We start from the raw sequence: 72,089 nt of genomic DNA, 5'->3' as shown, positions 1-72,089 counted from the left end.
AGTCTGTACCTCCTGCTGTGCCCACTATAGCAGTTTGCGTGGCTGTGCACTTGACCAGGTTGGGGAGCTGAGTTTGGTTTTAAGACAACCATTTCCCATCATGTCCCAAGGCTGTTTTTCAGCTGGATTGGGTCCATCACCCACATGAGACACAGCGTGCCACTGCAGGGTCAGCCCTGCTCATTGAGATCGCAGCTGTGGCCAGCTCTCCTAGTAATCACAGAACCATAGAATCATCTGGGTCGGAAGGGACCTTCAAGGTCATCTAATCCGACCCCCCCGCAGTCAGCAGGGACACCCCCAACTAGACCAGGTTGCCCAGGGCCTCGTCGAGCCTCACCTTGAATATCTCCAGGGATGGGGCCTCAACGGCCTCCCTGGGCAACCTCTTCCAGTGCTCCACCACCCTCACAGTAAAGAACTTATTCCTAATGTCTAATCTAAATCTGCTTTTCTCCAGTTTAAAGCCATTACCCCTTGTTCTGTCATTGACAGCCTTTCTAAACAGGCTCTCCCCAGCCTTCCTGTAGGCTTCCTTCAGGTACTGGAAGGCTGCTATTAGGTCTCCCTGGAGCCTCCTCTTCTTCAGGCTGAACAACCCCAGCTCCCTCAGCCTGTCCTCGTAGCAGAGGTGCTCCAACCCCCCGGTCATCTTTGTGGCCCTCCTCTGGACCCTCTCCATCAGGTCCATGTCCTTCTTATATTGAGGGCTCCAGACCTGCACACAATACTCCAGGTGAGGTCTCACCAGAGCAGAGTAAAGTGGCAGAATCCCCTCTCTGGACCTGCTGGCAACGCATCTTTTGATGCAGCCCAGGATGGGATTGGCCTTCTGGGCTGCAAGTGCCCACTGCCTGCTCATGTCCAGCTTCTCACCCTCCAGCCCCCCCAAGTCCCTTTCCTCAGGGCTGCTTTCTAATCCCTCATCCCCCAGTCTGTATTGATGGCAAGGATTATTCCAGCCCATGTGCAGAACCCTGCACATGCTCGTGTTGAGGGTACCACAAATGGCAAGCTTTGATAGACGGAGCAGACAGGGGGACCCCAGCATGGCTCCCCCGCTCTCCTGAGCAACCCCCTGCTGCAGGGGGTTGCAAGGCTCAGCGTCCCCCTGAGCCGTTGAGGGTGTGTGGTGGGACCAAGGTTACAGCAGCTACCACACACCACAGATGGTGACAGCACGTGAAGAACCACCATGAAGCCACCTTCAGGAGCACTGCAGCACCAGTGCAGCTTAGAAACCAATTAGTAGGGAAAGGCTTCCTTTCTCTGATCTGGCTTTGACACCCAACTAAAGTGTTTCTCCTCACTTACGGGGTGACACATGGGTGAGAGCCTTCTCCGTCCGCTTCCAGGCAAACTGCCCCCCCATATTTACAGACAGCAAATGAGGTTAATTCCCTGGGGTCGGTCAGGTGCAAATTTGACATAGCTTGGCCTTTAAATAAAGATATTCAGAGAAAAAGAAGAGTTTGAAGGAATAAATCCTGTAGTCTATGCCGTGGTATACCTAAGGATTGGCTGAAACTGAAAAAACTCAAAGGCCAATTCATTTTTCATGCATACAGATACTTCCTAACTACAACATTAGGTTCTCTGCTTCAGTCTAAATCCTCTTATCCCAAATATTAGGAATAACAAAGTGAAGAGGCCCCAGAGATCCTGTACCTGGTGCTTTCTATTGGCAGAGAGCACTATCTGAAAAACCAGGATCAGTTTAAGGCAAATTAAAAACCAAACCAAACTAAAAGCTTAAAGAAGAAAATGCAATTTCAGAATAACTAACAGCATAAAGACAAGTAAATAAGCATTCCTGTGAGTGGTGCATTGAACTTCGAGATGATACCTCACTTAATTGTATACAAGGCCTGTTCCCAGACACAATAAATTCATTCCAATGGACAGTACAAAGAATAGGTGTATAGCTGTTTGTTGGGGTTTTTTTTTGTTTGTTTGTTTTTGTTTTTAAATGACCAAACACTGCTTCGTGGCAACCAGAAAAGTTTGTGTAGAAAACTCCAGTGGCTCCAACTTCAATATTTGTCTGGAACGAAATATCTAGTCTGGAACAGGCAAACAAACTTACTTCTAGCTAAGTATCCAAGGGATGTAAACACAAGACTGCTCTGGACTCACTTTTGAGTCCAAGTTTTTCCTCAAAACGTTTTCTCAGTTGCTGGCAGATGTCTTGGCACAGAGCGGAAAGAGATCTGAAACCTCAGAATTGCAGAGAAGAATAAACACCCTCTCACCCGGGAAAGGCACGCAATAAATTCAGCGTTTTGACCTTTGGGTGCTTGTGTTAATGCACAACAGGACACCCCTCAAATCCTCATTCATCAGTCACCTGCAGCAAGACAAATATCCTTCAGCCAACAGGGGCAGGAGCTGGGACGCAGGGGCAGGCTGCATCCTTCCTGACCCAGTTAACCAGTAACTGAGGAAATGGTGGGTATGTGCAATGGTTCCCTCAGATGAATAAATGATTGAACTCCAGGTGTGCTGACCCCCAGCCAGCACCCCGTACGCAGAAAGACCTTGGTCACCTGCAAGAAAAGCCTGGGAAGTTGTGAGGAACACGCCGAGGATTCAGCAAGCCAAAAAAGGCCGACTCCCCTTGCCAACTCACGCAGTGTCCTCAAAAGAGATTCTTCCATTTCCTCATTTTCTAGATTAAGCTAAGTAGGGAAGTATTCTTAATAGTGAAGAATACCATTTGCACATGGGAAAATGCAGACTAGCCAGCGTGATTTATATCTGTGTCTTCATCAGTCAAATTAGCTTTCATGCACAGACAAGCCTGTGAGGAAGCCAGGGATAGTATCATATCAAATAGTTTTACAAACCCATTAATTACTAAAGGTCAGAACAATATTACATAAATCTTAAAGTGTCCTTTAATGGAATACCCTCTTATTTTGCTTATTACAGTCAGACTATGAGCAGCTTTCTATGGATTTCTTGCCTTTCTTTACTCCACTCTTGCTATGTATTCCGGGATCTTTTAAGACAATAGTTCATGCACATTAAAAAAGAATTAAAGAAAAAAAAGCAACAGTAACTCTGTGCTATTTTGTTATCTAAATGAGTAGTCCCAGTTGACCATCTTGTCAACACACGCTACAAAATATATTGTCCCTGCTTGGTGGATGTAAAACAAACACAGAGATTTGTGGGTTCTGGCAGTTCCTGCTTGCTCAGTAACGTTCGTGCATCTTGTCACAAATATAAAATGTAGATTTTTTTAATATATAAATATTTCCAGCTTGGCAAAGTGATTAAAGACAGAGTATATCCATCTTCAACTATCCAAAGGTATAAAAATGAAAAAGGGAAAATATTAGCCATAATTCACAAGGGGATGGGTCAGAAGACCCAGATGTGATTAAGGTTTTTAGTCTTTGAAAAAAAATAATGTGGCTAGCTTGACAAGAACCGGTCACCTGTGACTTCAGTAACTAGTATTAAGGACCCTGTCCTCTTCTGGCAGTGAATCCCCTTGCTCTAAGTGCACTCGCAGCTGAAGGACCCCAAGATGGCCATGACCTGTGGGGCAAACTGCTGCTGACCCCGCTGTACAGCCTGGTCCCACCAACCGAGGAGTTCCATATTGTGCTCCAGAAAACCAGTACTCTTAAGATTGTTACTTACTGTCTAGATAAACAGATTTGGAGAGTTAGTGAAAAGCCCAGAGTGCCACAGAAGCACTGGGGCCCAAGATGGCTCCAGAGCGCCCACCAGGATGTCATGCTGCAATACTTAGAGAGATGGGGGTCGGTCTCTCTCCCAAGTCACAGGCAACAGGACTGGAGGAAATGGCATCAAGTTGCATCAGGGGAGGTTCAGCTGGATATTAGGAAAAATTTTTTCACTGAAAGGGTTATCAGACATTGGAATGGGCTGCCCAGGGAGGTGGTTGAGGCACCATCCCTGGGGGTGTTCAAAAGACGGGTTGACATGGTGCTGGGGGACATGGTTTAGTGATGGTTGTTTTTTTTTTTTTTGTCAAAGTTGGGTTGATGGTTGGATTAGATGATCTTGAAGGTCCCTTCCAACCTAGATGATTCTATGACTTACCAAGCCACCGGTGCCTGATGGAGGACAGTGAGTAACCCACACATGCTGGGGGAAAGCAAACCACACACCCAGGAGTCAACTGCTGCTTCAGGCTGGAGGTGAAGTGCCTGGCGTGGACCACTGTATAACCTCTTCAATTAGTGCTAGAGAGAGAACAAATACAATTACACAAAGCATTAATACATTTGAAGTCCTTTTGGTAATAACCAGCTAAATCAACGTGACCACGGCTGACACGAGCATCAGCGCTGAGCTGCTGGGCAAAACTTCAGGCCACGAGGTGTGGATGCTTGGCCACAAAGTGAGTCACTGAAAACTGACCGTACCCAGCCTGCTGCGTGCATTTATTGCAGCAGGTCGCCCCGGCGTTAACAGGGAGGGTGTGGAAATAGTACATCCACAAACAGCTCCTCGTAGACTGGCTCTTACCCTTCCCGTTCAGTGAAGGAGCGTAACTGCGCTGTTATCCCGTGCTCCCCAGGGATATTTATTAGACAAGGGCCAGCAAATCACCTTCATTACAGCAACCAAACCTCGAACGATGCAAAGAGCTTTCAAGTTTACCGGCAGCGCTTCCCCAGAAAGAGAAAGCGAGTGCGGGTTTAGTTTTGTTCTTTGCATCCTGTCATCCCTCAACATCCAAGGGCTCCAGCTTGCTGCAGCCGGACTATTGAGGACCCCCACGGATTAACACGAAGCCAGAAGATGGTACGAGATGATCAGAGGACAATCACGGAAGCAGACGCTTACAGGCTCTTTTCATTTCACCAGGTGACAGACCCGATATGCTAATTGAAACAATACCTGTGTCTGCTCCTGCCGTTTCAAACCACTAACGCTCTGGTTTGGACACCAGCACCATAAAAATAAAGCCTTCTCCAAAAGAGTAGTAGTGACCTCAAGGGCAGGCTGAGGGAGGAGGGAACCAGACTCTTTTCAGTAGTTGCCAGTGAGAGGACAAGGGGCAATGGGCACAAGTTGGAACATAAGAGGTTCCACTTAAATATGAGGAAGAACTTTTTCACAGTGAGGGTGACAGAGCCCTGGAACAGGCTGCCCAGGGAGGGTGTGGAGTCCCCTTCTTTGGAGATTTTCAAGACCCACCTGGATGCAGTCCTGAGTAACATGCTCTGACAAGCTCTGGGTGGTTCTGCTTTAGCAGGGGAGTTGGACTAGATGATCTCTATGGTCCCTTCCAACTCTAAAAATTCAGTGAAAAAAATTCAGTGACCCCATTCAGACGTGTTGGGTTTCATGAAAGGTAAGCACGGCAGACAAAGTGGTGATGTTAGCAGTTTGTTCCTGGGAAGTAAGGTTGGGGGTAGGGGGTGGAGGAGGGAAGAAAAAAAATCATCACACAGTTTGTCTTTCCACCAGGCTGATTTCCTTTACCGGCCTGAATAAGCCAATTGGCTACTAGCCAGCTGCGGTGAACTTGTCCCACGTTTGCAAGATCAGTCAGTGAGCAAAGCTGTTTTCAGTTAATAAATATTTGATTTACAAGGTACAGTCAAGTAATAAAAAGGGAAGGGAGTTTAGCTGCTGGGAGATTTGTTTAGCACTTTAGCGGGGATAACTAACAACCAGCTTTGGTTGTTTTTCCTCCTTTGGATGGCCAGTGGGCAACCAACTTCATCAGTCTTGCTGCATTACACCTTGCACGGAGCAGAACTAACACACTGAGCAAAACAGAGGTGGACTGGGACATACACCGTGCCTTGACAGAAACACAGCTGAAGGGAACACTCTTAGATTCTCCTTTCTTCTTCTCTGCAAGTAACCTGTGATAAATATTGCATTTCTCAGTATCATTGGGAAAAAATCAAAACTGTTTGATCCTTTCCATATGATATAGGTAGCTATATGTGTGAGAGGGGGGAAGGATATAAAGTAGCAAGTACAGAACAGCCAGCAGCATTTTATCAAAGGAGAAAAGACCCCAAAAGACACTAATCAACCGACTACGTAGTCCTGGGTATTTTGGATAGAGCAGGAAAACAAAGTGGGCACACACAAAAGAAAGAAAAAAAAAGAAAGCCTGTGTTTAAAAGAACCCAAACCAGCAATAATATAAAAAGTAGCATTTTTTTGCATTTTAATTTCTTCCTAGAACCTGAACCTCTAGGTGGGGATGTGGTAATGTGGGCAAGGCAGGGAGAGGAGCATCGAGAGACCTGAAGCGCGATGCTAAGCACAGGCGAGCGCGCTCTGCATGCTGAAGGAGCAGACACTTGTGTTCTCAGTCTCTGGTGCACAACAGACCTCCTGTGCGACCACGGGCACATCACCTAGTCTGTCAGATCTCCAGTTCCCCCACTTGGAAACAGACTATCCTCCCCACTGCTCAGGAGGCACATCAGGCTGTTTCATGCGGGCTCTGTAAAGGAGTTTTGAGCCGTGTAGCTGTTACTAAAAAAGTGCAGAATATTATTGTTAGAGTTGTGGCTGTTCATTGCAGATCAAGGACTCCACCAGAAGAGTAATAGCCTTTCCTTCTACAGACTCAGAACAGCAGTAAGGCTGTCCATACAGCCTCACCAAAAATACTGTGTGCACACACAGTTATTGATTTCTAGCTGTCAGTACTTGCTTCCCAGTAACTACCAGTAGGACAGAACAAAGTGGTTTCTCTGTCGAGGACAAACTAATTCTTCTCTTCAGTCGATACAGCTTTACACCATTTCACACTGCTCTGCCTTTGTCCCCAAAGTTATGCCAGGAATTTGCCCAGGGGGGGCACAAAGCAAGCCCCAAACTACCTGCAGGTGAGGAACAGACCACAGGTCTTACGGAGCAGAGTCTGGGAAACTGGCCCCTTCCCTACTCCCTGCCACGCAGAGAGGTCTCAGGCTGCAGCACCTGGAGAGGACAGCAAGAGGCAACCCCAAATAACACCATACCTTCAACTGCATGCCAGGTCTAGGCTGGCCCCACAGCTCTGCTCTGCAGGACTGTGCTGGGGCTCGGTGGCTGGTTGCCCTGCTGGAGTGAGCAGAGCAGCAGACACTTGCAAGAGTGGCTTTTGCATCTCTGGTGTCTTCTAGGTGTTCTGCAGCGAGGAGCCAGCCTTGTCCAGCACTGCTGGAGATGAAGAAGACCCAGCTGGGTGACCCAGGTTCTCTCCATGGTGGTGGAGGACAGTCCGTGCTCATTTTTCTACCAGCGCAGAAATTCTGGCCTTTAAATTCTCTTCCAGACTTCAGGAAAACTTCATGCCAGGAGTTTCATCAAAGCATATGCTTCTGCAAAAGAGCTTTAATGAATCAATGTTTCCTGACAAAAAAAAAAAAACAGGTTTTGCCAGGAATCCTGTCCAGCTCCCCTATTCAGTGATCTATCTCTAAAGACCGCAGTCCTCCATCTGCAAAACAAGGATAAGGATTTTACCTTCTTTTTATGAAGCACGTTAGGATCTAGGGGTGAGCAGGCTCAAAAAACACAGAGCTATTAAAAACTGGTGCTTTCACAAACGGATCTGACAGCTGCCACACTTATACTGGACACTAGCATTCAAATGGACCAGAGGAGTAATTTTTGGCATGAAGGATCCTGCATTATATTATTTTAAGACACCCAGTCATTCCCCTGGAACTGGAGTCCAAGGGTGATGCCAGGTGCTTCGGGGAAAGGAGGGAGCATGGGGAGGGTGTATTTCTTTCACAGGCGCTTTACTTTTTAATAGCTATTGGGATATCTGTTAAAATAAACCCCAACAGTTGGAGCACAAATGTTTATTGTAATACCAGCAACGTTATAAAACTGATCAGCTCCATCCTTCAGGCACAGGCTGTGCCTCTGTTTGTTTTGCTGCTGAGGAGGGACGTGTCCCAGAGGATCTCCCTTTGGGAACCCCTGTCTCGGCATGAAATGAGTAACACGATTTATGTAGACACTGCCAGCTTCTTTCCCTTCTCAGACAGAAAATGGCTTTATCTAGTCAGGTAATGTCACAATAAAGTAGTACAGTAGAAATTTCATCCCTGAATGGTCTAAAAGAGACAGATCACCCAATTTATATTTCCACTGGCTTTTTAAATAACGTGCTGTGCACAAACGGCAGCGAGCAGTAAAGAGGGGGGGAAAAAAACCCCAGATAACAACAAAATCAAACAACTGATGCTACACCATAGATTTTAAGCCAAGTATTTTCACGAGGGACTGCTGATGGCTGGATAAAGCTGGATAAAAAGGGAGGGGACAATGAAAGGTGTTGATCAGATTTAGTGAACCCATTTAGACTTGCTTTTGGCTTAACATCTGTTTAACCAGGCAGGATCTGAGGGCAGAGGATGGGCTCTGACAGGGCTGAAAATGTCCTGCTGACAACATTCAGTGTGATGCTCACACCTCCCAACACCTCAGCACCCACCCTACCTTTCCTTTCCTGCCCTCGCCCCTGCCCCCGGGTCAGGCTGGGACTGTGCCTGACTCTGTTCGCACGTGCAGAGATGGGGATCATTAATAGTTAATTTTTACAGAAAGGAGGAAATGCAGTTAATATTTCTTCTGCTACATTATTCCAGCTTCTTGCTGTAATCATATCTGTCCCAAATCCCTGGTGGTGGGTACAAAGCTCTCTGCCCAGGTAATCTAGTACCTGGGGGCAGGGCGAGGGACAATACTGCTTCACGGCGTGGTTTGTACAGTCAGTCTGAACACACGCAAAACCTGTATTTCCTATACTCACTTCATATTTCTGTTTTCATAAAAAAAAAAGAAAAAAGAAAAAAAAAGGAAGAAAAGGGAAGAAAAGGGAAGAAAAGGGAAGAAAAGGGAAGAAAAGGGAAGAAAGAAAAAAAGAAAAAAAAGAAAAAAAAAGAAAAAAAAAGAAAAAAAAAGAAAAAAAAAGAAAAAAAAAGAAAAAAAAGAAAAAAAGAAAAAAAGAAAAAAAGAAAAAAAGAAAAAAAGAAAAAAAGAAAAAAAGAAAAAAAAGGGAAAAAAAAGGGAAAAAAAAAAAAGGAAAGAAAAGAGGAAAAAAAGAGGGGGACCTTCAGAAATGTCACAGGAAGTTTCTTAGGAAAATTCAGGATACCAGCGAGGCACTTTTGGAACCTTAAATGTTCAGCAATTCCACTAACACTCACCACCTGCATCTAACTCAGCACACCTCTCAGCTGCGTGACTAAATAAAATGCTACTGTGTCAATTTTGATGTTTTCTTGGTTTTGAATACCTGATTACAACCACCAGCCACATTAAGTACACAACGCTACTGTCACATTAGTGTCCAGAAACTCCACTCATGGTTTCAGCATAACAAGGCTTTTCAATCTTTGAAAAGCCTCAGTGGGTGTTGTTTTAAGGAAAAAAAAAGTAGTTGGTTTCAGCCCCTTTTGCTCTGTCAAGGAAAGATCCATTAGTGTCTCAGAAAATGAGTTCCTTCCAAACAATCCAGACTTTTCTTGCAGCTCCTATCGGTAACTCTGTACCACGCTCTCAGTGCCAAAGAGGATTGGGGATGGAGGAATTGGTGATGGGATTTAGTAAATGAAGGGAAAAGAGGTGTGCCACCACCTACAGAGGTTTTTCACTTATTTTCAAAAGTGCGAGTGTTTACAAGCTCTCTTCCCTCAAAAGTAAAAAGCAGATCTAAAACAGAACTATGTAAGTCACTACTGTCTCAACTGATTTAGGCAGCTGTTGTTGCTGATGATATCTTTGCTTCTCGACATTCATGAATAAATTCCTTCATCTTAAACCTTATAAACATATAAGTTCATGAAAGAACCCACATGACTCCTTTTATTTTTAGGAGATTGAATAAAATATTTATATCCCTCTGTGTCCCAAATATCAATTACTTCCTTCACCAAAAAAAGTACATATGCAACGTGATTAAAAATTTACCCTACTACAAAACAATATACAATTAACTCATACGTTTCCAACTTTCCTTGTCAGACATACACAATGTACATCCATCCATCCCTTTTAAACCATGCACACCATCAATGCATCCTTTCAAATTTGACAGGTAAGTAAAAAATATAACTAATACCAGACCACGCATCCACAGGATCTCCTGACAGCTACAAGCACACAGAGCAGTTACCACTAGAAGAAGTCAGAATTTACTAATGTGTGTCAGATACCGCTCTGATTTTCCTAAAGTAAAGGCTTCCAAACTAATTTTTAGAGAAATTTAGACACAGATTCTGATAATTTTCAGCATAACCTACAAAGTTCTATTCTAACATTTTTTAAAAATTCTATACAATTATATTTGCATCTATCATCTTTCTCATGACAACTTCCCCCTCCCAAAATAGAATATCCAGCAAAACCCCTTAAAACTTTATCTCAGTAAAGCTTTCAATTTTTACTTTTCTTCTGGAATAGAGAACATAAAATTCAATAAAAACATTTGATCTCATCACTGTATTTTACATGGGAGATATGAGGAATTTAAAATTTTACTTAGAGTTAAGTAATAAATCTTCAAATGGCTAGAGAAATACATCCGCCACAATAGTCTTACAATAACATAGCTAAGAAACCAGTGGTACTAAAAAATTGCACAATAAATTAACTAGTTTAAAAATAAAATTAATAAAAAAATCAAATCAACAAATCCAAACAGGAAATCAATGCCCACAAAGCAGAAGCAGCACAGCAAAACTGTCTTGTTTTTGTTTAACCCTACTTCATCCTCCAAATTTTTCTTTTTAGAAAGTCTCCTGAACCTCTCTAAAAATTAACTTTAGTGATATATTAGTGTTCAGACTGCAGGAGCAAAGAAAGACTGAAAAAATAGTATGTAGCAGAATGCTGTTTATGAATACCAGATCCTATAGCAAAATACAACAGTTAACCAAACCTGGTTTCTAATACAGAACTTTCCAATACAGGGTACTTTGCAATTATTTTTTAAAATGAAATAGCTATGATACAAACAAACATAAACTGGGCACAGTTAAATTGGCATAAACTAACACAGATTTTCTTCCAGTGTCTTTACACCTAGGAGAAAAGGGATTCTACTGTTTTAATATCAGAGATGTTGAAAGAGCTACACATTTTGTGTTCAAAAAACTCTCCAACTTCGTAAAAGCTTTTTTTCAGATACTTAGTGACATCACCTCGCTAAGAAGTGCCTGTAGGAGAGCCCCCATACTGCTTCTGTTGCTTCTGCTGCCCTCTCAGATTTAATTTGTGCAGTTATTAAGTGCTCAGACCAACCTAAGAGGAATACACGGTTCTCGAGCAGAAGGAAGCAGAAAGGAGGAGGGCAAAGGAGGAAAGCACTTTTGAGAAAGAAACTCCCCCAAATCTATCTGTCTATCTGCATTCCTACAACCACACGTATGAACAGTGTGTCATTTCTCACTTGTGGATCTGAAGTGGTCACCATTTCCAAGATGGGAGGAAGGCAACTGCCTGTATACGCCCCGCTATGATGGAGAAAACAAGCATTAAATTGTGGATCAGGGACAAGGCTGGCGACAGTATGACTACACAGATCCCTGAGCTCCTACTCATGTCAGGCAGAAGTAAAACTTCTCAAATGCTCGTGTAAGGTTGATCACATGCCTCTTGTATTCAGTTTTGGAAGATTGCAGTGTTGTCTCCACTTCCCTATTTCTGGCTTCCTAAGCCTCTGCTAATATAAAATAGAAGGACTTCCCATCTGGATGGGTCTTCTGACAAGCAATAACAACATATGACTTGATGATTTCCAGTAGGAGTACAGAAGAATGCACAGTAGAAAAATGTATATTTAAATTCATAATTTTTAAACTTATTTTCATTCTCATTCTATGAAAAATTCATTTGTGTTATTAAAAACTGTTGTGGCGGAAACCCAAAAATCCAAGCCAATTTCATAATGGAAGGCAATTAAGTTGATTGCTGAATGATAAACACCACATCTTTCTTCAATGAGGATACTGTTCTTGAGTAAGCAAACTGTTTTTCTGTTCATAAATTTAAAAGAATGCATCATAAATCTCTCTCTCAAAAGTTCAATGGAAAGCAAACATTCGTTACTGAGTTCTTGAAAGTCTCAGCCATTTCAAGAGCTTATATACCAATAATAGGGGCAGAAAAAAGCAAACTGGCTCTTAAGCAAAAGTCTTAGGGTTAGAAAAAATACCTCTACTAGTCCTGACCTATATTTTTGCTTTCCAGCTGTCTATTTGTTTTCAGGAATGAATGTCTTCCTCTGGAATCTGTAGGTTGATTTAAAACTGCAATGAAGAGTCACTATGAAAGACACATTTATTGCTCTGCATGTAGTTAAACAGCAAAGTTTACTTCTTAAGTAGGACAAAAAAAAAGGTGCAACAGAAGCTTATTCATTTATTCCCTTGGTCGAGGCTATGTGAGCTATATAGGTTAAGATCCTTTATTCCAAAAAACCAAACTAGCGCAACCCAATCAAGAATTGACTGTATCAGTCTAGGAATTCACACTGAACACAGATAAAGAAATGTTTGAATTTCTAGGCAAGGCTAGGAAAACCCTGAAAAAGCTTTAAGTAGGAGAAAAATACATGGTCAAATCTGCAGTAGAGATCAATTTTGAAAGTAAAGCCAGGTAAGAGTCTGGGGCAATAATTATAATTTGCAGATTCCTTGACTTTAGTATTTTCCTGCAGCAGTAAATTCATGAATGACAAAGTATGACACCTTACTATGGTATGATCATCAAAATCTAAAGGTAATTCTTAGCTTCTGTAAACATATATATTACAAATTAAATGTAGAAACTGTAAAAAAACCCAATAACAACAATAAACAAAACCCTTATGGTACTTTTAGGGCTTTATGGTTGAAAAATCCCATGTGAACCACAGCGGGCATACTCAGACCATCCTAAAAGACTTTAAGTCGAGTCAGGCAGCAAAATGAAACCAAGTATTAGGCCCTGAACAAAAGTCCACTGCAGTCATGATTCTTATGATCCTGAACTGATGTTATTCACCAACAGCTGAGATGAAACTCAAATTACATGAAATGATGTTAACAAGAGGCATTAGCTGAAGAAAAAAAATAATTGCTTATTATCCTCTCTAGTTTCTCAGTATTCTTTTCTTCATTGTTTCAAAAGGCACCAACAAGTTCTTGGGGTTAGAGACACTCCATCTGCTGTATTTGAACAATACATGGAGCATTGAACCCCGAACGTAATCTGAATCCTTGGACACATTACGGAAATTAACAGCAACACTAAAAAAAGTGAATATTGTCAGCAAGCTGCTCCTCCCTTCAACTCTCTTCTGTACAGGTCAGGCTAAGATTTGACTAAAGATAATACAGTATTAAAAAAAAAAAAAAAAGAGGATTTTATCTTTTCAGAGGGAAAATCCAATGGTTTGATGCTTTATAGTGTCAAGAGGCAGAAGGTCTTTAAATTATGTCTTTATAAAAAGACATTAAGAAATATTTTGTAAAGCCATAAATGTGGAATGGAATGGTTACGTGGAAAGCAGTGAGCAATGCAACCTACAGTAGCCACCTTCAGAAAGGCTATGAAGTGCAGAAATACTGGATGATTAGGTACAGCAGATTCCTGGGAAGGTATTCCAATGCAGGAGCCCCAAAGCTAACATGATGATATGATCATTTTTCAGGTCAAACAATCTCAAAATGTTTTGTGGGAAATTCTAGCTTGTAGTTTGCTGACAAATGGGATGTGGGTGCTCAAGACGATCTGTCACCCAAACTCAGTTTTCACAAGGGTGGTTGTGACTCTTGTAGGTCATACCTGTTAAAGGGCAGCCAAAAATGGGCATTTTAACCGAGAAGCTGCTGGAGTTATAAAAGTAACCCTAGACTTGTCCCACTGTTCACTTCCTTAGTCAACTGGCTGCAGTGAGTTTTGAGGAAGATCGGGACCTTCAGCAGTTCTTCACACAACTCAGTCTTCAAGAGCTCCCATCCAAGAGACATGCTTAAATTGTATTTATTATAACCAACTACAATCCCCTGCAAGCTGCAGCTCCCCCACCAGGTTTCTGTTTGAGCAGAGACTAGCTTAAGCAATTTGGGAAGCTTTTAAAGGACAGGTACACTGCCAGATAATTAAAAAAAAAAAAAAAAAAAAAAAAGCATAATGTGGCTGCCCGGAATGACTCAGCAGTCAAATATTTTCATTCAGAGATATTTAGCATTAAAATGCAAACAGGCTCAGGTGTCATTAGCTATTTATGAAGGAAAGATTCTCAATTAAGTATTCCTCGTTTGTTAACAATTCAAGTTACAATAGAGTTTTTATTTCCTTTTAATTGTAAGCAAACAATATTATTAGTACTCAAGGCAAACAAAACAGAAGTATTATCATTATTCATTTACCATTATTACTAAAAAGTACAAGAAAAAGCAACAAAAGCCCCCAACCTCAATCTCTTCCTCCACCCCTCAAGATATCCTTTCTAATCCTATAAAAGCATCTGTCTTTGATTTCAAGTGGAGTACCTGCTGTGCAGGATGCAATGCCAATCCAATTTGTGCGCAACAAAACCAAATGGGTTGAAATGAACTCTGCATTTTAAAGATGTTTTTGTTTAATCATTACCGTCACTCGTCTTTAATGAATGCATTAATCAAGGAAAACTTCAAGCAAAAAACGGAAAGGCTCATCTCAAGAAATGAAAAAACAAACAAAAAAAAAAACCAACCCCCTCCTATCTTCACAATATCCGCTACTGCCAAACACGGTTACACTTTCCATTGGCAGAACTTCAAATGCATATTACTGTAGGTTGTTTGGAGACATTAAGTAGAAGCAGCAGCTCCCTCCAGAAAGAAGTGGAGGAGGAAACAGGTGAGCTGCCTTGTAGTCTCAGCTCTGCTACTGAGATGATTAATGATCTGCTACGCAGGATGTACAGCCCTGAGTTTTCCGGAGCACCCCCTCAAATGTCCTAGAGTTCCATTTTAGTTTAAGGAAGTAACAAGAATGGTCAATACTGCATTGTCAGCAACATGTAAAAACCATGTACTTAACATTTATTCAAACCCTTCAAAATTAGTTTATTTCAAAGCTCATTATCAGCAAGAACAATTCAGTATTTGGAAGATTTCCGTTAGACGGTAAACGGCATTGGGCTGGCCTAAAGAGAAAGTTATTTTTAGAAATTAGGGTATATAAGTGCTCAGTCATGACCATTATTTGCCTTATGATGTCTATACAAATTTTTGAAACGGGGATTGAAGGTGAATTTGCATGGTAAAATACCAGCAAAGAGGAACAGAAAATGGGAGAACATCACAGCTTTTTCAGTCTGGTATTCCCACCATCTCCATCACCCAAGCAAAATTAAGGATTTGTTGAAATGTAACCATTGTGATATACTGGAACAAGCCAGTTATCGTTTCACAAGTAAAGTGGAGCTAATTTGATGTAACTTGCTTAGACGACACATGCATTTTATCTAAGCTTTTTTCCTTTGTAAGAATTTTCCTTGTTGAAATTGTCATACTCTTTCATCAAGGTAGTGCTTAAAATTTGTTACTTCTTTCTCGTTTCTTTTGTGCATCATATATTTCTCCAAATGTTTAAGGCATTTCTACTACCTTTGGTGCAGTGCCACCAAAGTACCACATGCAAACTTGGGGAAAATTGCTGCTGAGAGCTGTACCAAAGTTCCAATGTCCCTTTGAAAGGGACTATTACAGCACCAGGTCCTTTCCAGGAGGAATTATCCACTAGCACTCCATTAAAGGATCATAAAAATTTTAAAGACATTTTATGATTAGGCCAGAGACCTTTACTAGAATTTCTCCCATGGCTTCCACAAATTTTTTCTCAATGTGGAAACAAAAAAAACCAGCAGAGGAACAATCAGATTGTCTAAATTAATTTGTAGTTTCACAACAAAAAAGGCACCGTTTACAGTGTCAGATGGACTAAGAGGAGTATAGTAGTATTGCATAAAAGGATATTTTATTTTTTTTTAAAGGAAAAAAGGAAATTAAAATAGATTTTTATGCACCCTCTCAAGCCCTGGAGGGTCTATATCCTTTTTTCATATTTCTGAATAAAACTAGGGAGCATGAAAGTTGGCTATATTGATGCACAGCAGACAGTCATTTTGCTGTTCTGATGCTACTAACTAGAAGATCAGCTAATGCCATTTCTGGAGCCATTCTGGAGTGGGCAAAGGATAGGTGACTCCTCTGCGTGATCATGTAACCAGCAGGCATTAGACACAGCAGGGCAGGAAACATTTTCCATTCTCTGCCATAAAGGTCTGGAATTCACTGATGTTATTATTCTATAATATGACAACCACCGAACAAACCCTTTTTTTTTGTTTTTAATTAATTTATTTTAAAAATCTATTCCCTTCAGAATTGTTTCAGAAAAGCCCACTTGGTCAGAAAAATGGGAGACTCTGCTCCCCTGCTGAGCAGTGACTGAAACTCAACATCACCAGATTCAGGAAAGGGAAGGAGTCAGTCTCATTACAGACTCCAGAAGAACCAAGGTACACGTGAATTATGCATGAGGTAATATGAAAAAGTTGTATAAAAAGTTTGTTGTGATTTTTTTTTCCATTTTTTTTTTTAAATCTCTGTCACTTCCAGCAATAACATATTTTTACCAGTTATTCTGGTGTTACGCATTCAAAATAACAGCTAATATTTTCCCTACTGTTTCTACCAAATTCTCCATTTGAGAAGCAATTAAAAGATATCCCCAGTTCCTTCTCGAAGAGACCCAATTTCCCGATTTCAGTTGTTGATAGATACGAAACAACATCACATAGGCGGGAAGAAAAAGAAAGAGACGAGGGAAAGAAGTCATCCCAACCTTCTGTCAGGCACTTTGCAGCATAATGAGCTATGATGAAAAACAAGTCAAATGCTGAGAAAAAAAAAAAAAAAAAAAAAAAAAGAAAGCTTGGAAATTTGATCTTACTGACGGGATCGGGAGTAATTAATTATAACCCATGTGACCACTGGATGTCCCCAGTGTTCCTCAAATGCAGCATAGACACCATCTACCTGGAAGTTACAAAGCCAGCAGATTGACAAAGAGCAGGGCATGAGCAAGGACAAGGGTAGGATGAGTTCCACACTCATCGAATTCCCCACGCACACAGACACGCACACACCCCATGTGTGAGGGAGCAAAATGGAGAGCAGGGGAGCAGCAGATCACACACCCTGAGGAGGAAACACTCTTCGAATACAGTTTTCACCAAGTTCGCTTGGTGTCTACGCGATGCTTAATAATGCAACACCGAGTGAAGGTGGGTGACAGATCCTCAGAGGGAACCAGAAAAGTAGAATTATTTCTGAGGAGATGTGCAGGAAGCCTGGATGAGACCACGGCGTGCAATGGGGCAAATGGAAGAGCCCCTCGTGCCATAACAGGTGAAAGGAGAGGTGAGCAGGAGGAGGGATGCCACCATAAGACCACCAAGCAGCTGCCAGTCAAAAGCATCCAAAAGAGTCAAAATAACAAGAGAACATCTGTAACTCCATGGGGCGCTCTTCATATCAAAGCTGGGGTGGGATGAAAGCTGGAGAAGGCAAAGGGAAATAAAAACAAAGCCCCAAATACACCAGGAAGACTACTTCTACACATCCTTCTTTTGAGGGCAGGCCACATGAGAGGTTTAAGTTCACTTAAAGGTGTAGGAAGCTGAGCTGTTAGCATCAACTCACTTTTATTTATTTTGTCACGTGACAAAAAGCCAGACAATTCTGCCATCAAGAAAGGACCGAGTGCCTTGCTTACGATGATAAAAAGAAAAAGGAAGAAGATTGTCCTATTTTTTTTAATGGAAGAAATTTCCTACTAATAGATTCAAAGGCAAATTTTAAATCCACCATGTGTCTATTTTGCAGACTTAGAAAGCTCAAGCTCTGATAGCGTATGACTTATTTCATGCTTGTAATGAGAGGTTACACCACAAAAAGCACCAGATCCCTCCTCTCCCTACCTCCTTTTATTAGCACAGCTCACTGATGTTAGATGTTGAACTACAAAGCTATGGGAAGGGCAGCAGTTGCTCATACAAAATAATATTTGAAGGGTTTGCACTCTGTGAAGGTAAAATGTGAGGTGGTTTTTTTCCCCTCTCTCCTCTCCCTTATTTCTCCCCTTCCTACCACTCGTAGAAGCCTGATCAGTGGAGGGTCTGGGTCATGGCTGACTTCACCTTGGACTTCAAAAAGCAAGGCATAGAAAAACCTGCAAGAGCACAAGCACTAGCAGAGAGATACAAAAAACAAATATAAACTGAAAACATGTACCTGAATCACACATTTCACTAGAACTTGCTAAACAGGCCATTAGTATTACATTTAGCTATTATTAGTATTCTGTTTAGTTACATAAGCTATTGGGATGAACAGAAACAGAACTAAGGATAACTCCTTCAGCCTGGATGCCTGGAAGTGTTTACCAGGAGGGTTTTGTAGTTTTTTCCTGTATTTTTTCCCCTTCCACACCATTAGGAAGATGACTGGTCTGACACACGGTGGATGTTCTTTTGTTTGGAATTCAGATGTTCACAAAAACAGAGCTGCACTGAAAAGGCAGGTTGATTTTTTTTTTTTAGGGGGGAGAGTCCTGGGGGAGGGAAGTGCATGAATATATTTGAATAATAAATTAATTTGAGAATTTCATGGCTTGCAATTAAATTAATTAGGTACTCTGAATTACTGGCCAGTGACTCTTCAGGCTTGTTCTCCTTGGTTTGAAGTGATGTATACACACAAATATGCCAGAAAACCTAGATAGCTTTTGTTCCCTCCCATGGATCTCATCTATACTTTCAGATCAGCAACTGACCCTAATACATATCCTTTGTACGGAAAATAAAATGGATAAAGTGATTTGCTGAGATTTCACAATAATAATAAAAAATTGTTACTTGTTAGGCTGACTTTTTGTAGTCAACATTCTTTTGCAGCATGTTGTCTGACAGAGAGAATTCATTGTGTACGTTTCAGCCTTCCAAAAATAAGAGTTACTATCATGACTCTTCATCCAGAGATCTGAGATTGCTTAAAAATGTCAGGGATGCTTTATGACAGCTGTTCAAATTCTGAGCAGTTTCTTTATAGCTTTTGGCTCTAAAGGAGGATAAGTAACATATCTAATCCCAAGACCTGATTACTTTCCCAGGTTTAAAATCAAGACTGTGCACACTCATTTTCAGACCTCTTGTTGGAAAGTTAGTTCTCTGGCACCTCCTCCACTCTCAAGATGTTACATCTCCTCTTGAATCTAGGCTGAAGTCAAGTAAGACTGCTCTGCACTCTCCAGCTCTCAGCCTTTTGCATCATAATCATGTACTACAATTAGAAGCTAGCCATAATTAAGGTCTATGCAAGTTTAGGAAAAAAAATAATAGGGAAAAAATATCCAGAAAGAGTTAAAATCCATTGAGCCAAACATTTTGGGGCCCAAAAGTTCAAGATCCCATCCAATCTCTTTGCCCTAGAGCCCAGAGAAGAAGAGTTTAGCCTATAGATTTATGGCTGTGATAGTAAGAGACAACCCCTCAGAATCAGTCCGATTCCTCTGATTTTAATACTATTCTGGTTTGAAAATCGTAAGAGCCACTGTAGAATAATTTAATTTAAATCTTTAGCCATTAGAGATACAACTAAGCCCCATTAGTGTTTACAAAGAATTACCAAACTCATCAGCATCATAGCTTAGGTAAACAAAACAAAAACTATTGAGCCATTGCTTGGGTCCTCCACAGTGCCTCCACAGAAAAGGCTTTCCCCACACAAGCTGGAAGACAACTAAATGTACAAGTCTTAAAAGGTGTCCCCAGAAGGAAGAAAAAAATAAAATAAAAAGGCTTAGGCCAAGTTCACTCATACCTTTATTCTATGGCATTTTTACCTTATCAACTGTCAATTTAGCAAAGAAGAATTTGACCCAGAGTTGCTACAGTTATCTCTGATGAAGTTTTAGCTAATCTTGTGAGATAGAAAACGCATGCATGAAATAAATAGATGTGTAGTCCAGCCTGAAACACTCAAAACGCCTTGCAGAGTCCTTTAAGCATGATAAACTGGAACAAGACTACACAGTCAATCCCGTCTTGCACTAAGGAGTCTCACAAATTCAGTTTTAATTTTTATAAACAGATTGCTTCTTGGGTTGTTATTATTAGTGTGAGCTGGACAGCTTGAATTAGAGAATAATTTATTCCCTGTGCATTTCTAATTACAGAAAAGAGGTTCGCTCACTGACACACTTGTCCGTCTTGTTCTTTCCTGTCTTTCAGGCATGGCTGATTGCAGTTAAATAGACAGACCAGCACAAACTGCATAAGAAACACAACTCTGTCAAAAAAGGACTGAAGTGTTACCATTAATTATTCTGGACCATGTGCTCATTTACAACAGATCTAACATGAGAAATATTCTCAGAGGTGTCAAACAGCCTCAGTTTCATAGGTGCATGGGGGTAGCACTGACTAAATGTTTGAGTGACTGGTAGGATGTGACCTGCCAGAGACCCTTGAAGCTTGGGGATTTCATGTGCAATTTGTGTTTCAGCATTCAATAGATAATTTAAATTGGGCCACTCTCTCTGAGCATTTCTGAAGGATCTACATGCCTGAGCCTGTGTTGGAACTACACGAGCATCTCAAAAAAAAAAAAGCATTTATGAGCATCTGCGCAAGTGATTATTTGAAACTCACTGCATCTTAAGAAGGCTCAAAGAAAGTGAAAATGTTGTCTTCTAAAGAATGTCAAAAGGTAGGCGTAACAATCACTGCATGCATAGGAAGGTAGCTTGAAAATGCTAACTTGGGGAAAGAAGGAAAACAAAATCATCATGATTTAGTTAATCCCTGCCGCAACAGGGGCTGTTATTTTAAATAACCGAGCAGACAATAGTCCACTTCAGTCATTAATCAAATGATCAAACTTTGCAAAGGCAAGAATCAGTTGACCGGTAATTCGCTCCGGAACTGAAAAGAAAAGCAGCTCTGGATTTAATAAGTTATACCCTTCAACTATTTCAGCCAGAACTGCAAGAGTAGCCTCTTTCCAGTCAATTTTTTAAAAATACAAGTAATACGTACTTCAGGTGTACCCTCACTGCCACTATATTTAGTCTTTTAAACATTTATGCAAGCTAACAGACAAGACCCTCAGCCACTCAAATGTATTCTCATAAACATGAATATCCTACCTCAAGCAAGAAGCAGCAATCAAAAGCTCTTCCATAATGAAGCAATGCCATTTTCAAATAGGTAATAATCACCTAAATAAAAATCCTCCCCCTCTTGGTACAATTTGTTGTTGGAACTATTTACTTTGCAAGACCTGCCTAATTTTTGTACTTGGATCTCCACAATGAAGTTTTCTCCCTTAAAGTCACAGACATTCCCTAGCGATTTTTCCACAGAATACATACGGCAGATCTTTTTGTTGCTTAAGGTTTTACACAATATTCTCGTGATTAAAGTTTAGTTTACAAACAGCTTAAGCCTAAAGAGCGTTTCCACTAAATGACAGCTCTTTATAAACAGTGACAAAGCTTGTACAGGGGCTTATCATCTGTCAACATGGTATTAAAAACACTCATGTTTTTCACCTGAAATTTTTAAAAGGAACAATTTCAAGAGAATAGGAAAACTCTACGAGCCAAGGTAAAGAAATTCAGAATTGCGTGTAATGCTGGATTTGCTTTCAAGCAGCATCCTCTTGCAACCTTTGTTTTATTAGTCAACATTTGTTTTGAATTTATTCTTTTGCTTGTTACCAAAGATTGCCTCTTTCTGCCAGCTAAATAGACAGCACCTTCATATCATATTCATTGACCACCCGAAACAAAGCTGAGATAACTTGCTGTGCCTTTTTACTAAGTGCCACTATAACTACTATCCCCAACCTCATCAGAGATCTCCCTTCTGAAGTTCACATGACATGACAATGAAAGCATTCAGGATCTGTTTTCAAAAGATGCTTTTTACCAGGCTACAAAGCAGGTAGGACAAACAGTGACTGCTTTAAGGTTGGGTTTTTTTTTTTGTTGGTCCTTGTCCCCCTCCTCCCCCCCCGCCCCATTCCAAGTGGTTGAGTTTTTTTGGTTTGTTTGTTAAGTGTTTCAGATTTCAAAACGTTCCTTCTGATCTGAAAGGAAAAAGAATATAAATATATGCATTTAAATATTAAAGAAGTGTCCAGAAAATAGGCACACCTACATTTTGTCTCCAGCCAGTCAGCATACACACAAGCTTCAGTTTCAAAAGCTCTAAGCTGTTCCACATGTGATAGAGCAAGCACTTGAACAGGAGTTTCCCATATTAACAGGAGCAAAGCCTAATCCTCAAAATGTAAACTTAATATCTGCAGTATTTTCTAGACATGTGCTCTTTCGCAGAAGCGTATTAGATAATTGGAATGAGCGTATTTAGGCTCTACAAAAAGTCCTAGCATTTGGAAAGGTGGTGAACTACCCCCCAGCCAAACTGTTAATATACCTATTCTACATTGTTTATTTAATCTGGAAACAAAACAAAACAACCCCAAAGCAACAAAAAACTAACCCTAAAACAAAACAAACCAAACACCTCCTGAAAAAACCCCCAAGCCCAAACAAACAAAAAACAACACCCCCCCACCCCCACCCAGAGTAGGGAAAGATGCTGATCATACAATATTTTTTAAGAAGTGTCTGTTAATTTTCTTTTGTGGAGTACGTATCCCCTAAACACAATGTGTAGTCTGTATCCAAAATTTGGAAGTCTTAGGGTGCATTATTGAGTACTCTGCAGAAATGAAGCATCTTCAAAACCCTGAGAAATCATTGTCAGAGCAGTTTCTTTCAGCCCTACTACCATTGAGCATTAGAATCGATTGAGTTTAAAGAGTCAGCACCAGTACCAGTAGACTGCGTCAGGTTCAGATGTCAACCTTCTCTGAATCAAGCAAATCTATATTTACGGTTACAGAGACTGAAAGTAGAATAATTTAAAGTATTGCACCAACAGAATATTACTTCTGTGGTGAGACTTTGTAGAAAGCATGTAGATAGAAAACAGAAGGTCATTTTTATTCTATTCAGAACAGAGACATAAAGAAGGACACTTGTGAATTTTTTTTTTTTTTTGAGAGTAAATAAAAACAACCTTTCAGAACATCCCCTGGAAAGTAGCTGGATTTGCCCCTGCCAAGGCAAATGCAGTACACGTTATAGCAAACAGACACCAAGCTGAAGGTTAAAAGCTTTAGTTCTGCTCTGCAGCTCTGCCCAAGGGCCACAGGGAAGGCGTTCTCCTACCTCATCTTTCCAACTCAGAGTTCCCACAGAAGCTGAACAAGACTGATTTTCATACCAAATGGGTCACACAGCTCTCTTGTCCATCACTGGCAGAAAGCAAGCGATTCTAGAAAATTTACAAGAACTTTCAAGATGCAATAGTAGCTCCAACTAAACGAAGGGAGAAGAAATCCAGCACAAACCCAGACAGCTCAAGTCTAATGCTGTAAAATTACCTCCAAGGTATTTTAATCAGACACGCTCAGGGTTTTTCACCAAAAAAGACTTCTGAACGTTATTCTTCCTTTCATACCTAGGGAACCTCACTGAAACAGATTAAATAACGTGCACAAGGACACTCAAAGCCTATGTAATGTCTGATGTGGGGTCTACCTTCTGACTACTACTGCTGAGTCTTAACAGCTCCCTCTTTCCTCAGCAAACTGCAGGCTTCAGCAAACAAAGCATTCCTTATAGCTAATTGGTATTACATGGAAACTCAACTGCTCTTATTTACAAAACTACAGATTTATGTCAAGCAAAGCCAATTATGCTTAATGTTTAAACTATTGCAGGTGCTCAATGACATTGTTGCTAGGCAGTAGAAGTGAAATTGCTCTTTTAATGCATCTTGTTCCAACTGGGAGCATGTGTTTTATCATCAGTGCAAACTTAACAGATGGAGATCTTAATCCTCTCCAGCGAGCTTTCTTCACCCTCCCTCACTCAAAATGGTGTCCCATGCATTTAGACATGACTGAGGTGCGCAATGAACTGTTTGGGACAGAACTTGTATTTTTCATATGTGCATACATGAATACAGTATAAACACACATTTAACCCTTAAAAACCCTCCCAAACTGTACCAGCAGTAACCAGCAATATATATGGCTATTTAAGGTTAGTAATAACCTTCATTGAGCACAGGAGCTACTCAGTTATAACCAGAGCTGGCAGACAGCACTAAAACAGCTTCTTTCGAAGTCAAGCCTGAATCTACAGAGTCCTCTATACTAATTTCACTGCATGCTAGAACAACATTTAGAGAACTCAGGCAGTACTGAAACTACAAAACTGAACTGGGATGTTTCTGGTCACTCCTAACCTCTCTTAAGAGGCAACTTTTTCCACAATAAGTCTCAAATCTATAATCCTTTATGCCAAGAATTAAAACATGAATATCTTAGATTTACTTTGTGCAAAGCAACATCAACAAGTGACCTCAAGCACAGGGAAGCAAATCTGAATGTTTTGTTTTCTCCCATAAAAACTGCTATAGATCAACAAAACACTGAACAAAAGAAGGCTATTCTAGCATTTTCCAGCTCCTTATTGCATTATTTCATATAAGCACATCCTTATTTTTTTCTAATGTATTAAACCAGATGCGAGAAGCAGCTTCCTTCAAAGTCAAGACCAAACCTACAGAGTCCTTTAAACTAATTTCACTGTGTGCTGGGACAAGATTTATAAAGTTTAGGCAGTGCTCTGAAAGCACAAAGGATTCCATCAGCTTTGTATGGAGCTGCAGTTCAAGAAGCATCCCCGTCTGTTAGGTATAACTGCTAAATTGCTCTGTCATAACAGTGAGCATGATTGATAGACTTTTGCATACAGCTTCCTCTGCACCACCAGCTGAAATAAGTCAAATCCAGCAATCAGTACCCCTTCTCTTTTGCCATCCACCCAAAAGGCCAAGTTCTTAACTAAATCTGATAGAAAAAGCCTCCCTCTAGTCCACGTGAAGAAGGCAGAGAGTTTTCAGAAGTCAACTACTCAACCCAAAGCCCATTCTAACCTATATATCCCAGAGTACCTCTTTATGAAGGCTGCCCAACTGCTTCCTTCTCCGTTGCTGAAAGCCTTTCTTGCATGATTGCATGACAGAGAGGTCCTGTCCAGGGAGTTCACTAATCCTCTTTTTCTTGCAGAATAATCTTCATCAGACAATTAAACTGCAATAGCTGCATTCCATTCTCTGCTGTCATCTGTTCTCAAAGCTTGATTTCTGAGGGGAAAAAAAAAGTCTAAGGAAGTTTGAGGTCATTCAGCCTGAGCATGCACCAGAGGAAATTACTTTATCTTGAAAGACAGTTAGGTTTCTTGTTCTCCTGTTCTTGATGTAAATTGTTCCAAACTGCTGTTATTTTTGCAGTTTTCAAAAAAATTATAATAATTATCATTAGGTGTTAAAAGCATGTCTGGCCCAGTTATACTCACTGCCTCAAATCTTAGACTTCACCCTAAGAAGTAGTTCTTCTCTTTTTGTGTATAACTCTCAAATGAATTGACAGTGACCACATACCTCTTATGGGCAGACTCCAGCCAACATCTTTGCAGCTTTTCGGTGACAAGACAAAAGTCAAGTATTCAGCAATTTCTCGCTTTTTCTTTATGGAAAGAAACTAGGAGTTTCCATGGCTTAAAGGTGGGTTTATTGCAATACAAACACCATTTAGAAAAGAATACCCTACAAGGAAATAACTCTCAGGTGGGATGGACAGATTTACTCAAATATGTGGAAATCAGTTTGCCTCCCACTCTCTGGTGCTCTTGGAGACTTGGTCCTTCAGCCTTTTGCTGCTTCTCCCTCTCACAGCCTCAGCCCCAGCCCAGTTTACACACTTGCTTTCGGAGAAAGAGGCTGTCTCTTGCTGGCAGGTCAAGAGTCAAGGCAAGGCAACCAGGCAGCCCTTTTTCCCTGCCACACCACCTGTGCAAACAGGGAGTTGTGCACCCAGCTCCACCATTAAGGCATGATGTCCCAAACCAGTCAGAAAGCACACCTTTGACATGGACAGCCATTTCAGATGAACTTGTATGAAGACACTTCCTTCTTCCATCTTCACCAGTGCATCCTAGGATCACATTCTCATTCACCATGAAGGAAGATATTAAACAAGTTCCACAAAAAACTTGCTTCCAGATGGGTTACCTCCCCTTTCTACAACATCTGTTGCCATCTGGGCTTTAACAGGTCCCTCAACCACATTGTAGCTCCTCTGCTGACCCTGATCTCCATCTTCAAAAGTTATTTCCCATGAGTCATGTCAAGTGCTTTGCTGAAATCAAGGCAGATCATCTCTACTATGTTTTGTTTAGAAAATGAATTCTCATTACACACCAACATTAAGGTAATCTGGCAAATTTGCCTTTGATACACCTGTGTTGCATTTTATTACATTTTTCTTTTATCTCATGACTTTAAATATTCTCTTTTAATTTAAAAAAATCAAAACAACCAACCTTAAATACTAGTGAGATCAAACTAACAGCTCCTGCCTGCTGTCCTACTTAGATTTTTTTACTACATTTTGCTCTCCCTTTTACAGTGCCAAACCCAAAGTTACAGCATTAGATATGGTTAACAGTGGAGAGATTATTTCCTTTACTTGTTCTGTCATAGTTGCAGCTCAAAAACTACCCTCTGTGTCACTTCAGTGCATTATATTCCTTTAATGTAGCTTCTTCTGTGGTAGAGCACTCTTCGTATCTGGCAAGCATTCTGGCTTGACTACCACTTCCAGTACGAACACCCTGATATCAAAGTGCTCCTTTAGGTTTTGGGTTCAATATATTCCCTTATCACATAAACACCCCACTTCTATCTTAAAAAAAATTTAAGTGCTAGATTCTCATCATTTGCAATAATCTACAGACATTTTACATAATCTAGCATCAGCCAATTTGAGGAGTGTTTAACACTAATTAGATCATTAAAGTGGAATACATTTTACTAATAATTTTTTTCCCCCATTTCCAACTGCATCTACTCTCTCCCAATCTTCTTTTCCTTATTCCCTTCACCCCCTTCAACTGGGCTACAATTAATAATTTCAATGTAAATAAATTCTAGTCTGCAGTTCTCCTACCAGCAATTTTCTGTCTATCATCCTTTAGGAATGACAAATCTCACAGTGCTTCTGCCAAATAAAAGACTTGATGCCTCAGCATCAATGTTTCATGACATACTTTATGGTCTTATTACCAGTGTACAGGTTCTAGTATATTTTGGGTAGATCTCAAAGCAATTTGCAAAGAAGGTGTCATGGTTTAACCCCAGCCAGCAACTAAGCACCATGCAGCCACTCACTCACTCCCCCCAGCTGGGATGTGGGAGAGAATCAGAAGAGTAAAAGAGAGAAAACTCATGGGTTGAGATAAAGACACATTAAGAGGTAAAGCAAAAGCCACACATGTAAGCAAAGCAAAACAAAGAATTCATTCACTGCTTCCCATAGGCAGGCAGGTGCTCAGCCATCTCCAGGAGAGCAGGGCTCCATCACGTGCAATGGTTACTTGGGAAGACACATGCTGTAACTCTGAACATCCCTTCCTTCTTTCCCCAGCTTTATATACTGAGCACGACACCATATGGCATGGAATGTCCCTTTGGTCAGTTGGGGTCAGCTGTCCCAGCTGTATCTGTATCCCAGCCCATCCCTGGAGGGGTTCAAGGCCAGGTTGGAGGGGGCTTGGAGCAACCTGGTCTGGTGGGAGGTGCCCCTGCCCATGGCAGGGGGGTTGGAACTCAATGATCTTTAAGGTCCCTTCCAAGTCTAACCATTCTATGATTCTATCTCCTCCTGATTTTTTGTGCACTCCCAGTGTGCTCGCTGGCAGGCTGGTGTGAGGAACAGAAAAAGCCTCGACTGCTTAGCCACAACCAAAAACATTAGTGCACTATCAACAGTATTCCCATCTCAAAACCAAAACATAGCACTACACCAGCCACCAGCAAGAAAGTCAACTCCATCCCAGCCAAAACCATGACAGAAGGTTAGTACAGCTGCACCCATTTTACTGACAGGGAAACTAAGGCAAAGAAGGAACTTGCTGAAGGCTGTGTAGCAGGTAAGTAGCAGAGCCAAGAACCTCACACAAGTCTCCCACCTTTGCAAGTATCAACCAGCTAATACCAGACTCCAAAATTATTTGTAAATCATATTGTCACAAAGTAATTTGCTAAACAAATATATACATGAGTTTATTAATTTTGAACCATTAATGAGTACTAATACACGTGGATACCTATCTATTTCCCTACAGATTAAAAGCCTTTCTTCATCAGCCATGTCAAGCAGTGAACTCATTGTCCTCAATGTGAATTACAACAGTGCAGCAACCTACAAGGCCAAATCCTATCACAACTGCTATTTTGTGAACTTTTAAATAACATTATTATTACTAAGATCATTCATAAATACATTGGTAATTCCACTTAAGCAAGCTAGGGAATTTATCATTAGCGAGCTGATTGGTAACACAATCAAAATTTAGTCAAACAAGGATGAAATTTTATCAGGTTTTCTCCATAGGAGACAAAATGGGAGAACGTTCCAGGACACCATCATAACGCTTGATGGCTTTTTCATGCTTCAAAAGTTTTTCTTCAGGAAGACTTCCTCTGAATTCACTGGTGTACTCCTGATTCAGATTGTTGTATCTGGGAGGGAGAATAGAGAAGAAAAATACTAAAATAATCATCCTTTCTTGGATTAGCTTCACCTATTGTTTACTAGGTAATATTTTTTAAAGTTATTGTGCCTTCTGAGTCCTGGACTTCTAAGCAGCCAAAAAAACAGGACAGTGATATGCACTTTCCTGGAACTTTTCATAACTTCAGGATGAGAAGTGCCAAATAGGATGCAGGTGTTAATGACAGCTGAATTGTGTCATTTTAACAAATCTAAAAAAGAAACATGTTTTTTTTCCCTGCAGAAAAATTTTATTATGTTTTTTTTCTAATTCAGAACTTTAAAGCCTCTTTTCCCCTACCCCTAAATCAGTGTTCACCTGAATAGTCCTTACATTTTTTTTCCTCCTCTCTGGGAGAATTCTTATTTAGCACAAAATGAAACAATTACATTTCATCTCAAAAAACATGTTTCACGTGGGTTTTGGTTGTCTTATTGAAAAATGAGGTACCTTGATTTTGATGTAAAATACCAATTTGAAATACTTAATTTATTTTTTTTTTTTAAGACTGGACATCAAATTTCCTCATGAACATGTGTCAATTTTGCCATAAATTATTTGTTGAGTTTAACCCAATTTTATAGCTACTTTTTGACAAGCAAAACCTTTTACTTTTCAGCAGTAAATATCAGAAATGAAAACTTCATTTTGCAGAAGAATAAAATCCCATTTTATAAAAAGGAAGACAAAGTACATGCAGGAGAAGCATTTCTAATCATGACTCAGGTCACATTTAAAAGAGAATCGAGAAGTAGTCACCAGAATAAATGGACACTTGTGTCTCAGGTTACACTGAGATAATTGACACGGCGCTATAGTAAACCATGGTTATGCAAAGTTAGTGTTATATGGAATAGAACAGCAGTGTTTTTCTCAAGAGTTCTAGAAGTACAGTGCCCTTAGAAATTTTCTATTATTGTCATTATCAAATCACTGCTTCATGGAGGTTTCTGAAGGATTTCCATAGAAGTGCAGCCCAATGGTTAAGAGAGAATGCCAGTCGCATGTGACCCTTCCCACCCATGGTGACACAGATTGCTTCCCTCCCTGCTCTTGACCACAAGTATTACTTATAGCACTGACAACAAAGTTAACTGTGATTAAATGTCCTGAAATAGAGGAGGCAGGCCAACTTTCAGACCATCCTGGATATAGAAAGGGATTGCAGTTGTGAGTTGTGTATTGCACTTTGCAGGCAATATACAAGCGTCGAACTTTGGCTCTATAGGTGGCATGAAATTGCTTACTGTGTGGGGGCTAATTGAGCAATTGCATTGTCTCCAGCAGAAAGTTGCTTTTATCTCATTGCCCAGTAGAGTCCCAGAAAATATTTCAGGCTTATTCTGTAGAAACCACTGCTTACAGCATTAACCAGTAGTGGTCTGCTCTTCTCTTGCAACCCCTTCACTTACTGTCCTATACTAAAATTGCACTCATCGAGCAACGTTTTCTATATATTGGTACAAAGCCAAGTGCAGTGGAGGTCAGTTCCATGACTGAGATACCTTGATGCTGTGACCTAAACTCCATGCCAACATATTTATGCTCCCTCTAAAGACTAGGATGGTCTTATTCAAGGTGTTTTCATATTAGTAAGACCCCTTAAACATTCAAGGCTAATTACATCAGGTTGTTGTTTTTTTTTTTTTTTTTTTAACCTTACCACACAATTCTTACTGTGATATCTCTCTGCTCAAGGCAGGTAAAAAAATGCTAAAATCTGTTAAAAATTCAGGCTTATTTCCTCAAGTTTTTTTTTTTTTTTTTTTTTTTTTAACCTTACCACACAATTCTTACTGTGATATCTCTCTGCTCAAGGCAGGTAAAAAAATGCTAAAATCTGAATCCTGAACGATAACATATGATCTATCGCTACCAATTCTTTATTACACACAAGTTTACAGGTTTCGAAATAATTTCTACCCATATCTACAAATGAGACATCAAGCTTTCATTTTCTCACACGTACCTGTGTGCAATGGTCCAGAACCCCAGGGTGTTCGCCATCATTAAGGAAGCCAAGAAGAAGAAGAATCTCTCCAATTTACCCTCATGCAGCAAGTGTGGAAACCAGTTGCCTGGCAAAGCAGACATTTGAAGCAGAATTAGTTTATCTTGCAGGATGAGACGTTGCTCATATGAAAGACACAAAGATAACTTTGTAAGACACAATCACAGCAGGTGCTCTGAATCCAGCCCCCGCCCCCCCCGGCTATTTATACAGACTTCATTCTCACAGCATCTATGAGTTTTTTGAGTCTACAGTTGATTTTGCTCCCGCTTTCTAGACAAGCAATACAGGTCTAGAGAAACTTTCCTAAGAAATCTGAAGCATACTGGAAAACCTAACTTGGGACAGCTACTACTGTAATGATTGGGCCATCTTCCCTATATATTATCCTGTGCATGTAGCTAAACAAATGCCAAATGTGAACATTTTAGGAAGAACAAGAATTATAGTGGTCTGTAGAAATCCTCATTCACCTTTCTCATGAGTTTCATGGGCCCTTCTTAGGAAATAACAACCTAAAAAAAAACCAACCCTACAAAGCATTTTTCCAGTGCCTTGGATGGTGCTCCATTACCAAGATGTCACCTGACATTTTACTTTACATCTCTTTATGGCTGCCTTTAGCCATCTGCAATGTGACCTTGTATTGCCCATGGCATGTATTTGCATGAGTCAGACCTTTTTCTCCCAAGGCTTTTGACAATAGAGCTTGGGACATTTTGGCAGCTTAAACTCCATTCAGTAGAGGAAGGGGCCACTAACATCCACCCAGAGCCTTCCCTGCCTGTAATCTTGTGTGCTTTATTTTGTAACTGCATTGCTTTTGCTGTTGTCCACTGCAGTCCAGTCTGCAAACAAGTGCAGGTGGTAAATAACTATGGCAATCAAGATGCTTAAAAAGAAATCCAGCCCCACTCAGTCTGCATTTGAAGACAATCAACACCTGAATTACCAGAATCAACCACAGCAAAACCATAAAACCCAGGTGAAAGAGAAGTCATAGTAGATACAGAGTATCATAGAGCCCTCTACAGTTTTGTAATGACCTTTTACATTAATTGGGATACAGGATGTTTATTGCCCTTGAAGAAGAAAGAGAGACTGACTTCATTAGCACGTGCAATAGCAGCAAATAAAGTGCGAAACAGCTGGTGCTGAGAACATGATGTCCACGCTATAAAGGGCTCAGGGCAGGGGGTTCACATCAGACCAGTTCCCACTAACAGCTGGAGCACATCATGCACAAGCATTCTTTCGGGTTTAGTTCTGTCCAAGAGGAATGAAGGGGGTTTTTGTGCTCCAAGATCACTCCATGATGCAAATCAATGCACAAATAAGCAGAGAGGATCAGGGCATTCAGATCAAAAGCACCCTCCTGATCTGAACTAAAATCCCAGCATCAATGTGCCCAAAGTTGCCCGCCTTTGGTCCCCCAAAGTCTGTTATCAAATCCTACCCATCCAAACAGAGTAGCTATTCACCACTTAAATAGCTAAAAGGGAGAGGAGGAAACACAGCTTTCTTTGCCATAGCTGTGCTGTACAAACCTGACAGCCTTAACCAATCTTTTGGCCAGTAAAACCATTTTTAGCTATCCAATGCCACTCTTTGCTTGTCAAAATCTTCTAATTAGAGAGAAAAAACAGATCCACCACCTCGGACAGCCATCAGCCAAAAGATTACACACATATTTACATTTTTCTCTCTCTCCTCCATGTCTTAAAGAGTTGTAAACAGGTTTCTTTTCCAAGCAGCTACCTTTAGCTCTCCTGGGATTGATTGAGAGAGAACAACTGCCATCAGTGCAGCAGCTTTTCCCTAACTCCTCAGCAGTTTGCTCCGTGCCACGTCACCTTCCTGCCCATCACCACCTCACCTCCACCAGCACTGGTCCTTTCCCAGCATTAAAATGTATCATTTAACATTGTCAGTTGACTGAGCTCCGAGGCGCTATAACTTCCTTGTAATAGCTTATAAACTTTTACTGTCATAATTCACCATCAGGTATTTTTTTTTATTATTTTTTTATTTCATTGCGCATCCCCCAGCAGCCAATAGAAATCACGGCGAGAACACGTGTGTTTGATGAAAGAGAGAGCACACATGGGGTTGGGCTTGTCAAATCAGAGTTCACACTGTCTGCCAGGTTATTTACATCAGCCAGGCTAACTATATGAGCAGCAGGAGCTTCCTAATGGCACGGCGCTTACAATGGAACCTGAACAGAAAATATGTACTTAAAAATAGCACTGAGCGATTAAAAAAAAAAAAAAAAAAGAAAAAAAAAAAAAAAAAGAGAAATTTCTTTTTTTGAAACATTATGTATTTTTAGTTCTGTTCTTCATTATACTTAATACAAGTTATGGAAATCATCTGTTCTTAAAAAACACACAAATATGACTTTTGAGGCTTAGGTTTAGCTATACACAGAGGGAATAAAAAAAAAAAAAAAAAAAGGAAAAGAAAAAAAAAAAGAGGAATTTAGCAGGTTCTAAGAGAACGGAATAAAATGGACCTTTGAAACTGTCTTAACACTGGCAAAGGCACCGTATTGAAACACTGAAAGTGGGAATGGTTGGTTTTATCAGGGCCCAGCAAGCAGGGGTGCCCAGAATCCAGATTTGGGTTTCACTGAATTTTTGGAGTTGGAAGGGACCATAGAGATCATCTAGTCCAACTCCCCTGCTGAAGCAGGATTACCTAAAGCATGTTCTGCCCCCACTTCACCCGTGGTGTCCTCCATGCCCTGGGTCACAGATCATTGCTCTTTCTCCTCTCTGCTTCTTTCAGAAATTGCCAGTGTTTAAACACTGAGGCCAAGATGACGAGCCAAAGCCTTTTGAAAATCCTGTATTATAAATGAGCAACAGCATAGGCAAGGTCAAAATTAGATTGGGTATATTAAAAAAAAACCAGGTCTCATAGCACAAGCTATCTCTTTCTCTCGTTTACTGCTCTGTCCAAAGCAAGAAGCAGGAGCAAGGCTTTCTCTTCCTTGCAGTGAGGGGAAACAAGGCTTGTCAGAGGTGCCTTTCTCTACAGAGAAACAGGGGAGGCAGCAGTCCTAGAGGTAGCCAGACCATTATCCTGCTGCCAATATGCATTTTGATCAGTGGATACAGCAAAGATTAATGTAATCATTTCCGATTTTCAGCCAAAAATATTTACTTCACTTTTTTTCCCCCTTCTTTTTCCTTTTTAGATGGAAGTTGGTTTTTCATGAAATAGGGGTAAAACCTATTTCATGAAATTTTTTCATGAATTTTTTAAAACCTAAACCATTTACTTCTACTTGCACTCACTGCACTGCTGGCAAGAAGCCTTGGGAGATCAGCTGTAGGTGTTAAAACATCAACTCTTTTTCAGGCAGTGAAAGTCCCTTTAGATGCTTTCACCCTTACACCACTAACACCTTCCACAAGCTGCCTGCAGACCCCAGCACCCTCCACTAACTGGATTTGGGGTTCCAGGAATTTTACTCTCAGCCATGAACATCAGGAACTTATCGGGCCAGTTCATTCGGTTTTGCTGGAGTAAGACACCCTGAGCAACTACTGCATTTGAAGAGTCCAGCACTTTCTCATCCTCGAATCAGCATACAAGACTCTAACAATTCACTTTCCCCCCCAAAGACACTGCCTTTGGAGTCTGTCAATCCCTTACTTTTCTATGGAGATTGCCAACAGAAGTACCAATTACAAGGTTGGTTTGTCACATAGATAATTGCTCACTGGGAATTAACTTTCTACAACAAGCTCCTGATTTCCATTTTTATTCCAACAATGGAAATACTTTGTAGCATGAATCACCACAGAGAATCAGAAGTCTCCTTTAGCTCTGTATATTTTAAAGAGCCTTTTCTTATTGGTTAGAGGTGAATCGGTTATGCATTTCATGGCCAATTTAGAACAAATTAGAAGATTAAGTCTAGGCAGAGTCAGTTCCTCAACCCTGCTATGCCATACGTCATTGAAATAGAGGGCCTGGTAAATTTTCACTGACATTTTGCAGTCCTAACTATTTTGTACCAAAAATGTTCAGGTAGTACAGGACAGAGGAATATTACACAACACCAAGAGAAAACATCTGACCCTACCAACACAGGCAGAAAAGTACCACCATATTTTAGTACTGAGAAAACACAGAAGAGAAGGCAAAATAGTCATAAGCCAGAAGTTAGTCTATTCTGCACGATTCCCATATTTTTACAGCTATCCTGCAACCTAGACTATGCTTATAAAAAAATTTAATTTGTATTTTAAAAATGGATTGTATCACCTTCCATCATTTCATCAAGTTAGTGGGCACATATATGTAGAGTTTAATCATACCCAAATTAAAGTCTCAGTCTGCCTCTAATCCTTATTAGCTAAGTAGGCACCAGTGGACACCACCATCTGGACTGCAAGAAATATCCTTTAGCTTTATCATCTTTGGTATTTAGAATCACATAAGGCTCCAAACTGGGAAAAAAAACCCAAACCCACAAAAAATCCCCAGTTCTCTAAATACAAGCAGGAAAACTGTATCTGGGGCAGTTTCCTTCCTCTGACCTTTTTTTTTCCTTCTTTCTTTCTTACATATTTACATTAATATTTTTAGAGAAATGTATTCTGAAATGATTGGCATAGAAGGACAGGTTTTGTCTTGCATCTTCTTCCGTTAAAATGTTAGGAGAGGTAAGAGATCCAAAAGAAAGCAGTTTCCCAGCTTGTACTGAAAATATCACTGTCACCCATCATCTGTTTGCACTCGTCAGATTTTTTAAAAAAAGTCTTATTTTATCATATTCACACCATCCTCCCTAGATGCGTTAAAAATGATTAATGCAGCTTTGACTGTGACTGATATCTGATCAACTTTGCCAATAAAAACCCAAATAAAATTCTAAACTAGTGACATGAAATAGGATATAAAAGTGTTTAAATTTTGTCAACACCCTCTGTGCTTCAGCACTTCAAAATACACACTGGAGGATCTACTTCGCTGTATCCTGAATTGCTTCATGGAAAACATGGTCTCATTGCTTAGAGATGGGAGAACCAGAAATAGTCTTGGCTCAGGTTTTAGTGAAACAAGAACCATGGGACAAGACAAAAGCACCCATAGCCCAAGAGTCGCACACTAAGCCTTCTTAAATCTTACAAAGCCATTGTTTAAACACTATCATCTTCTTTCAGCAAAACATAAAAAATTTTAGTCTTCCAATATAAATAAATTACTTTAGCTTTTTAGGAAAAAAGTTCCAGTTGGTTTTCTTCACCCGCAGTTTCATAAGTTGCCCAGGTATCAAATGTTTTACAAGCTCTTTAAACAGAGCTGAAAAAAATAGTAAGTCTGAGAAATGAAAGTTTATTTGTGTTATTTGACCTAAGAGAGGTCATAATTTTATTCCCTGAAGCACTGTCTTCTTCAGAAGGTTCAATAAGTAGCCATTAGGTTCTATAAATTAAAAAAATAATACTATTTTGCTGATCTTATGCTTTTCATCACAAACACCAAAGAACACTGCAAGAAGCACAATGGAAGAGTTAAATAAAAATACAAGTGGAACAAGAGAATTTTGTATATAACATTTTGTATCAAGTAGGAAAATCAGTAGGACAAAAGTATAGCCAGGATGAGTAAAGAAATACTCAAAGTTTTCAGTCTCAAGCGTTATAACACAAGTGAAGATACAGGAATATCTCTATTATTTACAAGCTGTGAATTGCATGAATTGTGACAACTTCGAATAATTAATCTCATTCAAGCAGGAAACACTGGGAAAGAGAAACCCAGTAAGATTCCAATTATTTTTAGAAATAAAATGTGAGAGCCCAATAATATGTTGTTTACATACTAACAAGGAAAGTAGTATCTAACGAAGCTAACTAGAGCAACAGAGAAAACATGAAACATTTTTCACAATATTTTCTTTAAAGCTTTTCATGTTTGCAGAAGACATCCTCTATTTAGGGGCTTATCCCATTACAGCACCTTAGCCTGAATACAGAACATTCCTGAATCCCTTGGAAATTATAAGAGTGACTTTCGCTCAGGACAACAGTGTTGTCCACAACAATTCCATCTTGTCCCAACAACAATTCCTTCTACAGGAACAGCAGGTCTAACAACATGGAAGCATTACACCTTTTTTTCCAACGCTAAGTAGAGAACTTTGCCACACAACTTCATAAAAGCGAGGAGTATTTCAGCCTGAAAACTTTAGCAGTTTGCTCAAAAATCTTGAGCAAAAAAGGATTGAAACACGGCAACTGCAGTCTGAGGAGAGTTTGGAGAGTTCAGGCTTTTTGGTCCTAGCCAGGATAAGAATGTGAAGGTTCTGATAAAACAGCATTTCTGGCAAACAATGGACATTTTCTTTTCTGAGTCAATTAAATGTTTTCATACAGCCTTACAGAAAAAAAAAAATCACCTTGATATAAAATTAGACAAAAATCTACTGAATTGCAAACCAAATGCAAAAATTGGTTTCTTCTATTGCGTTCTACAAAAAAGATTTTATAAAGATATAAATTACTTATATAGCAGCACAACAGTCAAAATGTTTTGATGTTGACATTATGCTTAATTATTTTATAAATTTTTAATTATACCTAAAGTAAAATTGCAGTAAAATATGTCAATTCTACTAAAACAAAATTTTTCAACCTCATAAAAATTAATAACTTCCATACTATGGAGGGGGAGGGGAAGAAAGATAGTCAGCAACACAGTCATTCTTGAAGTGTTGAGTTTCACTAAAGCCATATTACACAATGAAAAAAAAAATAATCTACTCCACTGGGGGAAATTCAGGGAGATCTGCTCTCCACCATGGATGCCTTGGTACTTAATGCTTCTTTGCTCAATTCATTTGGGTAAGCATTCCTGGGTTTATCCCATCTCTAGGTGATGCTTCTATATCTCATAATAAAATTTTAATTGAATTGTTATCTTAAAAACAGCACTCTGTGTCAGAGAACCATTCGTTTGTTCAGATCTTACAAGTTGGAATTAAAATTTCTTGTCATGCTTTCAAGAAAACCCCCTTTCCCTTATTTTTAAGCTACATGATTCTTTATGTAGGCAAAAGAAGAACCCGTATCTTATCCATGAGCAGTTACAAAATTCTTCAGCCATGGTAATTGCACCGGTGTCGTGAATTAGGGCCAGCAGCTGTGCTCTACAAGAGAACAGTTCCCTGTAACGCAGTAACAACGAAGCTTATCAGTGGAAAGCATCTTTAGAAGTACTGCTTCAGCAAGTAGAACTATTTCAGACATGTGAACAAAGGGATCCCCGTCCTTTGGTTCAAGATCTCAAGTGCTTTATAAATTTACTTATGAAACAAGTCTTTTCTGTATTGAACAAAGATTCATCAGCAAAAGGGAAAAAAGACTTTGAGAAATTCTTGGCCTATCTTGAAAATGAGCAACGCAGAAAAATCTTCAGTTCAGGACTTATACTAAATACTTCTCAACAGGCTGAGCCTCAAATAACTCCTTTTGAAACTCTAAGTTCTCTGGCAATTGCAGTATTCATCTGCAAAAGGGTAAAACCAGAGTGAGACCATATTGTGACAGAACCTGGTTCTTCCAGGAGCTGGGCAAAGGGACAGGTGTAAAGAAGGCAAGATAGAAGTAGTGGGTCTAGGGGAACAAATTCCCTAGACAACTTGGAAAGACTCAATGCAACCTCCTTTCCCCTATGACACTGTGGAACAGAGAAAAAGGCATGTTCTCTGTTCTTTGGAGCACTGATATTGCTCTCATGGCCAGAGGCTTCCACGTAAGCCTGGCCAACATGAACGTACTTCTTCAAGAACAGAAAAGAGTGCTTCCTAGACAATTTATTTTCTTGTCTTCCAGAACAGAAGTACAGAGATTGGAGGTGAGGGCTTCCTGCAAGATGCCATCCTCTAATTACTCCACCTATCAAAACGAAGATGACTCATTAAAATTGGATGAATACAGCTGGAAGGCTATTTCCTATCTTAATTCCATCTTAATTGTGAGAGCAAATCAATAAAACTTTGGCATCCCCTTTAATTCTGCTGCCTAATTCTCCAAATCAATAGTATTAGAAAACTGCTCAGGAATACCGGTCATGAGCATATGCTTACCTTGAGTGCCTGCGTGGGTTGTCTGAACAAAGAAAGCCCCCATAAAGCAGCCAGCTCCATTAAAGAGAGTTAAAAAATGCATGGAAATCCCTCTAATTCTTTCTGGCACAAGCCAGAATGACAGTAAGGAACCTTAGAAAGGAAGCAGATACAGTTACATGTTAAAAAAAAAAAAGAAGTAAATGATGGCAGAAGAAAGACAAGACATGTCTCTAACAGGGGCAGTCCATATTTTACAGAGAATACACTTGCTGCAGAAGGGCAGCCACATGTGTTAATCCTTTGTTAATAGGGTACATACTGTTTAAATTGTTTAAATGAATCTCCATAACAAACCATCTCACATACAACTATCGATATTCCACAAGCACATAAAGATCTTTCACCCAGACAGTTGCTTTCACCTTTTAAAACCACAGGCATAGCAAGAGAAGAGAACCACCACCCCAGTCAGCAAGTGTGCAGACAGCAGATGTGATATTTAACTGTAGGACAGCAGGACCTGCTATGCCAGAGCCAATGCAGCACTGCCACTAGTAAATACTTCCAAAATCCAGAGTCCTCCCTTCACTTGGGCAGTTATCTTGCCTTACCTTAAGGCTGGACAATGCTCCTTTTCCCCCCAAAGTCAATGCCTGAAGTCACTGGCTAATTTTAAAGACATTGTTCTTCACTTTCTTGCCAGAAGACTAAGCAGACTAAGAAGCAGCAACAGCTGTGGTGGCAAGGGGGACCTGTAGCAAGCCATTGTAGCATAGATGACTATAAATAATCCCACCAGTGGTAGTTTGGCTAAATTAGATTCCAGTAGCAGTAAGTCTATATAATAGCTATTCCTTTTGAGTACCTTTACCTGGTTATCAAAACCTTGTTTCCCAATTTCACACCTTAAGCCCTCATCCACACTCCTTCTCCAAGCCCCAGTGTCCCCCAGCTTGCTTTATTAGTTGAGTTTGAATGACCTCCAGCTTGAGAGGCTTGTCATTAGAAGGATCCTATTTGGATGCTGAGTTGCCTGAAGCATCTCTGAATACAAATGAAACTTTGCAATCATCATCTTCCACCCTTTTTAATTTGGATGTCCAAATGAGAGCTTTGGAAACATATTAAAGAAAAAAAAAAACAATACCATGGGCAGTTTTTTCTCCTTACTCACAATAGGAACCAAAAGCCTGAGGGCAAGAGAAAGTAGGTGAGCCCAGGACACCATCTGTAGATGCAACAGCTGAAACATTGTACAGCCAGTGTCCTAGCTAATTTGAACCACTAAGTGCCTAAAAAGTTTTTGGTTGTTTCTCCCTTTTCAAAGCCGGGGTGCAAAACTTGCATCTTGGCCAAATTCAGCTTGGGTAATTGCGTCCTACTTACCTAAATTACCCCTGCTGTTTCAATTGCATACTCCATTCCTTGCTTCTCCCACCGCGCTGCTGAGAACCATCAAACAGCTGCTGCATTCCACCCTGGAGACTATCCCATTCCATGGGTGGGTGAAGCGATCCCCAATATATCCTTTAACTAACAGAGCTGTTTGGTACAAAGCTTCCCATTCCTAAAGTGCTCCCAGACACGTTGATGGGCAGATGACATCCTTCCAGCACTCCAGCAAACGCCACAAATCTGCTAACCCTTTGTGGGGCAAAGCAGTCACGGAGCACCAGGTGGTAGGGACACTGGCAGCGTTAACACAGCTGCTGTGGCCATCAGGATGGCTTCCCTTCACCAGCCATCTCATGCACAGTGGGGGAAAATACCTACTAATATTGTCCCACAGGACGGAGTTGTTCTGATCTTCATTAGTTTTTTTGTTTTGGTTTGGTTTTCTAGCAGTATTTTTGAGTGGGTTTTTTGGGTCGTTTGGCTTTTTGGGGAATTTTTTTTTTTTGTCCTTTTAAGTCATGGGGCCTTAAAAGAGTAATTTCCTAGTATAAACCAGGCAAGGGTTACAAATTCAAGCTGTCAGAAGCTTCTGAGATCTTACACTCTAACACGGTGGAGGAGAGCAATTATTTTATCATTATTTTATTTTTTAAGGACTGCCTCAGTGCTAGACAAACATTAAACGTTGGTATTATTCTAAGAGATGCTCACACCACCTGAAGCAGATGATTATACAGAACTCCTATCAACAAGATAATGAAATATATTGTATAAACACAACCGTAAGTATCAGGGCTCAAATATAGATAAAGAATTCAATATGCCAAATCTAGCTCCCCTCACCAAGCACTTCAGAAAAGAGACATCTCCTCTCTTCCCTCTGATTACAAGTGTGAACATTTCTGTCTTCAACTTGGATCATGTACTTTCAGGTCAAGTAAATTATTATGATAATTGAATTTGACCTTCTGCATAACAAAGGCAGTAAAATGTCAGGAAAGGTGAAACAACTATTTAAGTGTCTAGGCTGTCATTACCATCCAGGGAGATCCACTGAATGGTTCCTGAACAGCGATTCAGTTCAAATTGAAGTAGAAACCCAGAGCTCAGTTTAGCAGCCTGCATACAGATGCCCAGTGCTGCCTGAAATGCTCCAGTGCACCTTAGCCATCTGCATGGGGGTGTCTGATAAGGTGCAAGACCTATGTTCTTCTCCACCAGCAGCTGGAGGACACACAGGTACCATGAAGAGCCTGCTTAGCATAACAAATGGTGCTAGAAACTTATGGGTGGGCAAGTGAATAGAGGCCTGCATCCCCATCAACTACAGCAGCAACTTACTGGTTTAGGTACCTACCTTTAGTTTTCTACATGCAAATCTCAAATTCAGACTTAGATCCATTTACCTGGGTTCTTGAATAGCACCTGTAACTGCAGGTCTTAGCAGGATGCTTAATCTTTATTTAAATGGGGAAGACGACCTTTATTGCTAAGAAATTCTAATCAGAATCCTTTGAAAAGATTTAAAATAAAAACCAAACAAAAACCAACAAACCCAAGATGAAGCTTTATTTCTTTTCTAAAGGCTAATGTCGTCTTCCAAGTCATTGAACTTCTGTTGTGTCCCAGCGTGCTAGATTAAAAAGCCTTATTCTACCAGCAATATTCTTCTCATGCTTCTGCATGAGAAGACTGTAAGCAAGCCACCTCCTAACCTTTTTTTTTGTTAAGCTAAACAGAGAAGGTCACAGTTTTCAGTTACACTTAGCCTGTAACCTAGAAACCACATTACCTGCCTGGAAACCTGTCTCAGTTAAGTACTTGAGAGCTATCGGATGAAGAGGCATTATGAAAGCACTAAGTATTTAAAACTAGGGAAAATTACCTTTTTAGTGACAGACCGTGACCCACAGCTTTCAGTAGTCTTAAGAGTGTAAGAGTGAAGCTGAGCCACTGAAGTTATTTCCTGCTCTTATGTAAAAATCTGAACATTTCTGGGGTTGTACTGGAACAACAGACACTCAACCTGTAGAATTAAATGCCTGCAGAGATCAGCTAGTCAATCACTTTACCCCTGTCTCTAAGTGAATGTTGATTAGATTATTTTTGTAATACTAACATTATTTTTTTAAGCTCTGCGAGGTGAAACACCCATAAGCACTCTGCATGCTCCTCAGAAGAAAATAAGCCTCAGGAATGTCAGCGTAGATTTGGAAAGGTGGGTTACAGAAGGAAGGGAAGGTTCAGACTCACAATCAAGAGCATGTCTACGTAATTTATGGATGGCAGGCGTGAGCACAGCCCTGCCTGTGCTCCACGAAACAGGAGTGTTTATCTCTGGCTCCATGCCACGAGCTAAGGCAAGATGCTCTGTGCAGGCACGTTCACACAACTCCTCACTGGAGCACAAACAAAAATATTGCATCTACCTACAACATTCTCCAGGTTAGCCCGTCAGTTGAATTGTGTTACTCGCCCACATAAGCTCTGTGTCAGTGAAAAAGGCCTAGTAATTCTATTAGCTATGTCCACAAATGAAAAGGGGTAAGCCAAATTGCTTCACCTTCCTTTGACTGTGGCCTGAAGAGTGCTCACAGACCGTAACCACAGCTCAGCTGCCATGTGCACATTTGGTCCAGCTCCAGAAAATCATCACAGAAGAGTTCAGGTCAGAAGGGACCTCAGGAGCTCATCCAGTCCAGCCCTCGCCTGAAGCAGGTTTAGCTTCGAGACCAGTTGTGCATCCAAACCCAGAATACCACCGCTGTGGTCATCCCCCCACCGCACAGCGAGGACCCCAGGGACCTGACTGGGCTGTGTCACCTTCCAGTTAATCTGGAACAACGCTCACTTTGGGTTACAGCCAGCAAGACAAATTACGCTGCTCTGAAGCAGGTAAAACACAAATCTGCTCATTAAGCCCATGGAGGAGAGCCAGGGATAAAATATCAGATGATGGTAATTATTTTTAGGAAGCTGATATCATTCTCTGCAAATCAGGACACTCGCTTTCGCCTGTGAGGTTTTACTTACAGGAGGGAGTTACCAAGGCTTCAGCCACTCCAAGGAGGATGTACTGAGGAGCTAAGTGATAGCAAGGCATAGAGGAGACCAGGAGAACCTCCTCGGAAAGCGTCTGCTCCACCTGAGGGAAATGCTTTCGGTGTATTTCAGAGAAGCCAGCAACCATCACGGAAAGCGCAGCAGACAACTGACCTACAACTGGGTAAAGAGCACAGAGAGTATTCACCAAGCTTGTAGTCACAGCATTATCATGCATTTAAATGAAGCAGTGACCCAGGAGGTGCAAAAGCAGCTTCCCTTCTTTCCTCCCCACAACACACCCTCTCAACGCAAACACAGACAAAGATTACTTGCTACACCACAAGTCTAACTCTAAATGTATGGCAAAGGGACACCAGCTCAACACAGAAAGAATTTAGGGATGCAGAACGAAGGAGAGAGGAAAAACTTTTCTGAAGAGCAAAGTCACAAAGAAGAACTTTTTATGAAGATTAGGGGAGGCAAGAAAGGAAGAGAGAAAGAAAAGTCAGCAGCCCTTCCAGGTATCACAAGAGATTGGGTGGGAATAAGACTGCCAATCAGGGAGAAGTTCTCAAGCAGCAACAAATTCTGAAATATATATATATAAAACATGTGCTTTACCCATTTGTTTTCTATAAAAAAAAAAAAAAAAAGAAAAAAAAAAAGAGGTGCAGGCAGCTGAAGTACTGTATTTCTAAGGCTGCAGGCAATAATATGTGGGACAGAAAGATCACCACTAAAGATCCCACCTCAGGAGACTAAGCATTCCTACATTTTCCCCTTTCCCTCCATTATAGAGTTCTTCTAAACTACTTTTGAAAACACATTTGCTAGACTGTTTAACAATTAGGATGAGATGGGCTGCATTACGGGAAGAGCTAATCTTCTGCTTTCTAAACACTGACACATAAGCCTTGGACTACAGTTGCCTCCTGCCTTCTTCAGTTGTCCTGAAAAAGTATCACTGTGTGATTCATAGTATACTGGATCCACAATACAGTTATATATATATATATATATATATATATATATTACTGCCCGTGCAATGTGAGGAGTCTTACCACCTGCCTCAGTGGTAAAGACACAGGCACAAGTACTGCATGATCTCACAGGGCAGAAAAACCCCAACACATTTAGCCTCATGATGCAAAAGAGGCTTCTGGTAAACTCAGATGCATTTTTAAATACCGTATACTTTAACCATACATCACATAGAGGATACTATTTAAATGTGTTATTTTATACTTCTTGATGTTGACAGAATAAAATGGTTGTAGCCTCTCGGAACAGAAAAACCCAAGGAATGCAAAGTCTCCAAGTGAGTCCCCTGAACTAGAAACATTTATATGTCTGGTATTTTGAGCTCTTATTGATTTTGACTGAGTTTGTGATTCTTCAGCATTTCTAAGCGATGATGTAACTACAGGTATGAGAATTAGGCTTCTTTTGACAGCTTTGGCTCAAATACCTGGACTATGTCTTACAAAGCCTCTTCTCACTTCATGACCGGAAATTGTTGCACGTACTAGATTTGACATCAACAGTCAAAGGCTTTTGTTTCATATTATATTTGTAACATATATAAAGTTTGCCTCTTTGGGTGTTGGGGCAGGAGAGGCAGCAAACTCTTAAAGCTAAGTAGCCTTATGATATTTTTGCATGCATCTATGTTTCTTGCATCTTCATGCATCTCAGCAGCATCTCTCACACCCTTCCACCAGCACAGTTTTCCTGCGTTCTCACAACTTTAAATACCCTCCCCCCGACTAACCTGAGGCTTGGAAGTTGTTTTGATGTTAAGGCCCCTTAATAGGAGCATCAATGAATTATTGCTTGAAAATGGATGATGGGAAGGAATTCAACAGTATTTTCTAGCCAATGCACCTCATCAAGGCCAGATATAAAGCCCTCAAGGAGCTTCTTGTAATCTACCAAAGCAAGAGTTCTCATTGTGAAAAATTATGTTAGTACTAAAGAAACCTCAAGCAGTTCAATATTGCTACACAGTGCTATATTTTAAGCATTTTCCTTGCTAAAAGCCAAAATATTTCAGAAAAAGTAACCTCTGAATGCCCAGTAATTGCAATATTTCTTTTAAGACATTATGTGGGAAAGGAAGGAACTGAGAGCCTTGGAGACTTGGTTTTCCTCCTACCTCTTCTCTATTTAGTCCTCTTTAAAACAAGCAGTTTGGAGTGACCACCTGAGGCTTTGATTTTACAGGAGAACAGGCTATTTTAAGACCACTTGGGGCTGATTCTAGAACAAGGTTATTTATATTATCTAGAGACTAAGGTTGTATTGGACCTTTGCAATTACCTGATCTCACATCCTGCATAGGACAGGTCAAAAAGCTTTCCTGAAATTAATACCTGTTCAAACTAGAGCATCTTTTAGGGAGAAATAGTCATAATCAACTCCTAAATCCCTTGAAACAGACATTGCACTGGAGGCTTGCTTTTGTGTACTGTACAGAGAGCTGTTCCACACATCACCCTCGGATGGAGTAAATCCGAGGCTTAAGACGTTTCAGTATAATCAGACGTTAAGAATATTAGAGAAAGAACTTCTATTCCTCAGATACTTCAGCTAGAGCCTCTTGCCTGTAGCTGGCAGACAACTACAGATGCACACCTTCAGTTATCTGCTGAATTTTTTGTACTATTGGTTAAATCAAGTAGCATAAGATACATTAAAAAAAACCCAACTGAGCAAAACCACAAACCAAAACAATTATGAAACTGGAAAACATCTAAGACTACCAAATACTCATTTTTCATAAAGAGGTCCAGATACTCAATATATTTGTGACACAATCTAAATTCACTCTAAGATTTTAATGTTTTTTTAGATAATACCTGATTTACAAATGAATCAACTATAAAGAAACATAGATTTTAATTTTCATGCAGATCCCTATTACAAAGCAATCAGATATTTCAGTTCAACGTTGTCTATATTGTTCATCCTTTAAAACTGTTATTCTTAACGTATTGAAAATTTCCAGAAACCTATTTAAATTTCTTCCTCTTACAAGACTTGAATTAAAATATAGTTATAGGCTGGCTTAACACCAACAGTCTATTTATGCTTTCAATTTTGTTCCTGAAAATAATTTGGAACCTAATTAACTGTTGGCAAACATATTGGCACTTAGAGGTCTACCATATTTGCAGGTGCAGTCATATACTTGGATATCTAAAGCCATCGCCTGTACTCACAGGTATTTTTATGCCTCAGGTAATTTATCACCCCTAACAGGAGGCTATTTTAATAAATGAAGCTATTAAGAATAAACCACTGCATATATTCTACTGCTGTTGAACATAACAGGATAGAACATTAATACTAACTTGAAATTTCCATGGTTTTAAGGAAAATTATTATCTCAATGTGCTTTTTGTGGTTTAATGCAGATGTTATTTTAAAAACTAGGGTAATTGCAACCTGCTGCGTTATATGCATCTGGTTTGTATAAAACTTAATAACACTCTTAATTAGGCTAATTTAGTCAGATTAATACCTCTGTGTGTGTCAGTACTCACTGTGCTGCTTGCCATGGGGCACTGAATTAATAGTAGCACACTGAGAAAATAGTCGTTTATAAATATTTTTGTCTGAGGTTTGTAATTCAGGCTGGAAGATAAAAACTGTAGGAAGTTTAATGATAGTATCTACAAAAGGGAATAGTTTTAAGTGCATATAGAATGGAAGCTGCTTTTCTGGTGGTACTAGATGTAGCTGATATCAGAAGAAGGTTGCAGAGGATTCTTCCAGATCCTAGTAGGTAAGAGGGTTGAGGGGCAGAGGGGGTGTTAAAAATAAAAACAAAATGGAAGCCATCATTACTTTCAGGCTATAAATTTCTCTGAAATGAGTCTGCAAGCCTGTGTTTACAATGCTTACTGTTGAAAACACTGGGATTCACAACACAGGAGACTTCTGGTACCACGTCTATGAGAAAGAGATCACACTCCACCTCTGTAGATCCCTCCTTTCTTTACTTTAAGTGAGCGCACAACAAGGTGTGTTTCATTTTAGGAATATACTAAATAAAACTACTAAGCACCTGGACATTTATCCCATACTAGATACTCAAATTTTTATGCTAGAGAGGAACGCTGTACCTCTCCAAGTAACCTTCCGCGTGTGAAATGTTCAGCCTGTCCAATGGGAACAGCAATCCAGTGATACACATACATTTGTTTTACATAGCTATCTGCATGTTTTCTTTTGCTCACCAGTCCTAAAAACACCTATTGCAGACACAGAATTAAACCAGATACTTTCATTTCAGCCCAAGTGAAACTGAAAATAACTATACTAGTAATAATGCAATTTCACTCTTAGGAGCTGCAATCAGAATGTTGATGCAGCTATAGTATAAAAACGTAAGAAAACAAAGCCTTTATTCATAACCTAGTTATTTAAACCCAAACTTATAATTTTGAGCAACAGAATGTTTCTCCAGTATCAGACAGCAATTGAGGGACTCTCCCATCTCCCAAAAGAGAACTTCCAAAATAAGTTAACTTTCCAAAAGTTAATTGATAAACAAGTATGGTTTCTCTCACCAATTCCTTAGGATGATTCCAAGTTATTCATGACTGTCTCAAAATTTTTTATTTGTCAGAAGAGCCTCAATCTCCATCCTAAACAAAAGCTATCCATTTTATCTTTACATCTAGTATATTGTTTCAAGACTGTCTTTTCCACAATTCATTTAAAAACATATTCACCTCAGAGTCATCCCAAAACAAGTCCATCTTAGTATTTATAGTCAGAAATAATTGTGTAGGATCATCCATCACCCACTGCGGTTTCTCTTTCAGAAACAGAATATATATAAAAACTGTATAAACAGATGTACTTTTCACATACCAATGTAAATTGTTGGAGAATGTCCTGTGTCCTTGGAACTAAACAGATAGGAGTTAATGCATTCCAAGATAGGAACAAGAATCAGTAGTGGCACGATGCTTATCACATTCATTGCTGCAACTGGCAAGACAAATCCACTGAAGTGCAGGTTGGAATTCATGGTTTGGAGATAGTATCCTGAAGGAATCTGTGTTGAAGAATAAGACCCCTCTCCATTAATATACCAGGTACCTTTCATAGATAAGATTTTTTACTGTATTTGGAAACTTTACCAACTCTTTTCCTTCTGGAGAAGTCACAGTAAATTAAATACCTGCTGGCCAAAAGGAATGATCATTCACTGTGAAAGCCCTTCAAATAGCAACGTTCTCATTCTCTGCTAGAATATAACATTTTCCTTCTATTTCACGTGCTCCTGGGTTTAACATACCTAAGCAGCAGTCCATGAGTTTATTTGATCATCCTTAGTTAGAGCTACCAGCCAAAATACGAAACCATTCTGCCTGGTACTTTAGTCACTTCTCATAGACACTGTTTAACAGAACAGTATTTTAGAATAACAAGATGCAGAGTTATTTTGAACTTCTGATTGTGTGCTCAAGGTGGGAGTAATTTTTAAGACACTCTTGCCAGCCCATGGCTTTAAAAATTACAGGGAATGAAGATTTGGCCTGAGTCTTAGAACCAGCCTAATGTAACTGACATTCGTAGCAGCTATATAGAGGATTTCCTTTTACTTCTGGAAACCGAAAACAGAGAAAAATGCATAACCAGATGAGGAACCCACCAATGACAGTCATCAGGGTATGAAATTAAGTAGATTTGCAAGACTGTCTCTCACTTCAAGAGCAAATAACTCCTGCTTGTGTGAGGCTCTACAGAAGATCTGTTGAGTTTATTGTAAAAAAATAGCAGAATGGCTTCTACCAACAGATTTTTCAGGGTTTTTTGAGGAAGCTCACTTAAGCAAGCATTGCAAGTTCACATGCAGCAGGGAGTTATAATCCACTGCTATATACAGATAGATGGAAAAAGAAAGAGCAGTAATTTGAGCAATTCAGGATGAAGTCATGACAGAGTTGGATGTAGATCTGGTTCCTTTACTCTACTTCTGTTTTCAGAGAGAATTCTGGATTCCTCCAACATTCTGTAAGGCTCTTCAACATGATTGGCAATACCAAATCCAGGCAGAATATTACAGCTTTATAGCCGTCTGAAAGTTATTGTATGGTTAATAAATGAGTTCATGTAGGGTTTCTCATCAATGGTTACAGTCAACCCTACTCACTGGGAGTCTGTTCAGTGCTAAAGAATTACTGAAAAGCTAGCTCTCAATAAAAATATTTTTCACCTATATTCCACCTCCAAAGGAAGACATAAATAACAAAAGGGTGAATAAATGGCAACAGAGCCATGAAAGATCAAAACCGAGCCAAATTTTGTTGGTTCCTTCTGTCCGCTGCCTATTGCAAATCAAAATTGACTTGTTAATAGGAATTTAAATATCATCAACATGAATCACAGGCACTGAAAGCTGTTAACTTAATATGGAGAAAACACTATTAATCTTTACCAAAAAAAGATACTGATCTATCGCCTAGTCTAAGGAAAATCCTTAAACTTACTGGAACTTCTGCTAAAGGAATAAAAGTAATCTCTTTCAGCAGTGCAAATACTTCTATCTTTTCTAGATATATACCTGATTATTACAACTCCAATTAATGATATCTGGTTCATTTTCATCTAGTCATAGCCTTGGCCATTTGCGTGAGTTTGCTGGTTTGGGTTTGTTTATTTTTGTTTCTTTGCTTGGGATTTTGTGCTTTTGGGTGATGCAGAGAGGAAGAGGAGAAAGGAGGAGGCAGACAGATGGGAATGTAGGATGATGCCAAAAGGGAGTGTCAATAAAGCAGTGTATGCTACATATTTGTAAGAATTTCCTTAAGCAGCATTTTAACACCAACAAGTAAAAATGAATTTCTGAGCCAGCTCATATATTTGTTATTCTAGTTGCCAAAGGGTAAGCTACCGCAAACTCCTGCTTAGGCAAGATCATCCGGACAGAAATGAATCTGAAGGAATCATGTCAGCTTAAGTAGCTTCTTGACAGATTTACATTTATATAACATGCATGCACTCAGAAGTGGAAAGAACCACACAGCCCGATAGAGAGGCTGTGAAAAGATTGCTTCTTTATACAAATGGAAACTCACCCTTTTCCAGTGTACACCAGACAATCCCATCAGAACAGTAGGAGAAATATGCAACCAAAAGCACAAATAAAGATTTTCTACCTCTCCCAAAAAGTGAACGAACATTTAAGAAATGGGAAAATTACATTTTTTTCGAGAAGAATGCTGAACCTGAGTCTCTGATAACTGTAATATGGCAGTGTAAGGTGCACAGGACTCCAGCACTAGATGTTTCAACCAGTAAGTGTTCAGAGAAATGAGTAACGAGCAGCCACACAAGCTCCTTAATGAGTCTTGAAGAAGTCAATTTTACTTATTTGATGAGAGGAGAGGAAATAGCAAGGTATATTCTCAGATAATTAGAACTGCTCTGCAAGGTTGCTCCACTGGTGAAGCAACAGTTAAAAAAAACATGTCTAGAGGCATCATAGCAAACATACGTCACAGTATATTTCAACATTTTTTGTTTAAAAGCGTGCACTCACCTGCATAATACATGCTCTGTATAGGATTTGGAAAGCAAACAATGGGAAGAGCCTGGCAAGCGACTTTGTGCTTTCCACCTGAGTCTCACTGTACTGCCCACCAAAGTTTTCCTTGGCATGGTCTAGCCAGTTTGTGATGCCTCCGCTAAAGTAACGATATCGCACACAACATGTTTTCAGTGCACTAGTAATCACCCCAAAAGTCGTCAGCAGAGAGCTGTCTGCAAACAATCAGAGACATTAGACATTGGTATGATTACATTTGCTGCCAAAATAAACAAGATGAAACATTTTGGGAGGGAAAATACAACCTGATATATTCACATTTACATCCTTTTGAGGAGGGGGAAAGCAATAACAGCCTGGCTTTGTTCCAAAACATGCCTTTTTGAAAGCTAGTTGGTTCACAATTTAATTGTTACAGAAGCAATCCAGCCCAACATCCACAGAGAAAAGTACCTTTTGCTACCAGTTGTTTAACACACCACAACTATTTGTTGCTGTGGTTGAGCAGGTAAAGTATTACTTTCCTTTGCTTTCACCTTCTATTGATTGAACGAGGTTAGCTTTCAATTCAAGACAGTACTGAAATATTGCATATCTGCTGAAGCCCAGCAGCAAGGGAAGGGTAGGAAAGGGAGCTCAAAAGAGGGCTGATGAGACAAGAGCACTGGCATGGATGCATTTCAAAGCCAGAAATATTATCTCAGGACTTCCAAGCAGCACGCTGTGGCAGAGCAGAAGTTTCCAATCTAGTATTTGGCATATTAAAACTTGTTCACCGGTTACTGGGTTCAGAAATTGCTAACTTGGTTCTCAGGCTCAGAGGAAGTGAAAGTAAAATGAGGACAAAGCTGTTAGCTCCAGGTTTGGGAATAATGCAGATTTATTTCACTTCTGTGAGCTACCATCCACACAAATAGGGGTTATAGTACTTCTCTGCTTTCCTGAGAGTGTGGAAGCACAACAATAAGTTGGGTATCTATAAATAAACACTTTCCAAAACTAAGGATAACTAAGACCGCAGAGAGAAAATGTATCCCTGCTATGGAAATTATTTTCTAGAAATATTCATTAACACCTATGGGAAGCGCTTGCTAAGAGTACTAAGAAAGGACATTTTAATAGATGACTAACATTAAAAACTCTCTGGCTATTTAGCATTAACCTTTAGACTGTTGACACTACTGACTAAAATCTGAAATAATATATCCAAGCTTGCAAACACAGACAGTTGGTACAGTTTTTTATTGTTCTGCATGACTATATTAGGCAACTATTCTTACCACTCATTTTAAGTGATTTTTAAGTTTAGGATCTAGTCTATTTCATTACTAAATCTGAAGACTAAAAGAAAAATCTGCAGACTTCCAGAGCAACTTGACTAAGAAGCTAACCAGAAAACAAGTGAGAATTGGGGCTTTTGTCAAAGTCGGGTTATTTTCAGATGTTTAAAAAAAACAGGTAGCACAAAAGACAGGATGAGCTCAACTCATTGGCAGAGCTAGTAATTACATGTTTTATACAGAGAAGTGATAATCTTCTGCTTTGCCCTACACTAGAGGCAGGACATTCACAAAGGAGGAATGAAAAGCAGTAATGTGGTGCTACTGCTTTATGAGGGTTTGAACCCAGTCAGTGTCAAAATCAAAAGATGCACAGGGTGCCCTGCGACAAGACATGAAGACAGGTCAACAAAGCAACGACATGGCTGTGAGCTGGTGTATCTGGCATAGTTTCCAAGATGGTCATGGCCATCTCCTCTCCTTCAGGATCAAAGATGTTGGCCAGACTCTGCTTTCTTACTCTTATGAAAAAAAAAAAAAAAAAAAGATTAAGATAGACAACAAATCCTGACATTTCCTTGCCTTTCCTAATGGATCAGCTAAGGCCGTCTTTAATTTCAGTCAACTACCTAGGAAACATCATTTTGTATGAGGCAAAACCAGACATATACATTATTTAGCTGTGTTTCTCAGCATGGAATTCCAGCAGATTATAAAATCTAGTAAACTAGGAAGATAAAGCTGCTTGAAGTTATAGTTCAAAAAGCAACTTGAATGATACATAGACCTAATCAATATCAGGAGGATTTTGCCAATGATGCAGTTAGAGTAAGTATCTCATCCCTTCTTTAAAAGAAAAGAAATAAAACCCACAGAACCCCACAGTAGTTTTCTACTATAATTCTTCAGATTATAAATCTGATCAGCTGTAAGAGACATGTTTAAAAGCACAAACAGTTGTATCAGTGCACACTGTGTAGATCAACAGCATATACTCTATACTTTTATTTCTAATGTCTTCTTAAAAAATATTAAAAAAAATCTATCCATATAGATATTAAATTGCAACTTTCAGAAAGTGATTTACCTTCTCCTTTATATTCATTCCTTGGCTCTAATGTTCTGCTACTTTGACCTTGATCTAATCATGAATATCTATGATACTTAATTACAATAAAAAGCCTACATTGCACCCTAGATGGTAGATACACATTTTTTCCTCATCTTTGGTCACCTGCCAGTCCTCAAAATTATAGCAGTGGGAAGAAATGCAAATTAGGTCCATGCTTGACAGCTAAACATAATTGAATGCATGATCCATATTTGAAGAGTTACCTTAAAATAAAAAAAGGCAGCATATATAAAAATCATTTAAGGTCATCTATGGATTTGAATTATCATTCTGAAGATTTCCCAATTTCACCATCTCACTGGAAAGTACAAAGTATATTATCATTTATTTTGACTAAGGAGATAAAAAATTTGCAGATATCAATGTTTAGATCAGCATTCTCCAAAGACAGGAAAAAAACCACTTGATACGAAAAAGTGCTAGCTTTGTTGATGGCCAAGACAGACATAATTTATAAATTTAATGTTATTCCACTTCATAGAATTAAACTAGTTAGATTATAAACTACAAATTTAATCCATAGTAAATAGCCCAGCTTAGGGCTGGATACTAAAGAATCTTTTTACCATCTCAGGTTGTAAAACCTGTAGTGAGCCCCCTTCTCCATAAGAAGCTGGTTAATTTGATGCTCCGTTGCATATTATCAAGACATTTTTGAGATGTTGTGGAGGGGACGTGTTTCTTTGGCTCTATTCTTTTTGAATAAACCTCTCTAGTGACGTCCACACTATGATATTCCTAGGCACTTGATTTATACATTCATTCCTTCACTGCTAATATATTTTTGCTTAGATTATATTTAACATGAAGACTGAAATGACAACTTGCTTTCAGTTTCTGGTTTCTGTTGGAACTAGAATAGCTAGGTTTGGGCATTTACAGCCTTATTCAAGTCACCTAGGTACCACTTACATTTCTGTGCTTGGTCAACAGAGAGGGGTAGTTGCCATCAAAGGATTAAGGAAAGCTCAGGTACTAACTAGTGAGGCCACAGAAGTGTAAGAACTTATGTTATAAAATATCTCCCCAGTCTTCACAGGAACTATTTAGAGCTATTCAGTATTTCTAGTGATTTTCAAATGTGTAAAAAGTTTGCTACTTAAGTTTCCACAAGTATCTCCAACCAAACAGGGCAGTGTTGCGGAAGAACTCATTTAGATATGCAAGTTGATCTCTTCTGTAAAAATAATCTCTAAAGATATTTCCTAAGATATAGTTGACTCTTACCTGTTTTGGGTTTGTAAATCATTTCACCACGCACCATGTGAATTGTGATCATAGCCATAAGCACGGACACAAATGGGATAAAGAAACCAAGGTTCCTGGCCACAGACTGCTGGATATAAGAAATGCTGACAAAGACAACTGCTGAATTTAAGTTAATCAGCCAATAAAACCTAGTACACACAGAAAAGAGAGAGAAGAATGGAGAGGCTGAATAATATAAGGCTTTAACAGAAAGTTAAAACATTAAAGGCATGGTAAGTATAGTAAGCATGGACAGCATCAGTACCACGCACATGTTGACACGGCAATTAACATCAAATTTCACTCAGATGACTCAGCTCCAAGAGGAACGTGATTAACATGACTGTACTAAGGCAGTAGAGCTAAACAAGTTGTCAATCTAGTACTGGAAACGTTCTTCTGGATCAGACTAATTACATACATTAACATTTATTATTTACACATTTAATATCTGAAAACATAGACTTTATGTATGCAGTATCATTAAATCACATGCTTAAAGATTAAGAAAGAAATGTCTTAATGCCAATATCCCATGTTTAAGAAGCAGCAGAATTTGATTTATCAGAAGGGATGGCTTTTCCATTAGTTGCTTAAAATTTTGTTGGCTTCTGGAGATATCTTCATAAGGAGGTTCCCCAACATAATTTGCTCCAAGACTGCCTTTGGCAGTAGAAGTGCTTCAAGTGCTAAGCCCTTCCTATGTACATAAGACATTCAAATGAAAATCACACACTCTTGGAAGCAGATGGTGTATCACCAGTGACAGGTCTACCACAGTTTGGAAACCCTGACAATAGCACATTAAATATGCTTTAAGGAATTATAAGGATAGCAAAAAGCAACCAAAAATTAAAATGCATCTCCCTGACAGGATGCAAAGACATAACTACTTGTTTTCTCTGTCTTAGCAAATGAGTTTATATCTGCTCAGTTAGGAGCATATTGTCACCACACCTTTTTCATTGGATTCTGACTTACATAAAACATTACATCAGTAGATCTAAAATCCATCTTTTTCAAGTAGTTACCTGCATAAATATTCATGGAAGTGAAACATAAAAGTTAGTGCTCATTCTTCTGTTGCATAGCCCTCTTTTCACAACATGACTGACCAATTTTTACTCTACCACTCATAATTACACATTTCAATTCTAATGCTCTAACTCTTTTTAAATTATGAGGTGCTCCCCTTGCACTGTTCTTCAGGCCGCTTGTGTTGTCTTTTTGCTTTCAGCAGATATTTAACCAAAGTTTCCCTTAAAACACAACTCTCATATAAAACAAAGGTTTGAGGCTACAGAGCAGACTCAAATATTCGGCATCTCAGCATAGAGAGATCAGATTTAGTGAGGACCTGCTTTGGTGAAGTCAGTTTCCAAAAATACTGACTGTCTGGATCAGTATGATACTTTCTTTGAAGATTCATAGTCAGTCATTCAGCAATTTCTGCTTCAGATTTGATTCTGGCCTGCAGACGCAGCCTTTGAAATTTAAAGTTAAGAATTTTTAAGTTTGGCTAAACTTTAAAGTTCCAAGTTGGCTTTAAAGACAACAACTGTACTGATCCTTCTTTGTTTAAAATGATGTAGTCGTACTACCTCAATATTTAACAGATCACATTTTAGAAGCAACTGCAAGAGGACACTCCTTCACCTCTTCTGGAACCTTACTGAAAAGGTTTCACTCAAAGGTGATCAATACACAGGTACATGGCTTAATACATATTGCTTGAGGAAGCAAAGCTTGTTTTCTTGTCTTGTGTCACTTCTGCCTCACGTATGCTATCGGACTTGAGTAGTTGCTTCTCCTAACTAGTCTAGAATTACATTCTCAAGATTAAAAGAAAAATCTTAAAATGTTATAGAAGAGCAGTTACCCCTTAACAACCCAACTCCCAAGCTTTCCAGTTGATCCCTCCTCAGCTGCAAATGAGTGGGTAGGGCAGGAGCGAGGTACCAGCAGACATTGCAACTCCCTGTATCAGCAATCACAGCAAAATATTTTGAGCTCAAAATCCTAGAGGGGCAATTGCAAGTCTCTCTTGACACCTAGGAGACCTCCTCAGCCCCATTTCATTCATTTAAGATGACTACTAGGTGGCCTGCCATAATTGCCAAAACAAACCATAGCCATATGGCACGTTACAACATTGAAGTGCCTACTGTGCTCCTTCCACTTGTTCTGACGTTGCCCATTACCTTGCATCTAGCTAGCGCCAAGAAAGCAAAAACATCATCATGTCAGAAACACAGACTTTGGTAATGCTGCTCAGGTTCATTCTGTTACAAAACCAACCCTTTCACCATGCTAAGGGTGGAGACAGGAGATGAGCACGGGGCAGTGCAGTAGTAGGCATGGAAACGTGTTTATGGGGCTTGCTTCACAGGACCTTGGGCAAGCAGCAAAAGAAAAATGGCCTATGCCACCAGGGCTAACTTAACTGCTGCTGAGAGCCACACAGCATCAGCAGCTCTCCTGGAGCCAGCAAGGACAGGCACAGAAGTGAACTCTCACTTCATACATTTCTCTAAAGTCACACCAAGACATGTCTAAAGTTCCAAACCAATTACTGTTCTCCTCCACTGAGTCTCTAGGCACTTTGGAATTACATTATTCTGTGACAATGTATAGTTGCAGGGATTTTGTACAGACACATGTTGATCTCTGTTCAACTAAAGCTTTTAAGAAAAAAAAAATAATATAGTTACACAACTGGGTCAGTTAGAACTGGTGCAGAAGGTTTGAAACAATTCCTGACAATTTTTAAGTTAGATGTTTCAGGGCCTGCCTTCCAAACTTTATCTAAAGAAGTGTGTCTGAGCTACCTGAAATCCTGACACTCTTCATGACTGCATGACTGTTTCACTGGAAGTAGGACCTCCAAAGAAAACCCTTGAGTACAGGAGAGTGCTTTTGTTTTTCACCACCATATAGGAAAGTACTGTATGACTGAAACGTAAAGCTCCTGTCCTCTCACAGAAATGAGAAGACAAAACCCAACATGTTTTACTAATCCCTATAGACCAAACAGGAAAGACAAACTAACATCAATGCACACATCAGAATTTGGGGATTTGCTCATATCATACTGACAGCACCAGATCAGAACCTACACAAACAGAAACACATCCTACTGGCCCTCATATACCACAGCTATCTAATATATTTGTCTAATATTTGGACATGCATTATGTGAAGTGTCTCAGAGATCCCAGTAGGGAATAGCTGAATTAGTTAAATACATCAAACCAAATTATCATGCCCAACTTTGCAGGGAACATCTCCTGCCTGGAGCTTCAGCACTCTGAGGTCTCCTCAGATTGAGAGACAAATGTCAACTTGGGAGGTTCATTTCAAGAACGCAGTCCAGATAGAAGTCTAAATGCTATTGTGACAAACTCATAAAAACCTAATAATCTTATTGTAACTTTTTATAGAAATACATTCATTGTGATAACTTCAAAGTAGTAACATCTATGTGACTTCTTATTTAACAGTATTGTTTATGTTCACACAGTATTCAAAAAGTTTATAGTGAATGTAACAATTGAGATGAACCTTCTAGATGAAACAATCTGAGATCAAGTAATATATATGAAAATATTATAAAATTGACCTTTTGTCACTTTTTGGATTAATTTTGAAGACTCAATAGATTTCATGCCAGAAATTATTTGGTTTTATTTTTTAAGCATGCGTAGCTCTTGCAATTTAAGTTTTGATTTATCCAAACTCAGACCCAGATAGTTCATGTATGGAACAGTATCCAAACTATGTATTTTTATGTACTACAGCTTTGTAGGAGGAGTTAACTTTTTTAAGAATCACTACGGAGTTGTCTGCAAAGACAAGGTGGGAAAGAAAATCCCAGAAGGGTAGAAAAACATTTTAAAAAGTCAGAGAGTGTCCTGGATAACAACAGAAACCGATCTGCAGAACGTGGAAAGAAAAATTATTTGGAGGAGACTTAAGACATGAAGGAAGGAAGGAAGATAAACGAACAGCAGATCAGTAAGGCAAGACACCACACTCAAGTCTCATCCCTAGTCTGGATTGCACTTTTTACTCTCCTTCTCTGCCTGCACAGACAGAATTTACTTCTCCCGCTGCAAAAATAGTACCAGTTCATAACCTTAACCTTAGAAAAGCTGAAGTCTTTAGGGAAACTTAGTCCTACAGAATCCAGGCCCCTTCTTCACTTAGCATTGGTGTATTCTTGTTACTTAAAGGGTCCGAGTCATAGTTCATACTAGGGGTTACAACAAGGCCCTAGATGTGCAAAGCAACCTTCTTTGAAGACTGAATTAGACAACTGGTAATTACAGGCTGTTTTAACCCAGTCTTTAACCCAATAATTCTGCTTTTTTAAGTAGAACTTGGCTAAGATCACAGACTCAAACTCACCAGGATTACACAACCATCTCATTTTATATTATTTTAAATTTCAATTCTGTCACAAGTACCTACCAAGAGAAAACAGCCTACTGAGAAAGAGCGATTATGTTCTGAGAAGTTTTAACAAGACTAAGAATGCTGAGAATGAAACCCCCATTTTTTAAATCTTGAAACTTCAATCAAACAGTCCCTCCTTGGATGCCATTGCAAAAATTAATATATTTTTTTTTAATCGTACATATGCCTTTCTTGATATTTCCAAAGTTCTAAGAACTGACCCACTTGGATTCCCCCAAGGAACTTTTTATTCGTATTATATCTCCTTTGTAATCAACACTGAGAAATGTCACTTTGATTAAACACAATTCTGAATGGCTAAGACCACAGTACAATAAATTCTCCAGAGCTATCTTACAGAACAACTGATTGCTCTCCAGTCTTAATCCCCCAGAGTCTTATTTAATCAAAATGATGTTGCTAATTAAGGATTAAAACTCAGAATAGAGTAAAAGGGAAGGACTTTTCTTCTTCTCTCCTATAGGCAGGTCAAGGAGGCAGAATCTGCTCTAAGGAACTAAACAGTCTCATCTACCTTTGGTAAAGCTACCTTATTCACTGAAGTTTGGATTTAATTCAAAACTCTTTGATATTAACATAATTGGAGGAAAAAAGAATAGTCAGGAAAGCCATCCCCAAAGGAGAAGAGATCTGATTCACGAAGATCTTCATTGATTCTTCAGCATTGCATTGTTAATATGCAAATGTTCTCAGCTTTGATTTTAATAACTGTGCATGTATAAGGAAAGGAGAGAAAAGGGGGCAGTTTAGGGATTATTTCACCCTGCCTTCAAATAGGAATTTGGAGGTTCCCATTGCCACTTCTTTGATCCTGAATCCACAGTTTAACCAGAAAGTACAGCACTAAAGAGTGCTATATGCATTCAGCTACAGAAGTGGTAAATAAAGGCAAACATCTCATCAAAAATGACTTCTCTGACACACTGAGAGACATCCTTAATATGAAAAATATTGAATTTTAAGCACCAATTTCTGAGCAATTGTTCCTCAAGTTTTTCTTAAAAAAATTAAAATATTCAAACCAAACCAGAAATGTCAAGTGGTTTATCTGATGCCACAGCTTCACAGCAACAGAGCTGAAACAAGGCTAACACTGAGCTTAGCAGTTACAGACTATTAGCCATCCCTAGTTCCAGCAAACCAGCAGACTCCACTGCTGTCTGTCATTGCTAAAAATTTACTCTGGTGTAAATTCTAATATTTCATTGAATTTTGTCACTGCTAGTTAGGGAGTAACAGCAAAATATACTAAAGGGATAGTCATGTTAAAGGTAGAAAACTAAATGGAATATGTTGTTCTAACAGCAACTAGGTTGTCAAGTCTTTGAGCATTGGGGAACATCAGTTTATCCTAATTCTGAGTGAAGATTTCTGTAGAAGGCCAAAATGGATGAACACCTACTGCTCCTAGCAAAAGAAAAAAGTTAGTTTCCAAGAATTACTGAAAAAACTTCTCCCATTTCAAAAATCTAAGCATTTTGCAGTTAAAAACAAAACTTGAAACCCATCATCTGTAGAATTTGCGTTGTAAACCAGCAATGAATGCTCTATCATCCCCAACATATGAGCTGACAGTAAGTTACCAACCAGTTGAAAAAAGAAAGAAGTTCCTTCGGTCCACAGTCCTCAAGGTTGTATGCACTTAATGGACAGACTATAGCTCTTATGCCTCCTATTCCCAGACTAGCCGTGAGTAGTGCAAAGTAGAATACTATTTTCTGCTCCCTTTTGGTTAGCGTATGAAGAATGTGTCGTCTGTCAATGTAAATATCTTCAAAGGGGAATGCCACAACAGGTAATAGGGCTGTGCCTGGAATAGGAAAGAAAATAGTCATTTGAAATGGATAAGAATCAGACTGATGAATAAGATTTTTTTTTTTAAGCACTCAGGTTGGAAAGACACATGAAAAATAAAAGATACCCAACGGAGGAGTGCAAAAAAAAGAGAGCCTTAGTTCTGTAGAGAGGCAGAACCTTTCTGGATGCCACTACACAGAGTAAAGCAAGACCACTGAGGGCTTCCAAGAAAGCAGTTTTCCTCTGAAATCCTCATCAGGATTCAGGTTCTTCAATCAACTGAAGAGCTCACTCTGGAAAAGTGGCTCCATCGCCCCTCTCACTGGCCTTCCACATTGTGCAGAGGGCAGTAGCTCTCCACTTGCCAGAGGGCACTGGTTAAAATATGTAACTTCACCTGATGAACCACCTATCAATCAAGAAAACCACCCCACGGTGGTGGGGTTTTTTTTCTGCATCTTCTTTAAACCCCAGAATTTTTATTAAAATCATAATTTAACAAATAAATTTTCAAAAGGTTTATAGAAAAATTTCTTTTTTCCTCCTGCATCTTCATGAAAAACACAAGATTTTCAGAAACTTTATCTATAGAAGCACTGCCATGAATTGCATTTACCACCTCTGGTCTGCAAAGCAAGTCTTTCAGATTTAATCAGTGACAGATTCTCCAAGCTGCAGTTGGAGACTAAATTCAAAATATATTGATGCATCAACAACACCAACATTCTCCGTAACTAAGACTATGATTGTGCATCAAAACTGAATAAGTCAGGAATGTTTAATGATCTCAAAAAAACCTCCCACCAGTTCTGGTTAAAATAATACACTAATACATAAAAGTCTGTTTGTGTCACCAGTCTCTTACTTTAAGATATGCATTGAAAGGACAAGAGGCAGAAGGAGATTCCAAGCCAGAAGCCCATGGGAAAAACAGTGGAACATAAGAGCAATCATTCCTCCAGGCTGCTTGCACAACAGTTTTGAAATCAGTTCCAGGACATTTCAGAAGTGACTCTGATTTTTTATTTTTTTTTCTTTTGCCTTACTTTGTTGCCCAGCTAAATAATAACAGGACTGGTTATTGCAGAAATCAGACCAGCTGTTGACCATAAATAAGTCTAAGTGAAAAGAGTTTCTATGAGCTTGGTTTAAGTTGACAGAATAATCACCAGCTTTGAGATGCACCAATTTGCTACAGAACAGTCATGCTTAGTCTGAGGAGTGCTTTTACATAAAAGACCTCCAAAGTAACAGGTGGGGAAGATTCAGAATGTGCTAACAGAAAGCAGACTCTCAACATGGGTACAGATACAACCTCTCTACTTAAAGTCAAGTTTATTTATACTGGTATGTGCTTAAGTACATCTTTCCCTCTTGTCCAAATACAACAGTCATATACCTTTACATACAATAAAATCTTACTACCAACAGCTGGGAAACAGTTTCCAAACTCTCTCTTAAACTGTATTTCCAACTAAAGCCTCATATTTGCCCCAAACACCTTAGGTTCTTGTTAAAGTGACCAGTTTTAGGAGTTGAGCATCCATGTTCTGAATGGCTAAGCCGCTTTAGAGGAGTTAATTTTGTGCACCAACTATCTACAAGATGCACATGCAAACGTTGCTTAGTCTTGTTCAAAACACTGCCTCACAAAAGTTTGTGGGCAAAAATACCGCAGTGTATTTTGTAGAGGAGAACCTAAGTAATCAGCTGTCAGAGAAGGTGGCCACAAGTTTGGGGAAAATTGTTAGATTTCAAACACAATGCTCAATAATGCATTTCGGCAACACAATTACCGGAACATGAGAAGAGCCACCAGGGCATCACCTACCTAGGAAGTGTAGGAACATGCAGATGCACACAAGCTTGATCCTCCCCACCAGGCATTCGGCGAGCCAGCCAACCAGTACCGGCGTCAACATGGAGGTGCCTACAAAGCACATGTTGACAATAGCTGCCTGGTAGTTGCGATAGCCAAGTTTGATGGTGCAGAAGAGGATCATGTTGCAGACGATGCCAAAGAAGGTGAATCTCTCACACAGCTCCACCAGCAGCACACAAATAGCCTCTTGGAGCTTCTTCTCGGGCCGAGACAGGTTTCCAGCATGGTTGCTTCTCCCAGGTAACGCATTTTGCTCCTTATCAGTAGTGTGGTTCAAAAGTTGCTTCTCTTGTGTATCTCTTCTGTTTGCACCAGGCATGCTTGTCTTTTTTTTGAGTACGACTGAGTAGAGCAGCTTAAGTTACAGGTATACTTCTGTTCTCCTCCACTGTAATTAGCAAACTGGTAAGACTCTCGCTTTGAATTCCACACTTCACTACTACAATTTCTTAGGGCACCTGTCACTTTTGTGACATTACATACAGGATCAAAGAGTACATAAAAAAAAAAAACCTAATCAAAGAGCTATATCAACATTTCAGCTTCTGAATTTAACAACACTCAGGAACTCAGCCTGTTTATTTAATTAGTCCATTTGGGGGTGAACAGGATTTTTCCCCAGAATTATATTACCTATTAAATTATGTGAATCCAATACAGTATGTGCAGTTCTATCTGTATGTTAAAGATAAAGGCTTAAAAACACAGGAAAGCTAACGTTTGCAGCAGAATTCAAGCAATAGATCAGGAAAATAATTTGGTTAAAATAATCTGATACTTTAATTAGGCAACAAGTGAAAAACTGCAAACAGAGATAAAGTGGATTTTTTTTTAAGGTTAACAATATCTAATCATTGTTACATTTCTTGTTATTTTTAGTTGAAATTCAGATAAAGTTAATTATAAAAATAAGTAATGCTACTACATTTAAGTTAGAAAAGTTAATTTTAAAAGAACGTTCAATGTATTAGCAGAAGAAAAAAACAAAAACCAACAATCCAAAAGCAACCTAAACCAGAACTGTTTCTTTCTCCCATCATAAGGGGCAGGGGCACAGGTGATGTGCTCTCTCATATCAACCAAACACAATCACCAGCTTCAAAAGAAAATAAGAATAGACAAACTTTAAGTGCTTTATAATGCTCCTGCTCCCTTATCCACAGGGAAGTTCGCAGATTTCCTGGATCAGTTTCTCCATTTTGCAGAGCTCATTAAGATCACAAACACGTTTTCAAAATACTCCCAACCAAGAATGAGAAGCATTCTGCATTTATTTTTGTGTAAATGCGTCCACATGTTACAAGGCAACAGTAAATCAGGCCTGCTTCTGTAAATAGAGCTCTCAATGCCTCTGATGGCACTTTTTAAGACATAGGCTCTGCTGTTTGTTTCCATCTGTCCATTTAGCTACTCAAATTTTACCTCTTTAGATCTATTTAGTACATGAGAACTCCTACATCCCAAAACAGATGCACAATAGTATATAACTGGTATGGATAAAAATAGATTCCAAGATTACCTCCAGAAATAAAAGAGAAAAAAAATCTCTGAATGTTTCTGTCAAGTTTTGGTTTACTTCCCTGGCTTGTTTCTAGAGCAACTGTGATGCATACACAAAGCCTAGAAGCTCTGAAGCTTAAATTTAAGTAGCAAGAGATTGCTCCCTAAAATAATTCTGAATGTTATTATTATTTTTTTTAAACCTAGTACAAGTCTAAAGCAAGAGCTCAGATAGCAAAAAACTTAGAGTTTTCAGATTAGTCTAGTTAGGGGTGAAAGCAGGATGTGTGTAGCATACCAAGAACTATTTTTCTTCTGATCTATGATAGCTAAAATGATCCTAATTTAGACAAACTAACCAGAAAAGTTCAAACTAGAAATCACTTGTAACTCAGCTTAGCTTCTCCATCAAAGCCTAATGAAGCCAATCCCAAATCAGAACAGGAGAGACAACAGTATTTTGACTAAAAGGTGCATATATCTTTTGTTATATGAAGAGAATCTGATATATCTCTTAATGAAAAAAAAAAAAAATTTCCTTTTTTTCCCCATTTTCAATCAGATAGAAAATGTCAGGATAAACACACTCTTGCTCCTATAGGTATTTCAATATAAAATAGTCCCTTTTCCTACAAATTACTTTTCCTTAAAGAGTGAAAAATGTACCTGTTGTCATGAGTGCTAGCAATTCAAAATGAATCATATCATGGGAACCAGTAGAGACAGCAGGGGTAGTAGCTGGGATGGCTGTATCTTAAGTCCTCATGTGGTTTCATTTACCCTAATTTGAGATTACAAGCTGGGGAAAGGAAATAATTGACTGAGCCTTATAAATGCCACAGAAAGGAGGAGGTGGGTGATTTTCATTGTCACTTTTCAATTGCTTTTGCATGTGACTAATATGGGTGTGGTGGTTATGACAGTGACAGATCACAATCAGTAAATGAGTTAACATGCTCAATGCTAAGAGAATGTACAATTTCATATAACAATATCTCTATTGATTCATTTTTTCAATCACTTCTGCAGCAATCACAGCTGATCTATCTAATTACTTGACAGGGTTTAAGTTGAATTCAAGTTGAATCACCTGGCATTCACTTGGCTTATTCCTAATACACAAGGTAGTAGGACTGCATAATGCCTGATGAAAGACTCTATTATTTGTACTAACATATGTAGAGCTTTATATATACTGAAGCAATTAGAAACCAGCTGTAACAAATAACTTCTATGTCAAAATCCAGCCCTTCTGGCAGCACTTCTGTCTGCCAGTAAGGACTTGGTGTAACTTTGTAAACACATCTTCTTTAAAGGATAGCTCTCTAAATGGGACAATCGGGTATTGGAGAGAGGTTTATAAAAATATTTGCTCTCACATGACGGTGTCAGCTCACTAGAGGTCTGGCCATTAATAAAAGAGTTGCTATTTTGTTGCCTATCGACCAGGTTAGAAGGCTACTTCTACTCATACTAGAACCTGTAAGTTAGCATTAGGCAAGTGAATTAAGTTGGACAGGTTGGAACAGAAATTTTCTCCTATATTTCTCTGATGAGTGACAGTTGTCAGTGTCTTTATTGTGGGGTAATATATTGAAATTAAAGAGGCAGAACTTCAGTGTCCAGCACAAACAGTTCCTCTGGCTAACAGGTAGTAGTGCTCTAAATCTCTGTTTATGTTCTAGAAGGATTTATGTTCTCTAATGTTTTAGCAAATTTCGTTCAGCTTTACTCTTATTCTTTTAAAGAACATGTGAGAGGTGTTACCCTTCATCACAGCAGCAGCTGTGGCTCCTGCTAAATATCTGGGAGGGAAACACAATTGACATGCACAGATTGACAACGCAGCACAACAACTTTCAGGCTGTAAATAAAAAAATTACATGGGTCAAATCTTTCTAGTTAGCACCAGGATTCCCATTAACTCGCATGGGTTGAGAAGTTGGCTCAACGACCAGTGAACCGAGGACTGCAATTTCAAAGTCAGAGCAAAAGCTCTGGGCGAGAGCGTTGCCAAAGAGGGGCAAACACGCCTGGGGTTTGCTGCCCGATGGTGTAAACACAGGTCCGAGGTGGTAGGTTGAGCAAGGCAGCCACAGGAAAGAAACACTGCTCAAAGCTGGATGAAAGGCAAGGAGAAAGAAAGAAAATGCTGCACAGAGAAGTTTGCAGGAATGCTTCTCACATCGAGTGTCTTCCTGCAGCTCCAGGTGACTAATTAGAAGAGTTACAAGAAGTGGTGCAAGCACAGGCTAAGACTAGACTTCAGGCTGCCCAGGGAGGTGGCTGAGGCACCATCCCTGGAGGTGTTCAAAAGACGGGTTGATGCAGTGCTGGGAGGTATGGTTTAGTGATGATGCTCCTTGTTTGTTGTGTGGGTGTCTATTTTTGTCAGTTAGGTTGACAGTTGGACAAGATGATCTTTAAGGTCCCTTCCAACCTAGAAGATTCTGTGATTCTGTGATTCATGCTTTACAAAATCACCACTTTAATTTACTTCTCTTATGTGTGTGAGAAATACTCAATGTAACACATAATAGCAGTTACCAGACCAAGTCTGGTCCTGGCAGGATGTCCTTCTACAAGGGCAGCTGAACCATCTCTTTCTGCAGGTTCTGCTCATGCCTCCTTTCATCTAACACAACGTGTGGCCTCAGAGAAAGGGTCAGGCCCTCTACAATTAGGTATATCCTTCTCTCTTTTTTTTTTTTTTCCTTCCTTGCAGTTATATCTATAGTAGGGGAAAAATCAACAAATACAAATTACCAGTCTTTTGAGGCATAAAATATAAGTACTGGAAGCTGTGATCTTGTACAGGTTGGAGATCACTTGCCACTTGTGAATGTGCTTCACAGGACTTCAAAATAGCTGTAAGCACAGAGTTTAATTGTAGAAGGGGTAAAGCAAAGGTTCATATTTTAAAAAAATAGATTTAACTTCTAGTATGAACTTTGTCTTTTTCTGTCAACTTTTTTATTCTTTTTTGTCCTTTTTTCCCCCATCTTCCAGTGTCACTTCAGATAATGTCTTATTTTTTTCTGTCCTATATGGTATTTCACAGGTGAATAATGAAAGTTCTATTTAAAATGTTACCTCAGACAACCATTCTAGCGATTTCTGGCTCTGCTGTCTCAGAGTACTCCTGAGTAGTCTTGAATCAGAAGTGGGACAGAATATGACAGTGCTTCTTTTGGAGATCACAGCATTTGAAACCTGTATGTGATGCTTCTGAAGAACTTCACCAGCATCAGTAAAATGTTGAGTAACATCTGTCTGACTACATACCAGAAGAACAAATAGAAGCAAAACCCAAGTGTTTTGTAAATAATGTAAAAGGTCAATTAAGAAAAGTAGTCACTGGGAGGTTGAGAAAGCTTATTTGTGAAATCTGTTAGATTACCATGTCTACTCAAATAAAATTGTTTTATATTTTATAAATTTTGAATGTTATAAAAGTATATTTTGAAGGCTGAAAAATAACATCTATTAAATAACCAGTTAGTAAAATTACTGAATAGATGATAAATTCTCTGTGAAGTTCTGGGACTCTGGTACCACACCATGTTTGAATAATTTTATTCTCCCTTTAGCAAGTATTCTTGCAAAACCTCCCACACTTTAGCCAGATGTAACTGAGATCCTTAGCCCAGTTCTGCCTTGCTGCAAGATAGATGTAATATCTTGTCTTGTTTCACAAGAAAGCACAAGATGAGGGCGAGACTTTTCATTTAGGGAAAGGCTGTGTTTTAAGAAGTATATTTGTTTATTTTTCCTTGTGAAGTCAAAATGAAAAATGATGTGGGAAAGCCGTTTTCTTCTTCATTCTGCTGAAAGATAACATACCAAGAAAGAGAATCAAATCCTCTCAAGAATGCCCAAGAGGTCCTGGTGGAGAAAACAGGCAGGACTTCTTCTCCAAAAGCTTTCCTTTCTCTGCTTGTCCTACAAAAGACTGCTGTAGCTATTACTCCAGAGTCATTCTTTTTCCCCAGTGAAATTTTTTTTCTCTCTCTTTCTCCTCTTCATGTGGGGAGCGGGGCTAAAGGACAGAACTGACAGGAAGCAAAACTTCCATAGCTTTTTCCATGGTACCTAAGCAAGTGCAAGTACAAGAAAGTACAAGACATGGACATACTTGAGCAAGTCCGGTGAAGGGCCATGATGACTGAAGCATCTCTCATATGAACAGAGGCTGAGAGAGCTGGGACTGTTCAGCCCAGAGAAGAGAAGGCTCAAGGGGATCTTATTTATATAAATACCTGAAGGGAGGGCGCAAAGAGGATGGAGCCAGACACTTTTCGGGACAAGAGGCAATGGGCGCAAACTGAAACACAGGGAACTCAATTTAAACATATGTAAAACCTTCTGGGGTTGTCAAACACTAGAGGAGGTTAGGCAGAGGGCTTGTGGAGTCTCCATCCTTGGAGATATTCAAAAGCTGACTGGACACAACGCTGAGCAACCTGCCGTAGGTGACTCTGCTTTGAGTAGGTGGGGTGGGCTAGACAATTGCCAGAGATGCCTTCCGACCTCAACCATTCCGTGATTCTGAGGAGCAACAGTAAAAACTTTGCCAAAGCAGAATCTAAGCAAGAAGATGATGGAGGAAAGAAAAACAATTTCTTGCCCAGTTGCTGCATATCCCCTCTACAAGGGAGAAAGGTTTGCTAATTTCCTTTTATAATTTTTTTTTTTTCAGGGAGATGGTTTTAAATTTGCTGATCCTCAAACCTTTGCTATAAATGAGAATTATTTTGGCATGATTACTCTGCTCCTTCAAACCGCACATGTTTTATTTTGAGGATTTTGTTCAAACATATATAATTATCTATGCTAAGCGGTTTTTCATATGTTCTAAGGCTTTTGTCTTATTGCACCTCGTTGACGGTTTTATAATTCAGGGGTAATTGAATTGCAATTATTTTTCATGATGCATGGTATGGTTTTATATCACATTGTTGGCAGATATTCTTTATGATGTCGTTTGGTCTAATGGGAAAATTAGAAGTAGCTCTATCATATAGAAAGATGGCTTTTTTGTGTCATGTTATAGTTTGTAGATGGCACTCAGGATATTTTCTTTTGACATATAGATTTTTAGGTAGAGACTGAAATGAGATTCTAAAGCCGGGTTCACAGTTGAGACAATATTATCTGTACATCCAAGATTATTTCAACTATTCTGCCATAGTGACAGCTCATTTATATTCAAGTCCATTTAGTAGACTATGGTTAGTATTCTAAAATACATATATATAAGTACTATATGGTGGCAGAGTTTCTGCTCTAAATTCATCCCTGATCCCATGTAACTGGTTTCAGAGAAGCCAGGAAAAGATGTCAGCATCTTTTTTAGAAGCAAATATTAATCAGAACAGGGGATTGACAGTAGATCGCCCACCTCACTGAAGAGCTTTCCAACCACTGCAGTGCCCAGATCGTCTCTTAATCTCTCCTGTTGGAGCTGTGACACATTGTGCAAAGCTTTATGAGCTGTAGGGAAGCTGACTTTGTAACCTAGAGATTAGGGCTGCTCTCCTGGAATTTGGGGAGAGGCAAATTCAAGGCTCTATGTCAATGAATAGTTAATTATGTCTCCAAAATAGATAGTCCTCAACAGACAGGAGTGAGAAAGCACTATCTGAGAACAGCACAGTTTGGCACACTGGATGTAGGAGAACAGTAGAAAATGAAAGTTGAATGCTAGAGCCAGCACAGCATCCTTTTACAAAGGGAAAATAAATACTTTAAAGTTTTCAGTTTTGTCCACAAAATAATATTTGGAATCTCACAAATTTTCACGGTATGAGTCAATGATCATAGGAAACCTGAATCATCTGTCCATATAAAATTGTCATAAATAGATGATCACATAAGAGTTGATAACAGAAAGTTTCAGATAGCCGTCTTGAAACCTTTTTTATTTTCCTCAGCTTTTCATACACATTTCTGCCTTGTAAACTGGTACAGGAAAGAGTGTAACATGACTTTATCTATTTGGCTACAAACTGCAATGTCCACAAGCTGAAAATTGTGTGTGTTACTAGAGACTCTGTCTACAGTACCTAGTGAGACTTGATTGAGGGAGAAACTGGAAGAATTGAAAATACTTCTCCTTGTAATAGGCAATATTTTCACATTAAAATTGGTTTTTAATGGAGTTTTCAGTTTTTATGAAAGGTGTCAGCATTGCCAGCAGGTCAAGGGAGGTGATGCGGCACTCTCAGTGCTGATGAGGGGGTGTCTGGAGGACTGGATACAACGTCCTCCGTTGTCAGCAATTTGCCTAAAACGAGTGAAAATAAAGTTACGCTCCTAATCTGATGATATGTACAGTAGAACTGTTTCAAAATTAGCTCTTATTCTTGCAGTGAGGGCAGGCAGGTTGGAATTTTGTACGAGGCATGATCCAAACATAGATTATTTTTTTTTCGCTAAGGGTTTCAGGCAGGATATATCTTCTAGACATGGATCTGAACTGAAACCACGAGTCTGAACAGGTCTGGGCAAGTTTGGATCCTGATCCTGTGATCTCCCAAGTGTGGGCATTTCTTTAAGCTTTCTCTTATGTTTGACATTTAACGTGGAAGCCACATACATCTTTTAAAGTGAGAAGCCACATGGTGCTTCTTTTTTTTCTCCGGCACACAACTACATTAAGAGCCTCTATGTCACCTGCATTTAACAATTGTGATGACCTTTGTCTGGTGTCCCAGCACACCAAATCAGCGAGCTATAAGTAGTAGAAAGTGCTACTGCTAGGATCTAATCCAGTGTAAGGAAGGGTAAACATATAGCTGCAGTTGTACTTTTTAATTATTGGAGTAAGAAACCAGAGGTCTCTTAGGATACTTCAGACAATAAAATCCAGGTTGAGCTCTTACTTTATTTTCTCCGGTCTTTTGAAACCTTTCTGAAGAAAAATAAGCCTGAATAAGAATTCTCTGTCTAAACTCCGGGGAATGAGGATCATTCCTAATTTGAAATAGGCAGGTCATTAGGAGTTTACCTGCTTGCTAAGGAGGACTGTATCATGTTATTTCCATGTGTTTAGATGTAGACCTATAGGCATCCTAATAATCAACCTTCTTGCTGCTTGTCTTCTCCCTGTGTGGCATAGTGAGACCATAAAAGTGACTAAATCCCACCCTCATCATATGGCTGTTGGAAGCATGTTCTGCAGACATACATGTACACGTTTTGTTCCAAACTCTCATTTTCAACTGCAGATGACAAAGGGTCACTATTTCAGTAATAATTCTGGGAAATTCCACGCACGGCTTCTGAAGGCACAGTCTGTGTGCAGCAGCAGGTCGCATAAACTGCTCTATTTAGCTTCCAAGAAAGTCAGCTAATGCTTGGAATAACATATAATTTTCAGTCGGTGGTATGGGCCATAAACTTTCCATCTTCTCTTCCTTGTTCCTTTTCCCAGCACTCTTGTACCAGAGTTGGAGAAAAGGGCTGCACAGAGACTTAGCTCTCACCACATCTGCCTCTAGGATTTTTACAGCCTCCAGTAGCACTGAGGAACCTTAGAAAAGGGCAGTGTCCTTGGTCCAGATATGAATCTCAATGCAAGAATGGCTGGCCTTCTCAGAAGTGCTGAGCACCTCCAGTCTTCACATCAATCCACAAAAGCTATGGCTGCCTGGTGCCTGACGAAAGGCACAGGATGAACTCAAACACCAATCTTCTGGCATGGAGACCTCCAGATTTCAACACAACCCAAGTCCTTACCTGGTGGTTTATGAGTTTCACTAATGCTGTACTAAAATACTTTTGTTGAAGCCATCTAGTACTTTATTCCTACAGTCCTTCAAAGAGATACAATGGAGAGGTTAATTATGCTGTATGTAGGCAAAAAGAGAAGTAAACCTTGGATTTGCTTATTTTCTCCCCGACTTTCATTAGTTAGCTG

General features: G+C 39.5%; 1 protein-coding gene across 1 annotated transcript; it reads right to left on the bottom strand.

Annotated features, from left to right (window-relative positions):
• Positions 1–28,460: 28,460 nt before the first annotated feature.
• SLC15A5 (solute carrier family 15, member 5) lies at positions 28,461–63,040 on the bottom strand. Its single transcript, XM_014937296.1, has 9 exons — positions 62,618–63,040; positions 60,577–60,799; positions 54,493–54,662; positions 50,848–51,068; positions 48,171–48,357; positions 43,278–43,466; positions 38,868–38,999; positions 30,719–30,827; positions 28,461–28,717 (listed from the first exon to the last, which is right to left on the bottom strand). The coding sequence occupies exons 1-9, from the start codon at positions 62,985–62,987 to the stop codon at positions 28,573–28,575; spliced, it is 1,746 nt and encodes a 581-aa protein (XP_014792782.1). The 5' UTR covers positions 62,988–63,040; the 3' UTR covers positions 28,461–28,572.
• Between the last annotated feature and the right edge of the window lie 9,049 nt (positions 63,041–72,089).

This window comes from Calidris pugnax, unplaced genomic scaffold (assembly GCF_001431845.1).
Source record: "Calidris pugnax isolate Ruff unplaced genomic scaffold, ASM143184v1 scaffold1, whole genome shotgun sequence".
In the NCBI taxonomy this organism is placed as follows: domain Eukaryota; kingdom Metazoa; phylum Chordata; class Aves; order Charadriiformes; family Scolopacidae; genus Calidris; species Calidris pugnax.
Note: the sequence above shows the minus strand (reverse complement) of the source record. Positions and strands in the feature narration are given on the sequence as shown.

Coding starts and splice junctions, on each gene's coding strand:
- SLC15A5 (XM_014937296.1), bottom strand. CDS start 62,987: ATGCCTGGTGCAAACAGAAGAGATACACAAGAGAAGCAACTTTTGAAC. Junction 60,800..62,617: donor CATGTTCCTACACTTCCTAG/GTAGGTGATGCC, acceptor TTCCTATTCCAG/GCACAGCCCTATTACCTGTT. Junction 48,358..50,847: donor ACAGAGCATGTATTATGCAG/GTGAGTGCACGC, acceptor TCTTCAACACAG/ATTCCTTCAGGATACTATCT.